The sequence below is a fragment of the Ranitomeya imitator genome, chromosome 5, assembly GCF_032444005.1.
Source record: "Ranitomeya imitator isolate aRanImi1 chromosome 5, aRanImi1.pri, whole genome shotgun sequence".
Lineage (NCBI taxonomy): Eukaryota > Metazoa > Chordata > Amphibia > Anura > Dendrobatidae > Ranitomeya > Ranitomeya imitator.
In genome coordinates this window covers 374,081,926-374,154,014 of record NC_091286.1, presented here as the reverse complement: position 1 = coordinate 374,154,014, position 72,089 = coordinate 374,081,926, and positions in this window count along the sequence as shown.

Genomic DNA, 72,089 nt, shown 5'->3' with positions numbered 1-72,089 from the left:
AGAAGTAAGACAGGCAATTAACAGTAAAAAGAAAGCATTTGCACTACTAAAGCAGGATGGCACCATTGGAGCTCTAAAAAACTATAGGGAGAAAAATACTTTATCTAAAAAACTAATTAAAGCTGCCAAAAAGGAAACAGAGAAGCACATTGCTAAGGAGAGTAAAACTAATCCCAAACTGTTCTTCAACTATATCAATAGTAAAAGAATAAAAACTGAAAATGTAGGCCCCTTAAAAAATAGTGAGGAAAGAATGGTTGTAGATGACGAGGAAAAAGCTAACATATTAAACACCTTCTTCTCCACGGTATTCACGGTGGAAAATGAAATGCTAGGTGAAATCCCAAGAAACAATGAAAACCCTATATTAGGGGTCACCAATCTAACCCAAGAAGAGGTGCGAAATCGGCTAAATAAGATTAAAATAGATAAATCTCCGGGTCCGGATGGCATACACCCACGAGTACTAAGGGAACTAAGTAATGTAATAGATAAACCATTATTTCTTATTTTTAGGGACTCTATAGCGACAGGATCTGTTCCGCAGGACTGGCGCATAGCAAATGTGGTGCCAATATTCAAAAAGTGCTCTAAAAGTGAACCTGGAAATTATAGGCCAGTAAGTCTAACCTCTATTGTTGGTAAAATATTTGAAGGGTTTCTGAGGGATGTTATTCTGGATTATCTCAATGAGAATAACTGTTTAACTCCATATCAGCATGGGTTTATGAGAAATCGCTCCTGTCAAACCAATCTAATCAGTTTTTATGAAGAGGTAAGCTATAGGCTGGACCACGGTGAGTCATTGGACGTGGTATATCTCGATTTTTCCAAAGCGTTTGATACCGTGCCGCACAAGAGGTTGGTACACAAAATGAGAATGCTTGGTCTGGGGGAAAATGTGTGTAAATGGGTTAGTAACTGGCTTAGTGATAGAAAGCAGAGGGTGGTTATAAATGGTATAGTCTCTAACTGGGTCGCTGTGACCAGTGGGGTACCGCAGGGGTCAGTATTGGGACCTGTTCTCTTCAACATATTCATTAATGATCTGGTAGAAGGTTTACACAGTAAAATATCGATATTTGCAGATGATACAAAACTATGTAAAGCAGTTAATACAAGAGAAGATAGTATTCTGCTACAGATGGATCTGGATAAGTTGGAAATTTGGGCTGAAAGGTGGCAGATGAGGTTTAACAATGATAAATGTAAGGTTATACACATGGGAAGAAGGAATCAATATCACCATTACACACTGAATGGGAAACCACTGGGTAAATCTGACAGGGAGAAGGACTTGGGGATCTTAGTTAATGATAAACTTACCTGGAGCAGCCAGTGCCCGGCAGCAGCTGCCAAGGCAAACAGGATCATGGGGTGCATTAAAAGAGGTCTGGATACACATGATGAGAGCATTATACTGCCTCTGTACAAATCCCTAGTTAGACCGCACATGGAGTACTGTGTCCAGTTTTGGGCACCGGTGCTCATGAAGGATATAATGGAACTAGAGAGAGTACAAAGGAGGGCAACAAAATTAATAAAGGGGATGGGAGAACTACAATACCCAGATAGATTAGCGAAATTAGGATTATTTAGTCTAGAAAAAAGACGACTGAGGGGCGATCTAATAACCATGTATAAGTATATAAGGGGACAATACAAATATCTCGCTGAGGATCTGTTTATACCAAGGAAGGTGACGGGCACAAGGGGGCATTCTTTGCGTCTGGAGGAGAGAAGGTTTTTCCACCAACATAGAAGAGGATTCTTTACTGTTAGGGCAGTGAGAATCTGGAATTGCTTGCCTGAGGAGGTGGTGATGGCGAACTCAGTCGAGGGGTTCAAGAGAGGCCTGGATGTCTTCCTGGAGCAGAACAATATTGTATCATACAATTATTAGGTTCTGTAGAAGGACGTAGATCTGGGGATTTATTATGATGGAATATAGGCTGAACTGGATGGACAAATGTCTTTTTTCGGCCTTACTAACTATGTTACTATGTTACTATGTTATTGTTGTTTTTTTATTTTTCCTTTGTTACAGAGCAAGGGTTTTCAGGTTGATTGAGAGTACAATAAAATACTACAACAACCTGTGTGTTTATTTCATTAAAATACTTTGCAATATTGTGTGTGTATTTTTTTAACCATTTCATGCTATTGGATTAATAATGGATAGGTGTCAGAATTGACGCCTCTCCATTATTAATCTGGCTTAATGTCACCTTACAATAGCAAGGTGACATTAACCCTTCATTACCACATATCCCACCGCTACACGGGAGTGGGAAGAGAGAGGCTAAGTGCCAGAATAGGCGCATCTTCTAGATGTGCCTTTTCTGGGGTGGCTGGGGGCAGATGTTTTTAGCCAGGGGGCCAATAACCGTGGACCCTTTCCAGGCTATTAATATCTGCCCTCAGTCACTGGCTTTACCACTCTGGCGGAGAAAATTGCGCGGGAGCCCACGCCAATTTTTTCCGCGATTTAACCCTTACATTTAATAGCTAGAGCGCCGAAATTTTGCACATACACACTACTAACATTACTAGTGTGTAATATGCAAAAAAAGGGGGATATGAGATGGTTTACTGTATGTAAACCATGTCTAATATCATGTCGGGTTCAGGCAGGAGAAATGAAAAGCCGGCAATTGAATTACCGGCTTTTCTGCTATATCGCGCTGAAGTAAATACTGTATATAAAAAAAAACTTCCCATTGACTTGCATTAGGTTTCGTGTTTTGGCCGATCCCCGACCCCGACTTTTCAATAAGATTGGCCGATTTCACTCGACCCGACTTTTGAGAAAGTCGGGTTTCGCAAAACCCGACTCGATCTCAAAAAATGAAAAGTCGCTCAACCCTACTTATGACTGTTGTGTTTAAAACTGTTAAGCTGTAAAGCGCTGCAGAATATGATGGCGCTATATAAATAAAGATTATTATTATTATTAGGGAGGAGGAGAGCATGGTTAGTCATCCTCTTGGTGCGGTCACGGAAGTCTTGCCTGTTAGCAGTCTGGCATGCATGGCTAAGTTTATGTTACACTGTCTCTCCCATGACCCTCGCATTCTCAAAATTTTGGGTGACAGTCACTACTGGTTGGTGACACTTCTAGACCCACGGTACAAGGAGAACTTTCTATCTCTTATTCCAGAGGCAGACAGGTATACTAAAATGCTGCAGTACCAGAGGGCCCTTGTTTTGGAATTATTAAAAAATTCCCATCTGAAAATGCTGGCGGCAGAAGTCAAAGTGCGTTGGAAAACCAAGGAGTTAAGGCGAGAGAGACACAACTCCAATCAAGCAGAGTCAGGGGAACACTGGCAAAGTTCTAGGAGACTTTTCTAAGACCCTCCCATCGCAAATGCCCTGATGAGCGGGGTACTCTCACAAGGAGTGCAAAGTTTTGGAAGATGCTGAGGGAGTACCTTGCTGATCATACCAATGTCCTACATGATTCCTCTGTGTGTTATAATTATTGGGTATCCAAGCTTGACACGTGGCATGAACTGGCTCTCTACACCTTGGAGGTCCTGGCCTGCCCTGCCACTAGCGTTTTGTCAGAGCGGTTATATAGTGCTGCTGGTGGAATTTTAACTGATAAGCACTTCTGCCTGTCAACTGAAAATGCTGACAGGCTGACTCTTATAAAAATGAACAAGGGCTGGATTGGGCCAGACATTTCTACACCACCGAACGATATCAGCGTAACATAAACTCAAATCCAGTGTCTTTTTTTGGAAGGTCTATTCCCATGTATCTCTTCATACCCACACATGGGTATCCACTTCCTGATTTGGCCTATTTGCTGTTGTCCTCCTCCTTCTCCTCATCATCCACCACCACTATATCACCAAGGTGACCGTGTTCCATGATGCAGCACCAACATTGTTTTAAAGGCTGTTTATGATGCCCGTAAACAAAACTTTTAGACAGCATGTTGATGTATACCCCAGGGGGAAATTTTTGTCAGGCCATACACTTACTGCATGGGCATTACAAGTATAGGAGACCCACTCCTTTGTAATGGGAACAGATATTTAGGAGTCCCTCCTCCACGTCTCTTCATCCACCACCACTATATCACGAGGGTAACTGTTGTCCATGATGCAACACCAACATTATTGTTTTAAAGGGTGTTTCTGATGCCTGTAAACAAAAGTTTTAGACAGTATGTTGATGTATACCCTCTAGGGCAAATGTTTGTCAGCCCATGAACTTACTGCATGGGCATTACAAATATAGGAGACCCACTCCTTTGTAATGGGAACAGGTTTTTAGGAGGCCCTCCTCTACGTCTCTTCTAAGGGGTATTGGGGTGCACCCAAATTTGGGGCTGACCTTGCATTCACTGCATAGGCAAACAGTGTGGGAGAACCACTTCCTAAAAATGGGAACTGTAGGGGTTGGCCAGCTTCAACAATGCAGTTCTCTATTGCCAGGTCTTCAGCCTCAACACTGATATTCTTCAATGCAAGTTCTTCAGGCTCAACACTGCAATGCTCCACTGCAGGGTCTTCACCCTCAACACTGCAATTTTCTACTGCAGTTTCTTCAGTCTCAACACTTAAAATTTCCACTGCCGGGTGTTCAGCCTCAACATTGCAATGCTCCAATGCCAGGTGTTCAGCCTCAACACTGACATTCTCCAATGCAAGTTCTTCAGGCTCAACACTGCAATGCATCACTGCCGGGTCTTCATCCTCAAAACTGCAATTCTCCACTTGAGCTTCTTCATCCTCAACACTGAAATTTTCCACAGCAGTTTCTTCAGCCTCAACAGTGACATTCTCCCCTGCCAGGTCTTAATCCTTAACACTGACATTCTCCAATGCAGGTTCTTCAGGCTCAACACTGCAATACTCCACAGCTGAGTGTTCAGCCTCAACATTGCAATGCTTCACTACCGGGTCTTAATCCTTAATATTGCAATTCTCCAGTGCTGGTTCTTCAGGCTGAACCCTGCAATGCTCCACTTTCGAGTGTTCAGCCTCAACACTGGAATGCTACACTGCTATACATGTACACTCTATTTTAGAGTCAGATGTAGCTCTGCAAAGCAGAATGGAAAAGGAGATACAAGAGGAGGTGAGACAGCAACAGGAGCCTGGCGGGGGAAAAAAGAGAAAAGACTGTAAATGGCTGAGTTACTGACCCTACAGTATGCATCACAAGGGAGAAGGAGAGGGATCCATGATGATAATACCCCTGCTGGCATTTGATTGAACTAACAGTTTTGTAATCCCACCCTGATGGCATCACAATGGGTAGAAGAGTTGTGAGGAATGTAGCTTTTGGCACACACTAATTTACCTTTTATGACCTTTTATTTGTTACTTTGCTTTAAGATTTAGATGTCTATATGGTTGGATGAGATTAGAACATAACTATTAAATGGTGCTTAAGGACCATACCAGTCTTTGTGAAAAGAGGTAGAGAAATACTATTTCATTACAAGACACCCCTTCTAACAAGGCAATATAAAGTTGCATAATAATTTTGAAACATAAAAAAATTTATATATACAGACAACCTGATACTATTCTGAATGGTATATTTACCATACATTTATTTTCTCTTTTTTTCATTATAATAATAAATCTGCATTAATGTTTTTGAATTTAAAAAAATCCTAGAACAGCTTTATAAATAGATATTACAGGTACGTTTAGTCTGAATCTAATCAATGCACTCTGGGTTTTTTACTGTGAATCCATTCATTTTTGTGCATTTATAAATTGTTCGCCAGTTTAGAATATCTTGCAGGCAAGATTTATCTCAGAAAGAGCACATTGCAAATACAGCCCATTTGTATTCAGCTATTAAAGTTTGAGAGTAGTAAAGAGTTGCAGTATAATTTATGGTAGAGTGACAAAGACTAGAAGAGGCAATAAGCACGAGGAGTGATTCATTTGTAATCCTACAATAAGGGAACTACTTTCAAGATGCTATTTTGAGCCTATACTGACTTAATGTGTTATCAATAGTAAATGCTGAAACATAGGTATCAGTCATTTGAAACTGACAATGACCTGTTGTGATCAATGAGAAGCCCATTGATCATTGTAAACATCTAATACATTGTGTGCTTTCCACTTAGCTCTATGAGATGAGTAATCAGAGATGATCTGACATGCAACAGCATTTTATCATCATGGATGCATTTGCCTAATAGAAAATATATGAATTAACTTACTACTGATGTCCTTCACTCTCTAAGTATGTAATAGTATATGAGAATATCTTGACCCTGTTTGTTTCATGAGTTACAGGAAAACGTGTGACCTTGAAATGTCTTCGGAGAAACATAAATTTTATAACCGCCTCCTATGACATTTATTACTGTTCTTTATCAGTTAATGATTCCTTTATGATTCCTTTATGCCTGTTCTGCATTGTCTAAAAATTAAACATGTGCTGTGATTGACTAGCTAACGAAAGCAGTTAGTTTTTATATTGCTTATGGATCACTTGGGTCCAATAAGGCATGAAAGTAAAGACCCCATGTGCTCTTCCTCAGATGCTCAGAATTTTCTATAAATAACAGTGCAGCTGGGCAACTACATTCATGTACAATTAAGGAATTGTATGCTAAGCAAAAACAATTCGCAATAAACATATCTCTGGAAAAATATGATTACCAGAAGTACTTATTGTGTACAGCTAAATCCATCATTATAAATAAAACCTGAACAAAGCAAAAATGAAAAGTTGTTACTTGTCGTCTGTAAACATTTGTATTTTTACTTGCTGCCGTTAAAGTTTGTGAACCAAATTATTATAATAATTAGACCGTCTATTTCTATTGACAAGGGTTGCACATACCATGCCAGTGGTTGCCAAAATGATTATGTCAGTAAGAAACATGAGCAGTTAAAATATCAGTTTGCTGTTCGTGAACTCTGTGAACAGCAACATTTATGCAGCTTTAATGAGAATTCTTCTATTTCCATTACAAATTCGGTTTGTTAAAAAAATACAAATGTTCTGCTATTTGCTATAAACCAAGCAAACAAGAACAATTTAAAGGTAATCTCTTAGTAGGTTTCTGCTATTAGGGCTCATACTCACTTGCGAGAAACTCAGATGAGTCTCGCACGTCAATACCCGGCACTACACCCGGCACTCTGGAGCGGAGCGTGTGGCTGCATGTATTGCTATGCGGCCGCACGCTCCGATCCGAGTGCCAGGTGCAGTGGCGGGTATTGACGTGCGAGACTCATCTGAGTTTCTCACATGTGAGAGTGAACCCTTAATCTGACAATAGCATGACTTTTGGATATGAGATGGACCCCACTCCATCTTAAAACCACCATAACTACTGTAAACCTAGGTACTAAAATAAATACACAAAACACATTATTTTGGTTGTCAAAATGGCCACAGCTTTTATTCAAATCACAGGATTATATGATCACAGTAGAAGTCACGTGGAGTGCTAGTACATTGGGATTCACAAGTACTGCGATATCCCCAGCTGTCTGACATACAGCACCAGGACAGTCAGCCATAAAGGGGCGGCACGCACTGGCTTGCCATTCAAGCAGAGCCAGTAAACTTTCAGGGCACCAATGACCCTATTATTATCACTCCTGTGCTTAACCACTGTGCCCACCCCTGATTGATGTTACCATTACAACATTCCTTGAGGCTGGCCACCAAAGCCGAGCCTGCTCACCACCATGAGGTTTTACATCCTCTGTTAGTTAAAATGAGTCCACGTTAACTTGTCTGCAAATTCCACCTGACTCCTAAACCGCCACCAGCGAGGCCATTTGACACCTTGAATGGACTCGACCCCCATCACCCATGCCTAATAAAGTCATCAACCAGTTCTGCTTGCTATGGAAAGACTGTGCATATGAGTAACAAAATTCTAGGGCTACAACAGATTAATTTTAACAATGCAACACTACCAAATTATGATCAATAATATGGTAACTACAGCAAAATAACAGCCTCTAAACATCGTGCAATGAGGATCCTATAATGGAGAATGCGGAAGCTAAACCATAATAAAGGGGTAGCCACAGTCTGATTACCTGTATAATAACATCTGTCATGCCACAAAAACTATTATACCACATGTATTGTAGCCAGCTCTAATAACTCACTAATTCACAGATTTTAGTTCTAGAAACCACCATTACATACAGTAGCTGGGCTGTGCAGTAACCAATTCTTAAACCCACTTACTATTAGTACCCAAAAAGTGATGAGTGTATATAAAGAGAAAGATACTATAAACAAGGAGTAGTTAAAAGCCATACACAATATAAAATCGACAGTATAACCGATCATTAAATAATTTAAATAATTTCTGTAATATTTGGACATAGTAAATTAAATAAGCCTATAGCAGAAAAGTCTACAATGGCATTATTAATAACCTTGCCACTCCATTGTTAATTGCTTTACAGGCACTTGATAACATACACCATTAACCCTCTCCAACTGGGACAAAGGCATTGGGAATAGGCACATTGCCCTTCGTGTAAATGCGCTTGATTACTTCACCCTTAGCGGCTCCCACTGGCTCAAGGGCATCGGGATGCACTTTATTACTTTTCCCTTAGTCACTCCCACTGACTCCAGGGCACCCATATTAGGTACATTGCTCTTCAGTTTATTGCCCCATATTACTGCATTGTCCAGACGACAACCTTGAAAGAAACAGGAGTTGGCCAATATAAACAGTCAAAATCTGTGCCTCAGCATTCTCAAGTCACATGAAAAAAGAGCGTCCTTGAAGCTACAGATTGTATTGACATGCATGCCTACTTTTTTTTTCTTGTTCCAGCTATTGTTCCTAGGTCATAGGACCCAATTTAATTTGTAGGCATGTAAAATATGATTGCCAGGACCACAGGGACTTCACCCCAACAGTGTCTTGTAAGATATAAATGCTTCTGGAAACCAGCCATACTGCGATGGTCACTCATCCAAACCAGGGGTCCATACCAAAGATGATTACCCCTCCATACAAGGGGGTCATATTATGATGTACACCCCTCCAAACAGGGGCCATACCCGAGATGTTTACTCCTCCACACAAGGGGTCATACTATGATGAATACCCCCCTAAACAGAGGGTCCATACCTGAGATGGTTACCCTACTGACCAAATTATAATAAGCTTCAAGGACCCTCTAAAAAAGAAACAAATAAGTGCTTTTTTTTAATAATGCACACCTTTTTTTAAAACAAACATGCAATAACCCAACAAAGCATAAATAACCTTAGCTCGCTGGGAGGAGTTCTTGAAGCTCATAAGATCTGGTGATTACCAAACATAAAGTGAACATAAAATGTACCAATTACTCCCAGCCGTTACCCCACTGGCTCGGGAGCACCATAACCACAGGGTTCCAATGTTCACTTGAACTTCCTGAGGATCTGACAAACCCTTGCCGAAATTCCCCTCCACATTGCACCAGATCCAGAACCATACTTAATACCAAAAGGAGGAATCCATATCCCAATGGATCCCCCAGACCAATTTGTAACCAACTTCAAGGACCCCCCCAACTGCCCAGCTCCAGGTAATCCACTCAGTCTGTGCTATCCACCACCTCATAATAATATAAAATTAAGCACTCGGTGGGTATACACCATTCCTGCAAATATATGAAGGGGATAAGAATAAGAATTAAAAGAACATACAATAAAAAATCAAAGCATAAAGAACATCATGCTGGGAGGAGTCCTTGAAGCTCATAAGTAGTGTTGAGCGATACCTTCCTATATTTGAAAGTATCGGTATCAGATTGACACAGTGCAGGGAAGCTGACGCCGGGTGACGCAACAGAGACCGGAATGTAAGTATGTAGTGTTTTTTTTTTTTACATTTACAATGGTAACCAGGGTAAATATCGGGTTACTAAGCGCGGCCCTGCGCTTAGTAACCCGATGTTTACCCTGTTTACAAGTGAACACATCGCTGGATCAGCATCACACACGCCGATTCAGCGATGGCAGCGGGTGACCAGTGACGAAATAAAGTTCTGGCCTTCTAGCGATGTCACAGCAGGATCCTGATCGCTGCTGCGTGTCAAACACAACGATATCGCTATCCAGGACGCTGCAACGTCACGGATCGCTATCGTTATCGTTCGAAAGTTGCTCAGTGTGAAGGTACCTTAAGGCTCTAGGTAATCCACTCAGGCTAGTGCTATCCACCATCTTAGGTAACATAAAAAAGCGCTCAGTGGGTATAACCCGATCCTGCAAACATATGAGGGGGACAATATACAGAAAAAGGGGTGGATATATCAGGAAGGACAGCATGCAACATAATAGGACTAAAGGCTGCCATATCTCCAGAAATAAAGCATGGATTTGGAAGTCATGCACAGATTATATGTGCAACAAGGAAAATAACCTGGATACCCAGGATCTAGCATGTACTCAAAGTCTGTATACATGATAAGCATGCTGCACAGAGATGGAGCCTTTTCTCATAAATCACATATGTCACGGGTTCCTTCTCCGGTATCACACAATCAACAGAGCAAGAGAATAGTGAACAATTCCAAGACCTTTATTTAGGCAAAACGCGAAAGGTCTATATATACGATCCATCACACTGAGGATAAAAAATGGTCCATATGCTTCCCCTTCTCTCTGATGTGCTCTGTTCACCTTATTCCACACAAGACTGATCTGTGTCTCACCTCACTGATATTTACAAGTCTCCCTCCTCCTTCACAGGTCAGGAGGGGGAAGGTATCGGGCTCATTGTTTCCACAAGTTAGGTCAACATGTCATTAGCATACAATACAATACTGTGGGGGCTGATATCCAGTGGCAGCAACAGCCATTCAATTCAATTAGCAAATAACTCCTTCTACAAGAGAACACCATGAAAATAAGTAAAATAGAAATATACACAAAATGATACCCACATAGCATGCTGGATCTGTACACCCAGCATCATCAGACTGTACTGTAGCAGAGTTGAGGTCACATACCGGTCACCAGACTCCAAAAATGGGATGGGAGGGAATCTGCACACAGCAGCATGCAATGCACAGACATGAAGTGCAGCCTCCTACCATCACAAATATGGTGTATATATACCATCCCGTTACTGCTCCCTCTTACCAGTCCTTGTAACTGCCCAGCTCCACGCTAGCAACAGCAGACACTGTATGTGTCTATGCTCTGACCTATCACACATATACCCAAAACTCATGAAGACTCTGTATAATACAGCAGAAATTATTATTATTATTATTAATTTATATAGCACCATTAATTCCATGGTGCTGTACATGAGAAAGGGGTTACAGAAATGTGATACAACAGCCATGTCTGTAAGCAGGTCACACAGGAGCTGTCTCTGCAGTGTGTGAGGCAACTTGTAACAGACCCATAAAGGAACATGGCAGCTACATGAATCTCTGAGGTAATATTACTCCCAACTAAGATGTAAGAGCTGAGACTACACTAATACATGATGAATGTGGAGTAGTATATCAGCCATGTCTGCAGGGAGGTACACATGAGGGAACATGGCAGCTACATGAATTTCTGAGGTAAAATTGATCCCATATATGGTGTAGGAGCTGATACTACACTAATACATGATGTGTGAGGTGAATGTACTCCTATCAGCTATAATGTGAAGTGATAACCCCAGTATTATACTCCCTGAAACTGCAGACATGTTTCCTCCTGTCCATCCTGTGAGAGAAAGAGGGAGAGCCAGAGTTGCCTCCTCTATATAAGCCCCACCCTCCTCACAGTAATACACCAGGCACAAACATCTAAACTCCTTCCTCTTAAAGCAACAAAACTTGTTTGAAATCTACACCGCAAAACAATCAAAAGCTGCAGGAGTTCTCGGTCCACCCATCCCCAAGTCATGTCCACCTCCGTCTAGTCTCCGGTGGTTTCTTGATGTGGGGACAGAGAGCTTGATTCCAGAGATGTGCCACTTATAAGGCTGCATGATGTATCAATACAATCAGTGTTTTATTAGCAGAAGTTTATCACTGCATTCAGACTAATCTAAACAACAAACTCCCACCACTGAATGGCAGCTTGCTAACAATGTACAGTGTACATAAGAAGTTGCTAATCAGGGGTGTGGGCAAGGAAATACAGAGCTTCGCATTCAGAGAACTGCTAGATCTACAGCAGAGAAAACTGATATTATAAAAGGTATACCAAGCAGCCCAGTAAGTGATACATCACTGGAGTAATGTTATCTGCCTTAAATAATGCTACTTCAGATTACGTAGCAGTAGCAAAAATCTTCTGACAGAATCCTTTTCAGTAACTCAACACTACTAATTTAACAAGTAAAGATTGTGCAAATCAATTCGCAAGACCTGGTCAAGCAGCCAGATAAGTAATCGGTTACTGATGGATGGTGATCCTTGTGAACAGCCTCTTACCTGATACATGCATAATAGCAGCATTCAGTATAAACTGTAAAGCAAGAAAAAAATGCAGTCATAGCAATCTGTATAGGTTTCGTAAGCTTTATAAAAATCACAAACATATCAATTTTTTATGGACAGAGGAAAAAACATCATCATTATAATGAACTGTCCAAGAAACACTAATATTCTTCGGTTTGAGTGCTGCAACTATTTTTTTCAAACCCCACTAAAGATTTTATTTATTGTTGGAGTCAGGTGAATTAGATGACTTATTTTAAAACCAAACTGTGGTAAACTTTGAGGTATGCTTGGGATCATGGTCAGGTTGGAAGTTCCAATACTAACCAAGATTCACCTTGCTCACAGAAGACAAGATGTTTTTATTAAGGATTTTCAGAAACTTGATGAAATCCATCTTAGGCCGGCGTCACACTCGGCGTAAGACAATACGGTCCGTATATTACAGCCGTAATACGCTGAAAAGTCCCTAAAATAGTGGTCCGTAGCTCCTCCGTAGGCAGGGTGTGTCAGCGTATTTTGCGCATGGCATCCTCCGTATGTAATCCGTATGACATCCGTACTGCGTGTTTTTCTCGCAGGCTTGCAAAACTGACATACGGCTATACAAGGGATCCATGTGTAAAAAAAAACATATATACTGTCTATATATATATATATATGTCAGTAGACACATATATGTATATATATTAATATTTCATCCAGCGCTAGATAGCTTAAAAGCCGGTAATTCAATTGCCGGCTTTTGCTATCTCCTTCCTAAACCCGACATGATATGAGACATGGTTTACATACAGTAAACCATCTCATATTCCCATTTTTTTTTGCAAATTCCACACTACTAATGTTAGTAGTGTGTACAGTCATGGCCAAAAGTTTTGAGAATGACACCAAAATTATATTTTCACATGATCTGCTGCCCTCTGGTTTTTATTAGTGTTTGTCTGATGTTTATATCACATACAGAAATATAATTGCAATCATATTATGAGTACCAATAGGTTATATTGACAGTTAGAATGAGTTAATGCAGCAAGTCAATATTTGCAGTGTTGACCCTTCTTCTTTAATACCTCTGCAATTCTCCCTGGCATGCTCTCAATCAACTTTTGGACCAAATCCTGACTGATAGCAGTCCATTCTTGCATAACTAATGCTTGCATTTTGCCAGAATTTGTTGGTTTTTGTTTGTCCACCCGTCTCTTGATGATTGACCACAAGTTCTCAATGGGATTAAGATCTGGTGAGTTTCCAGGCCATGGACCCAAAATCTCTATGTTTTGTTCCATGAGCCATTTAGTTATCACCTTTGCTTTATGGTAAGGTGCTCCATCATGCTGGAAAAGGCAATGCTGGGTGCCAAACTGCTCTTGGACGGTTGGGAGAAGTTGCTCTTGGAGGACATTCTGGTACCATTCTTTATTCATGGCTGTGTTTTTAGGCAAGACTGTGAGTGAGCCGATTCCCTTGGCTGAGAAGCAACCCCACACATGAATGGTTTCAGGATGCTTTACAGTTGGCATGAGACAAGACTGGTGGTAGCGCTCACCTCTTCTTCTCCAAATAAGCTGTTTTCCAGATGTCCCAAACAATGGAAAAGGGGATTCATCAGAGAAAATGACTTTGCCCCAGTCCTCAGCAGTCCACTCCCTGTACCTTTTGCAGAATATCAGTCGGTCCCTGATGTTTTTTCTGGAGAGAAGTGGCTTCTTTGCTGCCCTCCTTGAAACCAGGCCTTGCTCAAAGAGTCTCCGCCTCACAGTGCGTGCAGAAGCACTCACACCAGCCTGCTGCCATTCCTGAGCAAGCTCGGCACTGCTGGTAGTCCGATCCCGCAGCTGAAACAGTTTTAAGATACGGTCCTGGCGCTTGCTGGTCTTTCTTGGGCGCCCTGGAGCTTTTCTGACAACAATGGAAGCTCTCTCCTTGAAGTTCTTGATGATGCGATAGATTGTTGACTGAGGTGCAATCTTTGTAGCTGTGATACTCTTCCCTGTTAGGCCATTTTTGTGCAGTGCAATGATGGCTGCACGTGTTTCTTTAGAGATAACCATGGTTAACTGAAGAGAAACAATTATACCAAGCACCAGCCTCCTTTTTAAGTGTCCAGTGATGTCATTCTTACTTAATCATGACTGATTGATAGCCAGCCCTGTCCTCATCAACACACACCCACACCTGTGTTAATGGATCAATCACTAAAACGATGTTAGCTGCTCCTTTTAAGGCAGGACAGCAATGATGTTGAAATGTGTTTTGGGGGTTAAAGTTCATTTTCTGGGCAAATATTGACTTTGCAAGTAGAGTAATTGCTGTTAAGCTGATCACTCTGACATTCAGGAGTATATGCAAATTGCCATTTGAAAAAATGAAGCAGTAGACTTTGGAAAAATTAATATTTGTCTCATTCTCAAAATTTTTGTCCATGACTGAATATGCAAAATTTGGCCATTCTAGCTATTAAATTAAAGGGTTAAATGGCGGAAAAAAATGGTGTGGACTCTCGCGCAATTTTCTCCGCCAGAGTAGTAAAGCCAGTGACTGAGGGCAGATATTAATAGCCTGGAGAGGGTCCATGGTTATTGGCCCCCCTGGCTAAAAACATCTGCCCCCAGCCACCCCAGAAAAGGCACATCTGTAAGATGCGCCTATTCTGGCACTTGGCCACTCTCTTCCCATTCCCGTGTAGCGGTGGGATATGGGGTAATAAAGGGTTAATGCCACCTTGCTATTGTAAGGTGACATTAAGCCAAATTAATAATGGAGAGGCGTCAATTATGACACCTATCAATTATTAATCCAATAGTAGTAAAGGGTTAAAAAAACACAAACACATTATTACAAAGTATTTTAATGAAATAAAAACAAAAGTTGTTGTAATATTTTATTCTACGCTCAATCCACTCGCTGAAGACCCTCGCTCTGTAACAAATAAAAAATAATAAACCAACAATATACATACCTTCCGAAGATCTGTAATGTCCCACGATGTAAATCCATCTGAAAAGGTTAAAATATTTTACAGCCAGGAGCTCTGCTAATGCAGCGCTGCTCGTGGCTGCAAAACCCCGGGGAATGAAGGTAAAGTAGGTCAATGACCTATATTTACCTTCATTTGCGGTGAGGCGCCCTCTGCTGGTTGTCCCTCGAGCGTGGGAACTTTCTTAGAAAGCTCCCAGGCTCGAGTTCATATGAGGACAACCAGCAGAGGGCGCCTCACCGCAAATGAAGGTAAATATAGGTCATTGACCTACTTTACCTTCATTCCCCGGGGTTTTGCAGCCACGAGCACCGCTGCATTAGCAGAGCTCCTGGCTGTAAAATATTTTAACCCCTTCAGATGGATTTACATCGTGGGACCTTACAGATCTTCGGAAGGTATGTATATTGTTGGTTTATTATTTTTTATTTGTTACAGAGTGAGGGTCTTCAGCGAGTGGATTGAGCGTAGAATAAAATATTACAAAAATCTTTGTTTTTATTTCATTAAAATACTTTATAATAATGTGTTTGTGTTTTTCTTAACCCTTTACTACTATTGGACTAATAATGGATAGGTGTCATAAATGACGCCTCTCCATTATTAATTTGGCTTAATGTCACCTTACAATAGCAAGGTGGCATTAACCCTTTATTACCCCATATCCCACCGCTACACGGGAATGGGAAGAGAGTGGCCAAGTGCCAGAATAGGCGCATCTTCCAGATGTGCCTTTTCTGGGGTGGCTGGGGCAGATGTTTTTAGCCGGGGGGGGGGGGCAATAACCGTGGACCCTCTCTAGGCTATTAATATCTGCCCTCAGTCACTGGCTTTACTACTCTGGCGGAGAAAATTGCGCGGGAGCCCACGCCAATTTTTTCCGCCATTTAACCCTTTAATTTAATAACTAGAACGGCCAAATTTTGCATATACACACTACTAACATTAGTAGTGTGGAATATGCAAAAAAAAAATGGGGATATGAGATGGTTTACTGTATGTAAACCATGTCTCATATCATGTCGGGTTTAGGAAGGAGATAGCAAAAGCCGGCAATTGAATTACCGGCTTTTAAGCTATCTAGCGCTGGATGAAATATTGATATATATACATACAGTGGGGCAAAAAAGTATTTAGTCAGTCAGCAATAGTGCAAGTTCCACCACTTAAAAAGATGAGAGGCGTCTGTAATTTACATCATAGGTAGACCTCAACTATGGGAGACAAACTGAGAAAAAAAAATCCAGAAAATCACATTGTCTGTTTTTTTAACAATTTATTTGCATATTATGGTGGAAAATAAGTATTTGGTCAGAAACAAAATTTCATCTCAATACTTTGTAATATATCCTTTGTTGGCAATGACAGAGGTCAAACATTTTCTGTAAGTCTTCACAAGGTTGCCACACACTGTTGTTGGTATGTTGGCCCATTCCTCCATGCAGATCTCCTCTAGAGCAGTGATGTTTTTGGCTTTTCGCTTGGCAACACGGACTTTCAACTCCCTCCAAAGGTTTTCTATAGGGTTGAGATCTGGAGACTGGCTAGGCCACTCCAGGACCTTGAAATGCTTCTTACGAAGCCACTCCTTCGTTGCCCTGGCGGTGTGCTTTGGATCATTGTCATGTTGAAAGACCCAGCCACGTTTCATCTTCAATGCCCTTGCTGATGGAAGGAGGTTTGCACTCAAAATCTCACGATACATGGCCCCATTCATTCTTTCATGTACCCGGATCAGTCGTCCTGGCCCCTTTGCAGAGAAACAGCCCCAAAGCATGATGTTTCCACCACCATGCTTTACAGTAGGTATGGTGTTTGATGGATGCAACTCAGTATTCTTTTTCCTCCAAACACGACAAGTTGTGTTTCTACCAAACAGTTCCAGTTTGGTTTCATCAGACCATAGGACATTCTCCCAAAACTCCTCTGGATCATCCAAATGCTCTCTAGCAAACTTCAGATGGGCCCGGACATGTACTGGCTTAAGCAGTGGGACACGTCTGGCACTGCAGGATCTGAGTCCATGGTGGCGTAGTGTGTTACTTATGGTAGGCCTTGTTACATTGGTCCCAGCTCTCTGCAGTTCATTCACTAGGTCCCCCCGCGTGGTTCTGGGATTTTTGCTCACCGTTCTTGTGATCATTCTGACCCCACGGGGTGGGATTTTGCGTGGAGCCCCAGATCGAGGGAGATTATCAGTGGTCTTGTATGTCTTCTATTTTCTTATTATTGCTCCCACTGTTGATTTCTTCACTCCAAGCTGGTTGGCTATTGCAGATTCAGTCTTCCCAGCCTGGTGCAGGGCTACAATTTTGTTTCTGGTGTCCTTTGACAGCTCTTTGGTCTTCACCATAGTGGAGTTTGGAGTCAGACTGTTTGAGGGTGTGCACATGTGTCTTTTTATACTGATAACAAGTTTAAACAGGTGCCATTACTACAGGTAATGAGTGGAGGAAAGAGGAGACTCTTAAAGAAGAAGTTACAGGTCTGTGAGAGCCAGAAATCTTGATTGTTTGTTTCTGACCAAATACTTATTTTCCACCATAATATGCAAATAAATTGTTAAAAAAACAGACAATGTGATTTTCTGGATTTTTTTTTCTCAGTTTGTCTCCCATAGTTGAGGTCTACCTATGATGTAAATTACAGACGCCTCTCATCTTTTTAAGTGGTGGAACTTGCACTATTGCTGACTGACTAAATACTTTTTTGCCCCACTGTATATGTGTCTCAATGACATATATATATATATATATATATATATATATATATATATATATACCTATTCTATGTGTACACATTTATTCTACCTATTCTACTGTAAGCTGTCAGTGTGATTTTACTGTACACCGCACTGAATTGCCAGCTTTTCTCTCTAACACCGCTGCGTATTTCTCGCAAGTCACACTGCTGGTCCGTGTGTAATCCGTATTTTTCTGGCTTCCATAGACTTTAATTGGCGATTTTTTTGCGCAATACGGTGACAAACGCAGCATGCTGTGATTTTCTACGGCCGTACAAAGCCGTATAATACGGATCAGAAAAATACGGCAGATAGGAGCAGGGGCATAGAGAATAATTGGGCCGTGTGTAATGCGTGTTTTACAGACATATTTTATGCGTTCATACGTCCGTAAAACTCGCTAGTGTGACGCCGGCCTTACTCTCCACATACTGTCCGTTTCCAGAGCCAAGTGAATCAAAGCAGCCCCAGAGCATCAGGAAGCCATCATTATGCTTCAGTCTATGTGAACTTCTATTTTCAGCTGATGCTTCATTGTTTCTCTTACAAATATAGGCCCAAAAAAGTCCAGCATGTATCATGTCTCCACAGAACAGAATGAAAAAAACATCTGCAACTTATTCATATAGTTTTGATAGGAGATGGAGCAGAAGAGCCTTTGAGTTCAGGCAAGGAGTCCTTCAGCCATTAATATGTTTCAGAAAGTAAAAACTGTGCCCTCATTGTTTGCTGCAGGCTTGTTGCACTCACTTCAGGGCTTTTGACCACAGCCCTCTTCAGGAACCTGATGTCCGCTGATATTAGCTTCTTCTTTTTGCCATGCTCAGGTAATATAGCTAGTGTTTCTTAAACTTTGAGTTGCGAACAATCTTCATCTGTAGAAAAATTCACTGCTATTAATATCAGGAATGATCCACAAAGAGTCAAGTTCATGAAATTAGCAGGTTCCCTTCAATTTGAACAGCTTGTGATTAAATTTGCATAGATTAATAAAAAAATGCCCAACATCATTTCAAACACTGCTGAAGAGTCAAAGCACATGCAGAGTACTTCAGGTGCAACCAGCTGGGCTTCCCCATGATGCGCTGCAGCTATCACATCATATGGTCTAGTGAAGTCAACTAAGGGGGACTTTTGAAGCCAGCATAAAAGATGAGGGGCGGCCAAGCTCGCTATTTTATGTTTAGTTCAGCGTATGGATAGGAAGTCAAAGTGTTCTGCTCTATCGACACAAAGAAGGAAAAAGTCCAAAATTGAATTGTGTTATAATATTGCATTAGTGTTCACTAGTAATATACCTTGTAGGAAAGAAAAAGCGCAGATAGTGTCTTATCTCATGATTTAAAGGAAGATTCACCAGTAATGTAACTGCTCACCTGATGTAGAAAAATATTTAGAATTGAGAGTCCTCAGTGGTTGATACCTTTTAATGGCTAACTGAAAGGATGGTAACAAATTGCAAGCTTTCGAGACTACACAGGTCTCTTCATCAGGCAAAGACTAAAACAAATTCTGAAGAATCACATATTTATGCACAACATAGTATAGGAAAGAAAAGAAAAAAAAAGAGGGGAAAAAAAACCATGGATAAGCCAGGTGACATGAAGCAGAATTACCATGGGTGATAAACAGTTACGTCCATAAATTAAATTATTTATGGACGTAACTGTTTATCACCCATGGTAATTCTGCTTCATGTCACCTGGCTTATCCATGGTTTTTTTTCCCCTCTTTTTTTTTTTTCCTATACTATGTTGTGCATAAATATGTGATTCTTCAGAATTTGTTTTAGTCTTTGCCTGATGAAGAGACCTGTGTAGTCTCGAAAGCTTGCAATTTGTTACCATCCTTTCAGTTAGCCATTAAAAGGTATCAACCACTGAGGACTCTCAATTCTAAATATTTTTCTATCCACTGGCTAACACGGTACCAAGATATATTTCTTTCCTGCACCTGACGTAGGAGATTCATAGGCATATAGTGTCGGCTGCGCAGATCCACCGGTCGACACGTGATCGTAGCTAGAACACTGAATAAGTATTTTCCTGAAGAAGGAGTCATATGCACTCCGAAACGTGTAGAATAAACCACTGTTCAATTGTACATTTTGTCTGTTTCTGGATGAGATGGCAGAGCGGATCATAACCCACAAATCCTCCTATTCAGCGTGCATTAGTGTTCAAGCACATAGAAAATGGGAGTGGTAGTCATTGTGTGATTAATAATCCAAAGATTCAAATGAGATAAAGAGGTGCTGTGTTTGCATATTTGTCACGGGGATACCGCAAATTAGAGGAGCCAGAAAAACATGGTATCTGATTTCATTCACTCCTGCACTGGTTAGAATTACTTCACTGGATAAGTTGGAAACTTGGGCTGAAAGGTGGCAGATGAGGTTTAACAATGATAAATGTAAGGTTATACACATGGGAAGAAGGAATCAATGTCACCATTACACACTGAATGGGAAACCACTGGGTAAATATGACAGGGAGAAGGACTTGGGGATCCTAGTTAATGATAAACTTACCTGGAGCAGCCAGTGCCAGGCAGCAGCTGCCAAGGCAAACAGGATCATGGAGTGCATTAAAAGAGGTCTGGATACACATGATGAGAGCATTATACTGCCTCTGTACAAATCCCTAGTTAGACCGCACATGGAGTACTGTGTCCAGTTTTGGGCACCGGTGCTCAGGAAGGATATAATGGAACTAGAGAGAGTACAAAGGAGGGCAACAAAATTAATAAAGGGGATGGGAGAACTACAATACCCAGATAGATTAGCGAAATTAGGATTATTTAGTCTAGAAAAAAGACGACTGAGGGGCGATCTAATAACCATGTATAAGTATATAAGGGGACAATACAAATATCTCGCTGAGGATCTGTTTATACCAAGGAAGGTGACGGGCACAAGGGGGCATTCTTTGCGTCTGGAGGAGAGAAGGTTTTTCCACCAACATAGAAGAGGATTCTTTACTGTTAGGGCAGTGAGAATCTGGAATTGCTTGCCTGAGGAGGTGGTGATGGCGAACTCAGTCGAGGGGTTCAAGAGAGGCCTGGATGTCTTCCTGGAGCAGAACAATATTGTGTCATACAATTAGGTTCTGTAGAAGGACGTAGATCTGGGGATTTATTATGATGGAATATAGGCTGAACTGGATGGACAAATGTCTTTTTTCGGCCTTACTAACTATGTTACTATGTTACTATGTTACCATCGCATTAAACAGTCCAGGATTTCCCTGCTAGCAGTGCAAGGGTTAATCTGTTTAGCTGAAGCTCCTGGAGCTTTCCTACTTAGATTGTCTCAGCTGTTCAGTGTTGGCCACACCCCTCTGCTATGTATTCTTGCCTCTGGCATTTTAGTTCTTAAGGTACCGTCACACTGGCGATATCGCTAGCGATCCGTGATGTTGCAGCGTCCTGGATACCGATATCGTCCAGTGTGACAGGCAGCAGCGATCAGGCCCCTGCTGTGATGTCGCTGGTCGGGGCAGAAAGGCCAGAACTTTATTTGGTCGCTGGCTCTCCCGCTGACATCGCTGAATCGGCGTGTGTGACGCCGATTCAGCGATGTCTTCGCTGGTAACCAGGGTAAACATCGGGTTACTAAGCGCAGGGCCGCGCTTAGTAACCCGATGTTTACCCTGGTTACCATCGTTAAAGTAAAAAAAACAACCACTACATACTTACCTACCGCTGTCTGTCCCCGGCGCTGTGCTTCTCTGCTCTGGCTATGAGCGCCGGGCAGCCGGAAAGCAGAGCGGTGACGTCACCGCTCTGCTTTCCGGCCGCTGTGCTCACAGCCAGTACAGAGAAGCACAGCGCCGGGGACAGACAGCGGTAGGTAAGTATGTAGTGTTTGTTTTTTTAACTTTTACGCTGGTAACCAGGGTAAACATCGGGTTACTAAGCGCGGCCCTGCGCTTAGTAACCCGATGTTTACCCTGGTTACCGGCATCGTTGGTCGCTGGAGAGCTGTCTGTGTGACAGCTCTCCAGCGACCAAACAGCGACGCTGCAGCGATCCGGATAGTTGTCGGTATCGCTGCAGCGTCGCTTAGTGTGACGGTACCTTTACTGACTGGTTTGGAATTGGAGGCTTTGTTTGTGGTTGGAAGTGGTGTTTGGAGATTGTTCAGGAGATTGTTGCTTGGATTTTTGTCTGTGTGTACATTCTCATCCTCTCCTATTTGGTTTCTCCTTCCTTTAGCTCCCAATGTCCCTCTCTGTTGTTTGGTGACTGTATTTTGTATGGTTGGTAGGTTCATTTTTCCCTGTACGTATTCCCTCGTTTGTCTGGTTATTGTGTTCCTGTAAACTTCACCTTCCCACTACTCTGGATAGTGGAGGGGACAGATAAAGGTAGATATAGGAGTATAGCAGGGCACGAGAACCCTGCATCTCCACCTTCAGGAGTAATTCAGAAGAGAGCGACAGATCAAGGTGCCCCAATTTCTAGAGACCTGGTAAGGGTCCAAAGTCCCAACACCTGCGTGAGATTAACACTGGTTCATACCTTTTTGATCCATTATGGATCCTGAGGCTTTTCTGGAAGGGCAACTGCAGCACCTCGGCATGGAGGTGGTAGACTTATGTTTTGCAGCACCCAAACACCTCAGGTTTAGCGCTTGGGAATCTTGGGCAACCCCAATTGCTCTACTGGATAGGTTTTCTGTCGGTCGGGTTAAGTTTTCTATTTTTAGGAAGGCCTGTAAGCTCTATTTTAAATTACTTCCTCAATCCTCAGGTACCGAGTAGCAATTGGTAGGGATCGTAATTTCCCTCCACCAGGTTGACCCCAAGCCTGGGCTTTTTCACTTCAATCTGACTCTGTCTCTTCAAAGGGTTGAGGAATTTTTTTCTGGCTCTGGGTCATATACACTGCTCAAAAAAATAAAGGGAACACTTAAACAACAGAATATAATGCCAAGTAAGTAAAACTTCTGTGAAATCAAACTGTACCCTTAAGGTACCGTCACACATAGCGACGCTGCAGCGATACCGACAACGATCCGGATCGCTGCAGCGTCGCTGTTTGGTCGCTGGAGAGCTGTCACACAGACAGCTCTCCAGCGACCAACGATCCCGAGGTCCCCGGTAACCAGGGTAAACATCGGGTAACTAAGCGCAGGGCCGCGCTTAGTAACCCGATGTTTACCCTGGTTACCATCCTAAAAAGTAAAAAAACAAACGCTACATACTTACCTACCGCTGTCTGTCCTCGGCGCTCTGCTTCTCTGGTCTGGCTGTGAGCGCCGGGCAGCCAGAAAGCAGAGCGGTGACGTCACCGCTCTGCTTTCCGGCTGACCGACGCTCACAGCCAGAGCAGGAGGAGAGCAGAGCACAGCGCTGGAGGACAGACGGCTGTAGGTAAGTATGTAGTGTTTGTTTTTTTACTTTTAGGATGGTAACCAGGGTAAACATCGGGTTACTAAGTGCGGCCCTGCGCTTAGTTACCCGATGTTTACCCTGGTTACCAGCAAAGACATCGCTGAATCGGTGTCACACACGCCCATTCAGCGATGTCTGCGGGGAGTCCAGCGACGAAATAAAGTTCTGGACTTTCTTCCCCGACCAGCGATCTCCCAGCAGGGGCCTGATCGCTGCTGCCTGTCACACTGGACGATATCGCTAGCGAGGACGCTGCAACGTCACGGATCGCTAGCGATATCGTCTAGTGTGACGGTACCTTTAGGAAGCAACACTGTTTGACAATCAATTTCACATGCTGTTGTGCAAATAGAATAGACAACAGATGGAAATTATTGGCAATTATCAAGACACACTCAATGAAGGAATGGTTCTGCAGGTGGGGACCACAGACCACATCTCAGTACCGATGCTTTCTGGCTGATGTTTTGATCACTTTTGAAAGTTGGTTGTGCTTTTACACTCGTGGTAGCATAAGACAGACTCTACAACCCACTCAAGTGGCTCAGGTAGTGTAGCTCATCCATAATGGCACATTAATGCGAGTTGTGGCAAGAAGGTTTGCTGTGTCTGTCAGCGTAGTGTCCAGAGGCTAGAGGTACTACCAGGAGACAGGCTGTTACACTAGGAGACATTTAGGGGGCCATAGGAGGGCAACAACCCAGCAGCAGGACCGCTACCTCAGCCTTCGTGCAAGGAGGAACAGGAGGAGCACTGCCAGAGTGCTGCAAAATGACCTCCAGCAGGCCACAAATGTGCATGTGTCTGTACAAATGGTAAGAAACCAACTCCATGAGGATGGTCTGAGTTCCCAATGTCCACAGATGGAGGTTGTGCTCACAGCCCAACACCGTGCAGGATGCTTGGCATTTGCCACAGAACACCTGGATTGGAAAATTTGTCACTGGCACCCTGTGCTCTTCACAGATGAAAGCAGGTTCACATTGAGCACATGTGACAGACGTGACAGAGTCTGGACACGCCATGGAAAGCGATCTTCTGTTAGCAACATCCTTCAGTATGACCAGTTTGGCAGTGGGTCAGTAATGGTGTGAGGTGGCATTTCTTTGGAGGTCCGCACAGCCCTCCATGTGCTTGCCAGAAGTAGCCTGACTGCCATTAGGTACCGAGATGAGTTCCTCAGATGCCTTATGAAACCATATGTTGGTGTGGTTGGCCCTGGGTTCCTCCTAATGCAGGACAATGCCATACCTCATGTGGCTGGAGTGTGTCAGCAGTTCCTGCAAGATGAAGGCATTGAAGCTGTGGAGTGACCCACCCATTCCCCAGACCTGAATCCGATTTAACACATCTGGGACATCATGTCTCGCACCATCCACCAACATCACGTTGCACCACAGACTGTCCAGAAGTTGATGGATGCTTTAGTCCAGGTCTGGGAGGAGATCCCTCAGGAGACCATCCGCCGCCTCATCAGGAGCATGCCCAGGCATTGTAGGTAGGTGATACAGGCACGTGAAGGCCACACACACTACTGAGCATCATTTCATTGTCTTGAGGCATTTCCACTGAAGTTGAATCCGCCTGTAATTTCATTTTCCACTTTGATTTTGAGCATCATTCCAACTCCTGACCTCCGTGGATATTAATTGTGATTTACATTTATAACTTTTAGGGTTTTTATTCTCAACACATTCCACTTTGTAATGAATAAAGATTTAAAACTGGATAATTTCTTTCAGTGATATCTAGGACGTGGGATTTTATTGTTCCCTTTATTTTTTTGAGCAGTGTATATAACGACCCTGACCACATCTCTCTGGCAGAATGTACACCATGTCAGCTTTGGCAAGGAGTCCGACCAGGGGAGGAATATTGTTCTGAGTTGCATAGGTTTTCTATAGATACCAAGTAGAATTAACCAATACTTCATAGCCAGCTATGTCAGGGGCTTTCAGTGAGGGTAAAGGATGCCTTTGCCCTGTATGAGACCCCTGTTACTCTGGAGGCGGCCATATCTCTGGCTATCCATGTCAACCGCCATCTTCTACAGAGAAGTAGAGTAAAACCTCAATTTTCAGGAGGTCCAGGGTCAAGGGAACAGAGGGCAGAGTCAACAGAGAAACCCATGCAGTTGGGGAGGACAGCTAATTTTAATGGTCCTACTACAGTTTGGGTAAAGGGGAAATGTGGTTTTCTGTGTTGGGGAGAGTAATTTTGTGAATACCTTTAATTCCCTACATAATCGCAAACAGCTGCCAGGAAACTAAGGAGTCTGGGTTGTGGAAAGGTATATCCTGGGTATATATAATTCCTCTGTGGGTAGATCTCAATTTTTTTTGCTGGCTGAGATTCATCTTTGCAAAAATAAGTTGATTATATCAGCCTTTCTGGACAGCTGGGCAAGGGTTTAATCTGATTTATGCACAATTCGTCCAGGACCAGGATCTCAAGCTACATATACAGTCTAGACTTATACCCATGAATGCCATTGACTCTGCATCTTTAAGCCAGAAGTATGTTGCTCAAGTCATCTGTGGGATACAACTGCAGGTAGTGGCCATGCACTCGGAATTCATTGATTGCAATGTGCTAGAAGGCTTGCCCTCTCCTGTGGTTCTTGGACTACCTTGGCTTACACTGCACAATCCTGTAGTGGACTGACAGGCTTGTGAGATGGTAAGGTGGAGAAAGTACTGTTGTGAACACTTCTTGGGCACCCAGCTAGCCAGGGTGGATACCCAGTCTCTGCCAGAATACCTGTCTGACTTTGGGGATGTGTTTTCAGAACAGGAGTGTTAAGAATTCATTCCTCTTCATTCTGATGATTGCCCCAATAATATTATTGCTGAGGTCAAGTGGCCTAAGAGCAGGTTATATCATATTTCTGGTCTGGAGAGGCAGGCCATGAAGGACTATATCACAGAAAGTCTGGCAAAGGGACATATGAGACCTTCCTCATCTTCCGTTGCAGCTGTTTTTTTCTTTGCTAAGAAAAAAGATGGGGGTCTACGACCCTTTCTAGATTTCTGCAAACTTAATCGGATCATGGTTCAGAACAAAATGATTTTCTCAGCTGGACCTCAGGGGGGCATTTAATCTCATTCGAATTAAGGAAGGGGATGAATGGAAGGCAGCCTTTAGCACACCTCAAGGATACTATGAAAATCTCATGATGCCATTTGGGTTGACAAATGCTTCCGCTGTCTTTCAGCACTTTGTAAATCACATTTTAGTCTCCTGGCAGGTAGATTTGTAGTGTTCTATCTTGATGACGTATTGATTTATTCATCTGACCTTGAGTCACATCATGTACATGTCAGGTAGTTCTTACAGAAACTCAGAAACAATAAAGTATTTGTGAAACCAGATAATTGTATGATCTCGGCTCAGGAGATCCCTTTTTTGGGTTATTTCTCATCATTCATCAGTTTTTGCATGGACCCGTTGAAAATCCAGGCAGTACTGGATTGGGATCGTTCTGAGGACTTAAAAGCTCTGCAAAGGTTTTTAGGTTTTGCCATCTATTACCATAAGTTCAACAAAAACTTTTAGGCAGTGGCAAACCTCTGTTGGATAAGACCAGCTAAAGCATGTACTTTTCCAAATGGTCCAATCTGGCCAGTGAGTCATTTGATACCTTAAAAAAAGTTTTGCTTCTTTGATGATTCTTTTACAGCCTGACAATACTCAGACATTCATTGTAGAGGTTGACGAGTCTTAAGTGGGGTTGTGGGCTGTATTTTTGCAGGGCGCATCTCCATGTAAATGGCGTTTGTTTGCATATTTTAAAAAAAAATCTGTCATCCGCTGAGAAAAACTATTACATTGGTAATAGGAAACTCTTGGCCATAATCTGGGCATTTGAAGAGTTGCAACTAGTGTTGAGCATTCCGATAATGCAAATATCGGGTATCGGCCGATATTCGCTGTATCGGAATTCCGATACTGAGTTTTGATATTTTTGTGATATCGGATACCGGAATCGGAAGTTCCCATAGTGCAATGATGCACTATAATGGAGTGTGGGTGGTGCTTGGGCGGAGACTGCATGTGAGTGTGCGGGCAGGGTCTGTGCGTGACCGTGGGGGTCTGTGCATGCCTTCCGGGGCTCTGTGCGGCTTGCCGGGTCTCTGTGCAGGCTTGCCGTAGCTCTGTGCAGCTTGCGGGGGCTCTGTGCGGGCTTGCCGGGGCTCTGTGCAGCTTGAGAGGGCTCTTTGCGGGTTTGCCGGGGCTCTGTGCGGGGTTGCCGGGGCTCTGTGCGGGCTTGCCGGGGCTCTGTGTGGCTTGCGGGGCCTCTGTGTGGGCTTGCTGGGGCTGTGTGCGGGCTTGCTGGGGGTTTGTGCGGCTTGCGGGGGCTCTGTGCGGGCTTTCCGGGGCTCTGTGCGTGCTTGCCGGGGCTCTGTGCGGCTTGCAGGGGCTCTGTGCGAGCTTGCCGGGGCTCTGTGTGGCTTGCCGGGGCTCTATGCGGCTTGCCGGGGCTCTGTGCGTGCTTGCCGGGGCTCTGTGTGGCTTGCCGGGGCTGTGTGCGGGCTTGCCGGGGCTCTGTGCGGCTTGTGGGGGCTCTGTGCGGGCTTGCCGGGGCTCTGTGCGGGCTTGCCAGGGCTCTTTGCGGCTTGCCGGGGCTCTGTGCGTGCTTGCCGGGGCTCTGTGTGGCTTGCCGGGGCTGTGTGCGGGCTTGCCGGGGCTCTGTGCGGCTTGTGGGGGCCCTGTGCGGGCTTGCCGGGGCTCTGTGCGGGCTTGCCGGGGCTCTGTGCAGGCTTGCCTGGGCTCTGTGTGGCTTGCGGGGGCTCTGTGCGGGATTGCCGGGGCTCTGTGCGGGCTTGCCGGGGCCCGCCCACACTCTTCTCCTCCGGAACAGGATGTAGAAGGACAGAAAGGGCTTATTTACATTCTAAAATATTTGTGTCCCATTGACTTGCATTGGTATCGGGTATCGGTATCGGCGATATCCGATATTTTTTGGATATTGTCCGATCCAATCCAATACCGATACTTCTTGATATCGGAAGGTATCGCTCAACACTAGTTGCAACACTTTTTGGAAGGGGCAGTAAATGCGGTCTTGATAATTACTAGGGATGAGAGAACAGCTTCTAATAAGTACTTATCTGAATAGCTATAGTGCTTACCGGACAGCTGCATCGGGAACCTGGATACCTGGAGCGCTCCCGATAAATAGCTTTCCGGCGCTGCAGCTGCATGTGTCACAGCTGTGTGACAGTCACAACACATGCATGGAGAGCCTGTTTATTGGGTTCATTGGGATTCAGAAAGTTTGGGTTATTTACTTACCTCTAGCTAAATTTGCTGTGAATAACCACTTCCATGAGTCTACTGGTAAGTTCCCATTCTTAAAGACATATGGATTTCATCCTAAATTCTACTTTTTCAATAGGAATCGATCTTCAGGAGCACCTGAAGAGGAACGAAGCGGAATGGTTTTCTTCATCTATTACATCAGTGTGACAAGGAGTTTTGACAATTTAAAGAAGATGAAGTCCCAATATAGGAGTGTGGTGGATTAAAGATGTTTAGTGGGTCCTGATCTGTGTGTGATAATTTGGTGTTGTCCTTAGGTTGAAGGTTCCTTCTTGGAAAATGGAACCAAGGTTTATTGGTTCCTATAAAATTGTCACCGTCGTCAATCCTGTAGCATTTTGCCTTGCTTTTCCACCCACTTTTAGGATTAATGACACGTTTCACTGATCTCTACTCAAAAAATACATTGCGCCCTCTCAATCATCCCCACCATGGCCTTCCATGGTCATTGTTGATGGGTATCTGGAATTTCAGATAGCAAAGATTATCGATTCTCGCTTGGTTCAGTAACTGGTACACAGGAAGGCCTTCGCTCCTGAAGAGAATATGTGGGTATTAGCATTTGAAATTCATAAAATCAGATTGGTCCTGTCTTTTCACACAAAACACCCTGATAAACCCACCTGTGAGGTTCCTGAGGTCCTTCATTAGAAGAGAGGGTAGTCTCACAGGTATATCGCAACAGAGCGGAGCCAGAAGTCCGCAGTGTCTGGTTTCACATACTCCTGCACTGGTTAGAAGTACTTCACCATCGCATTAAACATTGCAGGTTTTTACCTTGCTTGTAGAGCAAGGGTTAATCTGTTCTGTTGAAGCTCCTGGAACTTTCCTACTTGGATTGTCTCAGTGGTTCAATGTTAGCCACTCCCCTCTGCTATATGTTTGCCTCTAGCACTTATGGATTGCAAACGTTTTTTCTTACTGACTAGTATGGAATTGGAGGTTTAGTTCGTAGTTAGAAATGGTGCTTGGAGATTGTTCAGGAGATTGTTGCTTGGAGTTTTGTCTGTGTGCACATTCTCATCCTCTTCTATTTGGCTTTTCTTTCCTCTAACTCCCCTGTGTACCTCTCTATTGTTTGGTGAGTGTACTTTGTATGGTTGGTATTTTCAATTATCCCTGTACATATTCCCTTGTTTGTCTGGTTAGTATGCTCCTATCATTTCAGCTACCCACTACCCTGGGTAGTGGAGAGTACAGATCAGGGTAGGTATAGGAGCATAGCAAGGAAGGTGAACCCAGCATCTCCACCTTCAAGCGTTATCCAAATGACAGGGATAGACCAAGGTGCCCCTAGATCTAGGGACCTGGTAAGTGCCCAAAGTCCCAACACCTGCGTACTAATAGGTATGTGACAGAATAAATTGATCTGTGAAACACTGCAGTAACAGCACCTCAATAACATTTTTTTAATCTTTACTCACTGCAATTGCAAGCCAAGATAGATGTATATTTATAAAAAATCACAAAGCTCCTGAGTACTTAAGTTTCAAAACAACTGTCTATCTTATAAAACGTGTGTGTTTAAAATTAGTTTAGACCCACACATGCCACCCGAATACTGGGAACTTTTGCAAGTTGCATTCTTGGGATACAAAACTTAAAACTTTTAAGTACTGGACATGCAATTTTTTTTCATAAATCTTTTATACAATAAACATATTTATTTTTTGTTATGTTTTTAATAGTCTCATTTATAAACCGTATACCCCACAACCATATAGCATGCTGTTGCCGTATTTTTGTTTCCAGGAGTGAACCTCTGTGTACCTACTTAGAAATGTAGCATTTTGGGTGAGGTTGCATTTTTGTTTAAGAAGGAAGAAATTTAAAAGTAAAATAAGAAAATGAAAAAATATATTAAGTTTCTGACTGTCAAATTTAACAACCTTTCTCTCCAGAGCAATACTGCTGGCTGTTGCTACAAATTGCATACCATGAATGTACCTAACAAACACCTCACAATTTTACTGTGGGCTGTTGCTGGAATTTCTTGCTGTGTTCCTACCTCTTGCAATTTTCTGTTACTTTTTCCTTTTTTGGGCTTTAGGAATTAATCTGCTTTAACCACATCAACAGAGACAATTTTGACCTCAATGTCCGAGTCCCACTTTTAAAATGTGACATGTCATTTTATGTGGTAAAAATTCTGGAATGCTTCAGCATTCAGAGTCTTTTCTATTTTTTCACACATTGTACTTTATGTTAGCGGTACATTTAGGTCGATATATTTTGCAATTTTTTTATGAAAATATCTGAAATTTGCGAAAATTAAAAATACTTATATACTTAGGCCATAAAGTCATACCACACATAATAGTCCAATGTGTCTACATTACATTAGCACAATTAGCATTACATTAGCACAATTTTGAATGGTCCTTTTTACTGCTTTAGGATGTTAGTAAGTTTAGAATTTAATAGCAAATTTGTATTTTTTTTCAAGGAAATTTACAAATCCAATTTTTTTACTGTTCCATTTAGATTTGAAGTGTCTCTAAAAGAATATATCTTAATAACCAACCAGAAGTTATTAAATTTTAATACTTGCGCCCCCAAATCATTCAAAACTGCTATCGGAACATTTCTTCAATTTTACATTCAGGCAAATTGGAATAAAAAAAATGAAAAAATAAATTTCACTAGAATATTGTTTCAGACTCAAATTTTATTTCCAAAAGAGGTAATAGGAGAAAATAGATGAGTCAGTTTACTAAACAATTTTTATTGAACATGAGAATATCTTATATATGATAAAATGCTTCTGTTTGGCCACATGGCATGGCTCTGAAGGGAATAAGTGCTATTAGATTCTTGAAGCACAAATTTGACTACAATTGATTGTAGATGCCGTTTCACATTTGCATAGTTTCTTAAGTGGTAAAACAGCATAAAACTCCATAAGTGTCCCCAATTTGAAGGCAGGACTTCTCAAAAAATTTATATAAGGAATTTTTGGCCATTTTCTACACAGAGGTGCTTTACAAAATCTTTTTATATTTGGACATAAAACCAAAAATAAATAATGTGCTTTTCCTGTGAAATGTTATTTTAGTCCTAAATTTGTAATTTTCATAAGGGGTAACCGAAACAAATGGACCCCATAATTTTTAAACAATTTTTTCCAAACATGATGATACACCATGTGTGGTCAAAAAGTACTGTTTAGGCACATAGCAGAGCTCAGAAAGGTTGGAATTCTGTAAATTGTGGATGCCAAATTTTGTTTGCACAGCCCCTGATGCCGGTTGTACAGAAATACACCATACATGTTGATTCCATAGGTGCTTTGCAAAACTTTGCTACATTTTGATTTGAAAATGGGAGATCACTTTTTTCCTGTAAAATGTAACTTTAGCCTCAAATTCATAATTTTCACAAGTTGTAATACACAGTTTGCTACACAATTTCTCCTTATGTGTTCAGAAAGTAATGTTTGGACAAATTGCAGGGATCAGAAAGAAAAAAGTGTTATTTCATTTTTAACATGAAAATTTTACTGAAATAGCAGTCTTTCCCACAATTGACCACATTTTGGAAACAAGAGCAATCATGAAGTTCATCTAAGGATGTGTTGCTCATTTTTAATCTAAAAGTGTTTATAGAACTTTATGTAATTAGGATTTGAAAAGAAAAAAAATAAATCCAAGTATGTTGATTCAACCCCAAAGTTGTAATTTTCACAAAAAGAAAGCAAAGAAAATGGACTCTATAATTTTCTATATACTCCATATGTTGTAGGAAATTAATATTTGTTGAGATAGCAGTTCTCGGATGGAAAAGTTTAATTTTTCTGATTTGATGATGTACAATTACAAATTGTATTATGGTACCGTGTTAGCCAGAAAAATCGATGTGAATATTTTTCTGCCCAATGATGACAGAAGTATTCTAGGAGTGATACCTTTATTGGCTAACCAGAAAATAATATGTTTGCAAGCTTGCAGAGCACAGTGGCTCCTTCTTCAGGCAAGATTACAAATTGATTAATAAGAAACAGGCACATTTAAGGAATAGTACAGGAGGACATTTGTTAGGGGGTGGGAAGTGTGATGAGTCCACAGATAAGCCAAGGTAATCAAATTAGGCATTTTCTTACAAATGGAGAGGCAGCGGGAATAATGTTCTTACTTATATGGAGTCTGTCTGGTGGTGGTGTCAATTGTATCCATGTAGTGACTCATAAATCCAGGTGTTAAATTGAGTCCTAGTGTCAATGAATTAAACATCTTCATTAGTTTGTATTCCCAAATTTTTCTTGGGAAAATTTGGACCACAGGGAAAGAAAAATTTGGGAATACAAACTAATGAAGATGTTTAATTCGTTGACACTAGGACTCAATGTAACACCTGGATTTATGAGTCACTACATGGATACAATTGACACTTCCACCAGATGGACTCCAGATCACTAAAGGTACCGTCACACTTAGCGATGCTGCAGCGATACCGACGACGATCCGGATCGCTGCAGCGTCGCTGTTTGGTCGCTGGAGAGCTGTCACACAGACACCTCTCCAGCGACCAACGATGCCGGTAACCAGGGTAAACATCGGGTAACTAAGCGCAGGGCCACGCTTAGTAACCCGATGTTTACCCTAGTTACCATCCTAAAAGTAAAAAAAAACAAACACTACATACTTACCTACAGCCGTCTGTCCTCCAGCGCTGTGCTCTGCACTCCTCCTGTACTGTCTGTGTGAGCACAGCGGCCGGAAAGCAGAGCGGTGACATCACCGCTCTGCTTTCCGGCTGACCGACGCTCACAGCCAGTACAGGAGGAGTGCAGAGCACAGCGCTGGAGGACAGACGGCTGTAGGTAAGTATGTAGTGTTTTTTTTTTTTTACTTTTAGGATGGTAACCAGGGTAAACATCGGGTTACTAAGCGCAGCCCTGCGCTTAGTTACCCGATGTTTACCCTGGTTACCAGTGAAGACATCGCTGAATCGGTGTCACACACGCCGATCCAGCGATGTCTACGGGGAGTCCAGCGACCAAATAAAGTTCTGGACTTTCTTCCCCGACCAGCGACAGCACAGCAGGGGCCTGATCGCTGCTGCCTGTCACACTGGACGATATCGCTAGCGAGGACGCTGCAACGTCACGGATCGCTAGCGATATCGTCTAGTGTGACGGTACCTTAAGAACATTATTCCCACTGACTGCCTCTCCATTTGTAAGAAAATGCCTAATTTGATTACCTTGGCTTATCTATGGACTCATCACACTTCCCAACCCCTAACAAATGTCCTCCTGTAGTATTCTTTAAATGTGCTTGTTTCTTATTAATCTATTTGTAATCCTGCCTGAAGAAGGAGCCACTGTGCTCTGAAAGCTTGCAAATATAATATTTTCTGGTTAGCCAATAAAGGTATCACTCCTAGAATACTTCTGTCATCATTGGGCAGAAAAATATTCACATCAATTTTTCTGATTTGAAATTTTGGATGAAATGTTGCATTTGCAGAGCCTCGGAGGTGACCCATTAGGGAAACTAAACCCTACAAGGAAATCATACATTACAGACAAAAAATTTGGACACACCTTCGCATTTAAAGATTTTTCTGTATTTTCATGTCTATGAAAATTGTACATTCACACTGAAGGCATCAAAAGTATGAACTAACACATGTGGAATTATATACTTAACAAAAAGTGTGAAACAACTGAAAATATGTCTTATATTCTAGGTTCTTTGAAGTAGCCACCTTTTCCTTTGATGACTGCTTTGCGCACTCTTGGCATTCTCTTGATGAGCTTCTAGAGATAGTCACCGGGAATAGTTTTCACTTCACAGGTGTGCCCTGTCTGTTTTGATTAGTAGGATTCTTGAATTATAAATGGGATTGGGACCATCAGTTGTGTTGTGCAGAAGTCTGGTGGATACACAACTGATAGTCCTACTGAATAGACTGTTAGAATTTGTTTTATGGCAAGAAAAAAGCAGCTAAGTAAAATATAAGTAAAATGTTAAGTTTACATTTATCCTGAGATCGACACTGAGTATTTACATCAGAAATTACTTCTAAATTCCCCAAAGCAAGATTGACATGAAACCCTTAATGGATCCATTCACTACAATGATGCAGATGGAGTCTCTTTTGACCCCTCTGTTCTCTTAATGTCCCACTTTTTAACACACAAAAGTATGGATGAATACAGTTGTGTGCATGTGTCAAATTATGGGATTCCACCAGGACATAAGCCAGCAAAGTTCTAAGTAACTCCTTTATGCTTCATTACAGCGAATGGTTTTTTCAGGGGGTTTCATCTAAATTGTGTTTTATGGGGATTAACACAGAAACCCTGACATGAGCACTCAACATACTGCACTGAATGAATGAGATCTGAGCCTTATTCTGATTTTTGAGAGTCAGAATACACAAATAAACGACAGTTTAAGAATTTGTTAATGGTTTATTTCTCATGTTAGTGTGGTTGAAATGATACAAGATTTGTATTGCTTTTTTACTACTTTCCGGTAATAAACATGTTTAATTTTATTAAAAAAATGTTTCTCATCTCCAAATTCTGAGACCTATAACTTTTCTATTTTTAGCTTATAGAAGTGTGTTGCAGCTAAATTTCTGTGGGCCGAGTTGGACTTTTTATTGGTACCATTTTTGAGTACATAATATTTTTTCATTGCTTTTGATTCAGATTTTTTAGATCAAAATCAACAAAAATAGCAGTTCAGTTATTTTCATATATTTTATATACAGTAAAACAATTGATAAAATAGTTTTGTTATTTGGGTCAGCATGATTATAGTGGTACACTGATTTATGTTGTTTTTTCGTGATTTGCCACTTTTTGCACACTATGAACTATATTTGACAAAAATCAAATTTATCTTTTTCACTCCCATATTCTGAGAGCTATAACTTTTTTATCTTTTTATCAACAGAGCAATGCAACATTTTGTCTCATTTTTAATACTTTTTGTGTGTGTCAATGTGATGGAAAAGTTATATTTTTGCTCTGCTTTTTGCAAATTTTTGCCATATGCTATAATATTGTAACAGGTTTTTTTTAGCTGGGGTTGTTATGAATGTGGCAATATCAATTATATATGCAGTTTATTTTTTCTTTTTGTTTTTACAGAAAAGTTGCGTTTTAGTAGAATAACAGCCTTCCATGTTTTTTTTTGCAATTTTTTAAATTTTACTGAAAATTTCTCTTTGTTCTTTACTTTGTCTCACTATGTAACATAAATATTTTTTTACTCTGATCTTTGCTTTCATACACTGCAGTGCATGACAACTGTTAAAATTATGTATGGGAGCTGCGTCTAAGCAAGTACTGAGTTGCTTTTAAGAAAAAATTAATAGGAATGAGTGAACCTGAACTGTAAAGTTTGGGGTTTGTACCTTATACCTGGTGTCTAGTATGAACCCCAAACATGGACTTTTAACCAGAAGGCTGGTTTAATGTTCAGATATCGAATAAAGTTTCTTGAAAGGCAGCCAATCAACAAGCTTTTATCCTGTGGGCATTTCTGTAGCTATCACAGCCAGGTAAAATATTGGCATAGCTACGATTGGCCAGCCCACAATGTGAGCCGGATTGTATAAATCCCGGATCATGCTTGCCGTTGCCATTCTGCTTTGCTAAGTGTAGAGACAGGACTCAGCTGGGGTGAGGCACAGTATTTGGTTTTGTGTTGTCAAAAAAGCCTCTCTGTGTACTCTGCACCGTATCTGTGAGTCACCTGCCTACACAAATGTTTCCTACTCTGCACCTGTGTCTGCCAGGGTAGTGTGCCTAACCAATTTTTTCTCCTCGGCACCTGTGTCTGTGGGAGTAGTGTGCCTAACCAATTTTTTATACTCTGCATCCATGTCTGTGGGAGTAGTGTGCATAACCAATTTTTTATTCTCTGCACACGTGTCTGTGGAAAGAGTGTGCCTAACCAATATTTTATATTCTGCACCTGTGTCTGTAAGAGTAGTATTCCTAAAACCAATTTTTTTCTACTCTGCACCAATGTCTGTGCTAGCAGCATGCCTACAAACATTTTTTTTCTACTCTGCGTCCATGTCTTTGGGAGTAATGTACCTAACCAATTTTTTTAATCTACACCAGTGTCAATGGGAGTAGTGTGCCTAAGTATTTTTTTTATACTCTTCATCCGTGTCTGTGGGAGTAGTGTATGTAAAAACAAATTGTTCTTCTCTGCACCTCTGTCTGTTGGAGTGGTGTGCATAAATACAAATTTTTCTACTCTACACCTATATCTGTGGGAATAATGTGCATAAAAACAAATTATTCTTCTCTGCTGCTGTGTCTGTGGGGGAAGTGTGGTTAAAAACAAATTGTTCTACTCTGCACCTGTGCCTGAAGGTGTAGTGTGCTTATAAAAATATTTCTACTCTCTACACATGTCTGTGGAAAAAGCACTTCAAAATCTGAGGACAGCATGAAAGTGGAAAAATGGACACAGCGATGGTGCTGTTGGTGTAGCTGAAGCTGTTTGTGGTGGTGGTGCAGCTGCAGGAAGAGGACATGGTTGTTCTGTGCCTGCTATGTGTTCAAATGTAACACCTTCCTCTGGTCCACACAGGTGACTGGTTGTTCTGTGTCATTTCATTTTGTACGGCCAATTACTGATACATGAATAGTGAGGCCAGAACATGTTGAGGTCGTGTTAGAAAAGATAGCTAAGAGTGCCTCCAGTTCCTTCATATTATTTTCCACAGAGTCCCTTGCAGAAAACACAGAGTTAACACCTGAGGAGTGGACCATGGTGATCCAGCTTCCTCTTTACTCACTTGTAAATAAGAAAGCAGTCTGAGCCCTAAGTCATGCAGCAGTTACGTCTGCCTTTTGGTAAGTCTGCTGGCTCATGTTCCGTGGCGCATGTACCTTGCCCTGCCCCACAAGTGGAAGATATTGAGTGCACTGATGCACAAACACATGTTGGGTTGGAGGATGAGTACATGAGAGGGCTAGTGCATACTTTCAATGGACCACCACAGCACATCTCATAATATGAAGAAACACATTTGACAACTGCTGGGTTTTTTTTCGGTGTGTAGACTGGCAAGAAAGATGGGTAGTGTGGCAAGTACACTTGCTGAGATCCGAGGTGCTGAGGTGCTGATGAAGTGGGATGGCAATCCCTGTAGTAGAGTAATGTTCAATCACCGCACATTCTTGATAGATGCTTGTGAGGACTTTATTGTAGATAACAAAATAAAGCAATAACACAATTCATGAATAAGGAATTGATGCAGGAATAGAGAAAATGGTGAGAGGGCAAGAACATAAAGTTTCGATCCTCATAGGGTCTTATTTATATAGTCACTGTTGGCAAGGTTCACTGAATGGTATAAAGGATATTCTGCTTGCAAAAGGACACCTGGGTGCATGGTAGGTCCGGCGCACCTGCGCCTTGGATTGTAGGCTCTAGAAGGGGCTGAAGTGGAATTCAACCTGGTTACGTAAGAGTATCCATTATTCAAGTGCTTCAATCACCAGTCCCAGAGACTTGGAAATAAATAATGCTCTCATATCTGAAGCTGAACCCACATAGGTTGACAGCCTATTAAAATGTCAAAGTGATAAGAGGAAAAGCAAGGAGACTTTGGGAAAATCAATCTCTCTATTGTGGCAATTCTGACCACTTTCTCATCAATTGTTCTTCTCGATTTCATAAAGCTGTGGCAGTTGTAGTGAATCCCAAAGTTTCTGATAAAGAATCAGTTTTGTCTGAACTAGCCATTCAATTCCCTCTATTTCACCCAGCATTAGTGTTGAGCGATACCTTCCGATATCGGAAAGTATCGGTATCGGATAGGATCGGCCGATATTCAAAAAATATCGGATATCGCCGATACCGATACCCGATCCCAATGCAAGTCAATGGGACCAAAATATCGGAATTAAAATAAACCCTTTCTTTCCTTGTAGGTTCATTCTACATGAAGGAAAACAACTAAGAATAATGCAGGATGTATTTGGGGAGGTGGCGGAGACATTAAAGTCATAGAGGTTTAGCCCAATCAAATAGAATAGCATGCTTTTTTTTTTTTTTTTAAAGACGTTCGGAGTGACAAAGATATTGACTATGTAAAATTTTTTTTTATTTTGTCAGATATTGATGTTTCACTATTCCACGACATTCCCCTTTTTTTTTTTTACTTTTCCCACACTTTCATCTTCATCATCATCAGCATCTTTGACATCAACTTCTTCTTCACCTTATTCATCTTCTTCTTCATCCTTTACTTTTTTTTTTTTTTTATTACATTCTTCATATTAATTTTATTCAACTATTATTATTCTTCCTATTCTACATATTCATTTTATTCAACTGTATTATTCTTCCTATTCTACTTCTTCATCATATTCTCATTTGTGACAGGCATTCCCGTAGTTGTTATCTATAAAAGTTGGAAGATTACACCTTCCGTTCTGCCAGTCACAAAAGTTACATTTGTCCGCGTTCAGTTTGGCCTGCAGCATCAGGCTTTATCCAGGGGCACCACGAGGAGGAACGGACTCACCCCCATACACTGCTTAGTCTTCTTCTGCATATAATTGAGATAATATCTTTTGCTCTGATATTAAGTGTTATGCTTAATGTTCTTCAGCTCTTTGTTCTGCAGCCTCTTGTTCTTCTGCTTCTCGGTCTTCCATGTCGTCGTCTCCAGTGTCGTCATCTCCGCCGTCGTCGTCTCCGCCGTCGTCATCTCCGCCGTCGTCGTCTCCGCCGTCGTCGTCGTCGTCATCGGGGTGGTCTTCCGGGTTGTCGTCGTCGTCGTCATCATCGGGGTGGTCTTCCGGGTCGTCGGCTTTAGGGTCTTCAACTTGGAAATGTAGCAGAAGGTACAAGAAGGCTGAGAAAATGCCAAGAACCTGATGATGGAACTGGAACTCGGATGGCTACCCGAAGGTTCAAGAGCCTATGGAACTACCGAGGACCAGCTGACGTTACTGGAACCTGGTTACTAAGCAGGAGGTACCCGTGCTAAAAAGCACTACCAAGGACCGCCTGACGTTGGCGGAACTCGGATACCCAGAAGGAGGCACCTAAGCCAAAGGCTCTGCCCGGAACCAGCTGACGGTACTGGAACCAGGATGGGGAGCAGAAGGTACAAGAGCAAAAGACACTGCCGAGAACCAGCTGACGGTACTGGAACCCGGATGGGTAGCCGAAGGTCCAAGAGCCAATGGAACTACCGAGGACCAGCTGACGTTACTGGAACCCGGTTACTAAGCAGGAGGTACCCGTGCCTGAAAGCACTACCAAGGACCAACTGACGTTGGTGGAACTTGGATACCCAGAAGGAGGCACCTAAGCCAAAGGGTCTGCCCGGAACCAGCTGACGGTACTGGAACCAGGATGGGGAGCAGAAGGTACAAGAGCAAAAGACACTGCCGAGAACCAGCTGACGGTGCTGGAACCAGGTGGTGGACCCGAAGGCCCACAGGAGAGGAGAGAACAGCTAGGCCGCGAGGCAGCCGCAGTTACCGAACCCCAACAGTCCTACAGGGGGAGCTGGGCCTACTGGCACTACAGAACCAGCCTTGACTACCAGTTCACGCAGCCCACATAGGAAGCTCCTAAACTGGAGGCACCCTGGAGTTGGCTAACCCGACCGCACCACGACGGGGCAAGCATAGGCGTCTCAGTGAGCTTGACACTACCCGGAAACAGCTGACGGTGCTGGAACCAGGTTTGGCACAAGGGAGTACCTGTGACAAAAACACTGCCGAGAACCAGCTGGCGGTGCTGGAACCCAGATGCGTTGCCCCAGTGTGCAAGAGCCAATGGCACGACCGAGGACCAGCTGACGGTGCTGGAACCCGGTTACTAAGCTGTAGGTGCCCGCGCTTAAAAGCACTACCAAGGACCGCCTGACGTTGGCGGAACTCGGATACCCAGGAGGAGGCACCTAAGCCAAAGGCTCGGCCCGGAACCAGCTGACGGTGCTGGAACCAGGTGGTGGACCCCAAGGCCCACAGGAGAGGAGAGAACAGCTAGGCCGCGAGGCAGCCGCAGTTACCGAACCCCAACAGTCCTACAGGGGGAGCAGGGCCTACTGGCACTACAGAACCAGCCTTGACTACCAGTTCACGCAGCCCACATAGGAAGCTCCTAAACTGGAGGCACCCTGGAGTTGGCTAACCCGACCGCACCACGACGGGGCAAGCATAGGCGTCTCAGTGAGCTTGACACTACCCGGAAACAGCTGACGGTGCTGAAACCAGGTTTGGCACGAGGGAGTACCTGTGACAAAAACACTGCCGAGAACCAGCTGGCGGTGCTGGAACCCAGATGCGTTGCCCCAGTTTGCTAGAGCCAATGGCACGACCGAGGACCAGCTGACGGTGCTGGAACCCGGTTAGTAAGCTGTAGGTGCCCGCGCTTAATAGCATTACCAAGGACCGCCTGACGTTGGCGGAACTCGGATACCCAGGAGGAGGCACCTAAGCCAAAGGCTCGGCCCGGAACCAGCTGACGGTGCTGGAACCAGGTGGTGGACCCCAAGGCCCACAGGAGAGGAGAGAACAGCTAGGCCGCGAGGCAGCCGCAGTTACCGAACCCCAACAGTCCTACAGGGGGAGCCGGGCCTACTGGCACTACAGAACCAGCCTTGACTACCAGTTCACGCAGCTTACATAGGAAGCTCCTAAACTGGAGGCACCCTGGAGTTGGCTAACCCGACCGCACCACGACGGGGCAAGCATAGGCGTCTCAGTGAGCTTGACACTACCCGGAAACAGCTGACGGTGCTGAAACCAGGTTTGGCACGAGGGAGTACCTGTGACAATTACACTGCCGAGAACCAGCTGGCGGTGCTGGAACCCAGATGCGTTGCCCCAGTGTGCAAGAGCCAATGGCACGACCGAGGACCAGCTGACGGTGCTGGAACCTGGTTAGTAAGCTGTAGGTGCCCGCGCTTAAAAGCACTACCAAGGACCGCCTGACGTTGGCGGAACTCGGATACCCAAGAGGAGGCACCTAAGCCAAAGGCTCGGCCCGGAACCAGCTGACGGTGCTGGAACCAGGTGGTGGACCCCAAGGCCCACAGGAGAGGAGAGAACAGCTAGGCCGCGAGGCAGCCGCAGTTACCGAACCCCAACAGTCCTACAGGGGGAGCCGGGCCTACTGGCACTACAGAACCAGCCTTGACTACCAGTTCACGCAGCCCACATAGGAAGCTCCTAAACTGGAGGCACCCTGGAGTTGGCTAACCCGACCTCACCACGACGGGGCAAGCATAGGCGTCTCAGTGAGCTTGACACTACCCGGAAACAGCTGACGGTGCTGAAACCAGGTTTGGCACGAGGGAGTACCTGTGACAAAAACACTGCCGAGAACCAGCTGGCGGTGCTGGAACCCAGATGCGTTGCCCCAGTGTGCAAGAGCCAATGGCACGACCGAGGACCAGCTGACGGTGCTGGAACCCGGTTACTAAGCTGTAGGTGCCCGCGCTTAAAAGCACTACCAAGGACCGCCTGACGTTGGCGGAACTCGGATACCCAGGAGGAGGCACCTAAGCCAAAGGCTCGGCCCGGAACCAGCTGACGGTACTGGAACCAGGATGGGGAGCAGAAGGTACAAGAGCAAAAGACACTGCCGAGAACCAGCTGACGGTGCTGGAACCAGGTGGTGGACCCGAAGGCCCACAGGAGAGGAGAGAACAGCTAGGCCGCGAGGCAGCCGCAGTTACCAAACCCCAACAGTCCTACAGGGGGAGCTGGGCCTACTGGCACTACAGAACCAGCCTTGACTACCAGTTCACGCAGCCCACATAGGAAGCTCCTAAACTGGAGGCACCCTGGAGTTGGCTAACCTGACCTCACCACGACGGGGCAAGCATAGGCGTCTCAGTGAGCTTGACACTACCCGGAAACAGCTGACGGTGCTGAAACCAGGTTTGGCACGAGGGAGTACCTGTGACAAAAACACTGCCGAGAACCAGCTGGTGGTGCTGGAACCCAGATGCGTTGCCCCAGTGTGCAAGAGCCAATGGCACGACCGAGGACCAGCTGACGGTGCTGGAACCCGGTTACTAAGCTGTAGGTGCCCGCGCTTAAAAGCACTACCAAGGACCGCCTGATGTTGGCGGAACTCGGATACCCAGGAGGAGGCACCTAAGCCAAAGGCTCGGCCCGGAACCAGCTGACGGTGCTGGAACCAGGTGGTGGACCCCAAGGCCCACAGGAGAGGAGAGAACAGCTAGGCCGCGAGGCAGCCGCAGTTACCGAACCCCAACAGTCCTACAGGGGGAGCAGGGCCTACTGGCACTACAGAACCAGCCTTGACTACCAGTTCACGCAGCCCACATAGGAAGCTCCTAAACTGGAGGCACCCTGGAGTTGGCTAACCCGACCGCACCACGACGGGGCAAGCATAGGCGTCTCAGTGAGCTTGACACTACCCGGAAACAGCTGACGGTGCTGAAACCAGGTTTGGCACGAGGGAGTACCTGTGACAAAAACACTGCCGAGAACCAGCTGGCGGTGCTGGAACCCAGATGCGTTGCCCCAGTTTGCTAGAGCCAATGGCACGACCGAGGACCAGCTGACGGTGCTGGAACCCGGTTAGTAAGCTGTAGGTGCCCGCGCTTAATAGCATTACCAAGGACCGCCTGACGTTGGCGGAACTCGGATACCCAGGAGGAGGCACCTAAGCCAAAGGCTCGGCCCGGAACCAGCTGACGGTGCTGGAACCAGGTGGTGGACCCCAAGGCCCACAGGAGAGGAGAGAACAGCTAGGCCGCGAGGCAGCCGCAGTTACCGAACCCCAACAGTCCTACAGGGGGAGCAGGGCCTACTGGCACTACAGAACCAGCCTTGACTACCAGTTCACGCAGCCCACATAGGAAGCTCCTAAACTGGAGGCACACTGGAGTTGGCTAAACCGACCGCACCACGACGGGGCAAGCATAGGCGTCTCAGTGAGCTTGACACTACCCGGAAACAGCTGACGGTGCTGGAACCAGGTTTGGCACGAGGGAGTACCTGTGACAAAAACACTGCCGAGAACCAGCTGGCGGTGCTGGAACCCAGATGCGTTGCCCCAGTGTGCAAGAGCCAATGGCACGACCGAGGACCAGCTGACGGTGCTGGAACCCGGTTACTAAGCTGTACGTGCCCGCGCTTAAAAGCACTACCAAGGACCGCCTGACGTTGGCGGAACTCGGATACCCAGGAGGAGGCACCTAAGCCAAAGGCTCGGCCCGGAACCAGCTGACGGTGCTGGAACCAGGTGGTGGACCCCAAGGCCCACAGGAGAGGAGAGAACAGCTAGGCCGCGAGGCAGCCGCAGTTACCGAACCCCAACAGTCCTACAGGGGGAGCCGGGCCTACTGGCACTACAGAACCAGCCTTGACTACCAGTTCACGCAGCTTACATAGGAAGCTCCTAAACTGGAGGCACCCTGGAGTTGGCTAACCCGACCGCACCACGACGGGGCAAGCATAGGCGTCTCAGTGAGCTTGACACTACCCGGAAACAGCTGACGGTGCTGAAACCAGGTTTGGCACGAGGGAGTACCTGTGACAATTACACTGCCGAGAACCAGCTGGCGGTGCTGGAACCCAGATGCGTTGCCCCAGTGTGCAAGAGCCAATGGCACGACCGAGGACCAGCTGACGGTGCTGGAACCTGGTTAGTAAGCTGTAGGTGCCCGCGCTTAAAAGCACTACCAAGGACCGCCTGACGTTGGCGGAACTCGGATACCCAAGAGGAGGCACCTAAGCCAAAGGCTCGGCCCGGAACCAGCTGACGGTGCTGGAACCAGGTGGTGGACCCCAAGGCCCACAGGAGAGGAGAGAACAGCTAGGCCGCGAGGCAGCCGCAGTTACCGAACCCCAACAGTCCTACAGGGGGAGCCGGGCCTACTGGCACTACAGAACCAGCCTTGACTACCAGTTCACGCAGCCCACATAGGAAGCTCCTAAACTGGAGGCACCCTGGAGTTGGCTAACCCGACCTCACCACGACGGGGCAAGCATAGGCGTCTCAGTGAGCTTGACACTACCCGGAAACAGCTGACGGTGCTGAAACCAGGTTTGGCACGAGGGAGTACCTGTGACAAAAACACTGCCGAGAACCAGCTGGCGGTGCTGGAACCCAGATGCGTTGCCCCAGTGTGCAAGAGCCAATGGCACGACCGAGGACCAGCTGACGGTGCTGGAACCCGGTTACTAAGCTGTAGGTGCCCGCGCTTAAAAGCACTACCAAGGACCGCCTGACGTTGGCGGAACTCGGATACCCAGGAGGAGGCACCTAAGCCAAAGGCTCGGCCCGGAACCAGCTGACGGTACTGGAACCAGGATGGGGAGCAGAAGGTACAAGAGCAAAAGACACTGCCGAGAACCAGCTGACGGTGCTGGAACCAGGTGGTGGACCCGAAGGCCCACAGGAGAGGAGAGAACAGCTAGGCCGCGAGGCAGCCGCAGTTACCAAACCCCAACAGTCCTACAGGGGGAGCTGGGCCTACTGGCACTACAGAACCAGCCTTGACTACCAGTTCACGCAGCCCACATAGGAAGCTCCTAAACTGGAGGCACCCTGGAGTTGGCTAACCTGACCTCACCACGACGGGGCAAGCATAGGCGTCTCAGTGAGCTTGACACTACCCGGAAACAGCTGACGGTGCTGAAACCAGGTTTGGCACGAGGGAGTACCTGTGACAAAAACACTGCCGAGAACCAGCTGGTGGTGCTGGAACCCAGATGCGTTGCCCCAGTGTGCAAGAGCCAATGGCACGACCGAGGACCAGCTGACGGTGCTGGAACCCGGTTACTAAGCTGTAGGTGCCCGCGCTTAAAAGCACTACCAAGGACCGCCTGATGTTGGCGGAACTCGGATACCCAGGAGGAGGCACCTAAGCCAAAGGCTCGGCCCGGAACCAGCTGACGGTGCTGGAACCAGGTGGTGGACCCCAAGGCCCACAGGAGAGGAGAGAACAGCTAGGCCGCGAGGCAGCCGCAGTTACCGAACCCCAACAGTCCTACAGGGGGAGCAGGGCCTACTGGCACTACAGAACCAGCCTTGACTACCAGTTCACGCAGCCCACATAGGAAGCTCCTAAACTGGAGGCACCCTGGAGTTGGCTAACCCGACCGCACCACGACGGGGCAAGCATAGGCGTCTCAGTGAGCTTGACACTACCCGGAAACAGCTGACGGTGCTGAAACCAGGTTTGGCACGAGGGAGTACCTGTGACAAAAACACTGCCGAGAACCAGCTGGCGGTGCTGGAACCCAGATGCGTTGCCCCAGTTTGCTAGAGCCAATGGCACGACCGAGGACCAGCTGACGGTGCTGGAACCCGGTTAGTAAGCTGTAGGTGCCCGCGCTTAATAGCATTACCAAGGACCGCCTGACGTTGGCGGAACTCGGATACCCAGGAGGAGGCACCTAAGCCAAAGGCTCGGCCCGGAACCAGCTGACGGTGCTGGAACCAGGTGGTGGACCCCAAGGCCCACAGGAGAGGAGAGAACAGCTAGGCCGCGAGGCAGCCGCAGTTACCGAACCCCAACAGTCCTACAGGGGGAGCAGGGCCTACTGGCACTACAGAACCAGCCTTGACTACCAGTTCACGCAGCCCACATAGGAAGCTCCTAAACTGGAGGCACACTGGAGTTGGCTAAACCGACCGCACCACGACGGGGCAAGCATAGGCGTCTCAGTGAGCTTGACACTACCCGGAAACAGCTGACGGTGCTGGAACCAGGTTTGGCACGAGGGAGTACCTGTGACAAAAACACTGCCGAGAACCAGCTGGCGGTGCTGGAACCCAGATGCGTTGCCCCAGTGTGCAAGAGCCAATGGCACGACCGAGGACCAGCTGACGGTGCTGGAACCCGGTTACTAAGCTGTACGTGCCCGCGCTTAAAAGCACTACCAAGGACCGCCTGACGTTGGCGGAACTCGGATACCCAGGAGGAGGCACCTAAGCCAAAGGCTCGGCCCGGAACCAGCTGACGGTGCTGGAACCAGGTGGTGGACCCCAAGGCCCACAGGAGAGGAGAGATCAGCTAGGCCGCGAGGCAGCCGCAGTTACCGAACCCCAACAGTCCTACAGGGGGAGCCGGGCCTACTGGCACTACAGAACCAGCCTTGACTACCAGTTCACGCAGCTTACATAGGAAGCTCCTAAACTGGAGGCACCCTGGAGTTGGCTAACCCGACCGCACCACGACGGGGCAAGCATAGGCGTCTCAGTGAGCTTGACACTACCCGGAAACAGCTGACGGTGCTGAAACCAGGTTTGGCACGAGGGAGTACCTGTGACAATTACACTGCCGAGAACCAGCTGGCGGTGCTGGAACCCAGATGCGTTGCCCCAGTGTGCAAGAGCCAATGGCACGACCGAGGACCAGCTGACGGTGCTGGAACCTGGTTAGTAAGCTGTAGGTGCCCGCGCTTAAAAGCACTACCAAGGACCGCCTGACGTTGGCGGAACTCGGATACCCAAGAGGAGGCACCTAAGCCAAAGGCTCGGCCCGGAACCAGCTGACGGTGCTGGAACCAGGTGGTGGACCCCAAGGCCCACAGGAGAGGAGAGAACAGCTAGGCCGCGAGGCAGCCGCAGTTACCGAACCCCAACAGTCCTACAGGGGGAGCCGGGCCTACTGGCACTACAGAACCAGCCTTGACTACCAGTTCACGCAGCCCACATAGGAAGCTCCTAAACTGGAGGCACCCTGGAGTTGGCTAACCCGACCTCACCACGACGGGGCAAGCATAGGCGTCTCAGTGAGCTTGACACTACCCGGAAACAGCTGACGGTGCTGAAACCAGGTTTGGCACGAGGGAGTACCTGTGACAAAAACACTGCCGAGAACCAGCTGGCGGTGCTGGAACCCAGATGCGTTGCCCCAGTGTGCAAGAGCCAATGGCACGACCGAGGACCAGCTGACGGTGCTGGAACCCGGTTACTAAGCTGTAGGTGCCCGCGCTTAAAAGCACTACCAAGGACCGCCTGACGTTGGCGGAACTCGGATACCCAGGAGGAGGCACCTAAGCCAAAGGCTCGGCCCGGAACCAGCTGACGGTACTGGAACCAGGATGGGGAGCAGAAGGTACAAGAGCAAAAGACACTGCCGAGAACCAGCTGACGGTGCTGGAACCAGGTGGTGGACCCGAAGGCCCACAGGAGAGGAGAGAACAGCTAGGCCGCGAGGCAGCCGCAGTTACCAAACCCCAACAGTCCTACAGGGGGAGCTGGGCCTACTGGCACTACAGAACCAGCCTTGACTACCAGTTCACGCAGCCCACATAGGAAGCTCCTAAACTGGAGGCACCCTGGAGTTGGCTAACCTGACCTCACCACGACGGGGCAAGCATAGGCGTCTCAGTGAGCTTGACACTACCCGGAAACAGCTGACGGTGCTGGAACCAGGTTTGGCACGAGGGAGTACCTGTGACAAAAACACTGCCGAGAACCAGCTGGCGGTGCTGGAACCCGGATGCGTTGCCTATCAAAGATTGTCTTCCTACAGCCCCAACTAGCGGTGTTGGAGCAAAGGGTAAGCAGGGGAGCAGAGTGTAAGCCGAAGCCTGCACTGGAGTCAGCTTTGTGTCTGCGTTGCGTTTGCAGGACGCTTTGCCGGCTACACAGTGGGGGAACAGCAGGCGGTGCTGAACCCCACTAACACATTGGCTGGTGTTTTTCTCTGTGCAGCTAGCACTTCCGGGCAAAAACTAGCGGTGTTATAGCCCAGGGGCAGCAGGAGGAGGAGAGGAGCAGAGTGTAGGCCGAAGCCTAGTTGAACCAATTTCAAAGGTAACCTTTAACCCCCCCTCAGGTGTTACAAAGTACAAGAGCCACACCTTGTGCAGCATTAATGCTGCACAAGTAAAAGGTTGCTCTATTAATTTTTCTACTTGCACACGCTGAATGCAACACGTACACAATTTAGCCCATTCTACAGTCAAACTGTAGTTGAGGCGTGACTTGTATTTTTAAGGAGACGCAGCATAGGTGTCCCAAATAACGCCTTTGTGCTTGGCGCAGCTTCCTGAGCGTTGTTTTTTGCTGTACAGGAGTCTGCGCTCTTGTGTTATCCCTTGGCAATGCCCTGTTAGCGCTGCCCGTCTTATGACCTCATTTCATGTTGGCCGCTGCGGTTAACGATGGCCATAAATCCCAGACCCACAGTGCCTTTTCATAAAGTCACACTGCGGTGCTGGGATTCGTGGCCTTGAGCAGTAAATATTTTTGACGCTCACACACGTCCTTACACCTGCTTCAGACTGGGCGGCCTCTGCTGATCCCTTTTCGCATGCCGCGGCCATGAGGCCGCACAGTCTGCAGAAGGCGGAAGGAGATGAGTGACGACAGGCGAACATATGCACTGCTCGTGCCCATAAACCACACCCTCGCTGACAAAATAAATAAGACAACAAGGGGCGTTGTTTCACGCAGGGCGGATGCACAGGCGCAGCCAGCTAACCAATGATGTCAGAAGACGGGAAGCGCTACCAAGGGGGGTGCTGCGTATCATTAGAAAGGAAAGTCACACCTCAGGGACAGTGGAATGGTCTCAATGAGACACATTTTGTACGTGTTGAGTTCCACGTGGGCAAGGAGAAAAAGTCAGCCACCTTGTACAAATGCAGCAGTACTGCTGAACAATGTGGCTGTTATACATAGAAACACCTTGGGGTGGGGGGCAGGCTCCCTTCAATTTCAGTTCATGTGCCTGCATGGCGTTTGCAGGTCACGTTGCCGGCTACACAGCTGGGGAACAGCTGGTGGTGCTGAACCCCACTGACACATTGGCTGGTGTTTTTCTCTGTGCAGCTAGCAATTCCGGGCAAAAACTAGCGGTGTTAGAGCCCAGGGTCAGCAGGAGGAGGAGATGAGCAGAGTGTAGGCCGAAGCCTCCACTGGTGGCAGCTTTTGGTTGGTTGTGCCAGCGTGGCTTGTGCTGGACACGATGCCGGCTACACAGCAGGGGAACAGCTGGCGGTGCTGAACCCCACTAACACATTGACTGGTGTTTTTCTCTGTGCAGCTAGCACTTCAGGGCAAAAACTAGCGGTGTTAGAGCCCAGGGTCAGCAGGAGGAGGAGAGGAGCAGAGTGTAGGCCGAAGCCTAGTTGAACCAATTTCAAAGGTAACCTTTAACCACCCCTCAGGTGTTGCAAGGTACAAGAGCCACACCTTGTGCAGCATTAATGCTGCACAAGTAAAAGGTTGCTCTCTTCATTTTGCTCCTTGCACATGCTGAATAAAACACGTACACTATTTAGCCCATTATACTGTCAAACAGTAGTGGAGGCGTGACTTTTCTTTTGAAGAAGACGCAGCACAGGTGTCAAAATTTACACCTAGGTGCTGGGCACAGACTCCTTACTGTTGTTATTTGCAGTACAGGAGAGTGCGCTCTTGTGTTATCCCTTGGCAATACCCTGTTAGTGCAGGCCGTCTTATGACCTCATTTCATGTTGGCCGGTGCGGTTAACGATGGCCATAAATCCCAGACCCACAGTGCCTTTCCATAAAGTCACACTGCGGTGCTGGGATTCGTGGCCTTGTGCAGTAAATATGTTCGCCGCTCACACATGTCCTTACACCTGCTTCAGACTGGGCGGCCTCAGCTGATCCCTTATTGCCTGCCACGGCCATGAGGCCGCACAGTCTGAAGAAGGCGGAAGGAGGGGAGTGAAGACAGGCGAACATATGCACTGCTCATGCCCATCAATCACACCCTCGCAGTCAAAATATATGAGACAACGAGGGGCGTTGTGTCGGGCAGGGCGGACGCACAGGCACAGCCAGCCAACCAATGATGTCTGAAGACGGGCAGCGCTAACAATGGGGGTGCTGCGTGTCATTAAAAAGGAAAGTCACACCTCAGGGACATTGTAATGGTCTCTAATGAGACACATTTTGTACGTGTTGAGTTCCACGTGGGCAAGGAGAAAAAGTCAGCCACCTTGTACAAATGCAGCAGTACTGCTGTACAAGGTGGCTGTTATACATAGAAACACCTGGGGGTGGGGGGCAGGCTCACTTCAATTTCAGTTCATGTGCCTGCGTGGCGTTTGCAGGTCACGTTGCCGGCTACACAGCAGGGGAACAGCTGGCGGTGCTGAACCCCACAAACACATTGGCTGTTTTTTTTCTCTGTGCAGCTCGCATTTCCGGGCAAAAACTAGCGGTGTTTGAGCCCAGGGGCAGCAGGAGGAGGAGAGGAGCAGAGTGTAGGCCGAAGCCTGCACTGGTGGCAGCTTTTGGTCAGTTGTGCCAGCGTGGCTTGTGCTGGACACGATGCCGGCTACACAGCAGGGGAACAGCTGGCGGTGCTGAACCCCACTAACACATTGGCGGGTGTTTTTCTCTGTGCACCTAGCACTTCCAGGCTACAACTGGCGGTGTTATAGCCCAGGGTCAGCAGGAGGAGGAGAGGAGCAGAGTGTAGGCCGAAGCCTAGTTGAACCAATTTCAAAGGTAACCTTTAACCCCCCCTCAGGTGTTGCAAGGTACAAGAGCCACACCTTGTGCAGCATTAATGCTGCACAAGTAAAAGGTTGCTCTCTTAATTTTTTTCCTTGCACACGCTGAATAAAACACGTACACTATTTAGCCCATTCTACTGTAAAACAGTAGTGGAGGCGTGACTTTTCTTTTTAAAGAAAAGCAGCACAGGTGTCGAAAATAACACCTTGGTGCATGGGCGCAGCTTCCTGAGCGTTGTTATTTGCTGTACAGGAGTCTGCGCTCTTGTTATCCCTTGGCCATGCGCTGTGAGCGCTTCCTGTCTTCTGACCTCATTTCATGTCGGCCGTTGCGGTTAGCGATGGACATGAATCCCAGACCCACAGTGTGTTTTCAAAAAATCACACTGCGTGGCTGGGATTCGTGGCCTTGTGCAGTAAATATGTTTGCCGCTCACACATGTCCTTACACCTGCTTCAGACTGGGCGGCCTCATCTGATCCCTTATCGCATGCCGCAGCCATGAGGCCACCCAGTCTGAAGAAGGCGGAAGGAGATGAGTGAACACAGGCAAACATATGCACTGCACATGCCCATCAATCACACCCTCGCTGTCCAAAAAAATAAGACACCGAGGGGCGTTGTTTCGAGCAGGGCAGATGCACAGGCGCAGCCAGCTAACCAATGATGTCAAAAGACGGGCAACGCTAACAAGGGTGGTGCTGCGTATCATTAGAAAGGAAAGTCACACCTCAGGGACAGTGGAATGGTCTCAATGAGACACATTTAATATGTGTTTAATTAAACGTGGGCAAGGAGAAAAAGTCAGCCACCTTGTACAAATGCAGCAGTACTGCTGAACAAGGTGGCTGTTATACATAGAAACACCTGGGGGTGGAGGGCAGGCTCCCTTCAATTTCAGTTCATGTGCCTGCGTGGCGTTTGCAGGTCACGTTGCCGGCTACACAGCAGGGGAACAGCTGGCGTTGCTGAACCCCACTGACACATTGACTGGTGTTTTTCTCTGTGCAGCTCGCATGTCCGGGCAAAAACTGGCGGTGTTAGAGCCCAGGGTCAGCAGGAGGAGGAGAGGAGCAGAGTGTAGGCCGAAGCCTGCACTGGTGGCAGCTTTTGGTCGGTTGTGCCAGCGTGGCTTGTGCTGGACACGATGCCGGCTACACAGCAGGGGAACAGCTGGCGGTGCTGAACCCCACTAACACATTGGCTGGTGTTTTTCTCTGTGAAGCTCGCATTTCCGGGCAAAAACTAGCGGTGTTTGAGCCCAGGGTCAGCAGGAGGAGGAGAGGAGCAGAGTGTAGGCCGAAGCCTAGTTGAACCAATTTCAAAGGTAACCTTTAACCCCCCCTAAGGTGTTGCAAGGTACAAGAGCCACACCTTGTGCAGCATTAATGCTGCACAAGTAAAAGGTTGCTCTATTTAGTTTGCTCCTTGCACACGCTGAATAAAACACGTACACTATTTAGCCCATTATACTGTCTAACAGTAGTGGAGGCGTGACTTGTCTTTTTAAGGAGACGCAGCACAGGTGTCAAAATTTACACCTAGGTGCTGGGCGCAGATTCCTGAGCGTTGTTATTAGCTGTACAGGAGTCTGCGCTATTGTGATCCCTTGGCCATGCGCTGTGAGCGCTGCCTGTCTTCTCACCTCATTTCATGTTGGCTGTTGCGGTCAGCAATGGATATGAATCCCAGGCCCGCTGTGTGTTTTCAAAAAATCACACTGCGTGGCGTTTGCAGGTCACGTTGCCGGCTACACAGCAGGGGAACAGCTGGCGTTGCTGAACCCCACTAACACATTGGCTGGTGTTTTTCTCTGTGCAGCTAGCACTTCCGGGCAAAAACTAGCGGTGTTTAAGCCCAGGGTCAGCAGGAGGAGGAGAGGAGCAGAGTGTAGGCCGAAGCCTGCACTGGTGGCAGCTTTTGTTCTGTTGTGCCAGCGTGGCTTGTGCTGGACACGTTGCCGACTACACAGCAGGGGAACAGCTGGCGGTGCTGAACCCCATTGACACATCAGCTAGTGTTTTTTCTGTGTAGACAACACTTCCAGGTGGCAACTGACAGTGTTGAAACCCAGGGAATCAAAGAGGAGCAGAGTGTAGGCCGAAGCCTGCAGTGGAGCAAGTTGAAAGGGAACCTTTAACCCCCCCCCAGGCATTTGTTGCTGAAAGAGCCATCTTGTACAGCAGTAATACTGCACATGGAAAATGGTGGCTCTGAAAATTATGCTCCTTGCAAACGCTGAAGTACACACTCATATAATGTGTCCCCTCACACTGTCAAACTGTCCCGGAAGTGGGACTTTCCTTTGTAATGTGACACAGCAAAGCCGTCATTCCAACCCCCTTGGTGCCATGCGCCACCTCCTCAACGTTGTTTGGTTCTGTCACGGAGCCCGCGCTGTAATGTTACCCCTTGGCCATGCACAGTTAGCGGTGCCCGTCTTCTGACATCATGTAGGTGTCAGGCTGGCAGTGCCTGTGCGTCCAAGCTGCCCGAGATCCAACCTTGCAGTGTCATCTAATGTAGTCCCACTGCGGGCCAGGGATCCATGGGCATGCGCAGTGCATATCATCGCCTCTCACTCACCTCCTTCCTGCTTCTTCAGACTGTGCGGCGTCACGGCCGTGGCATGCTATTAGAGATCAGCTGACGCTGCCTAGTCTGAAGAAGCGTGAAGAAGGGGAGTGAGAGGCTAGTATATGCACTGCGCATGGCCATGGATACCAGGCCCACTGTGGGATCACATTAGACGACACTGCGAGGTGGGATTTCGGGCAGCGTGGACGCACAGGCGCAGCCAGGACGACAACAAATGATGTCAGAGGACGGGCAGCGCAAACTGTGCATGGCCAAGGGATAACATAACAGCGCAGGGTCCATGACGGAATCAAACAACGCTAAGGAGCCAGCGCACGGTGGCAAGGGGGTAGCAATGACGGCTGTGCTGCGTCACATTACAAAGGAAAGTCCCACCTCCGGGACGGTTGGACGGTGTGAGGGGACACATTACATGAGTGTGTAGTTCAGCGTTTGCAAGGAGCATAATTTCAAGAGCGACCTTTCCCTTGTGCAGTATTAGTGCTGCACATGGTGGCTCTTTCAGTAACAAACGCCTGGGGGGGGGACAGGTCCCCTTACATTTTAGTTGTGCCAGCATGGCGGTCGCATGACACGTTGCCGGATACACAGCTGGGGATCAGCTGACGTTACTGAACCCCAATAACAGAGGAGCGACTGTCGACTGTGCAGACAGCACTTCCAGGCACCAACTGGCGGTGTTAGAGCCCAGGGACAGCAGGAGGAGCAGATTGGAGGTATTGCCGCACACACAGCTGGGGATCAGCTGACGTTACTGAACCCCAATAACAGAGGAGCGACTGTTAACTGTGCACACAGCACTTCCAGGCACCAACTGGCGGTGTTAGAGCCCAGGGACAGCAGGAGGAGCAGATTGGAGGTATTGCTGCACACACAGCTGGGGATCAGCTGACGTTACTGAACCCCAATAACAGAGGAGCGACTGTTAACTGTGCACACAGCACTTCCAGGCACCAACTGGTGGTGTTAGAGCCCAGGGACAGCAGGAGGAGCAGATTGGAGGTATTGCCGCACACACAGCTGGGGATCAGCTGACGTTACTGAACCCCAATAACAGAGGAGCGACTGTTAACTGTGCACACAGCACTTCCAGGCACCAACTGGCAGTGTTAGAGCCCAGGGACAGCAGGAGGAGCAGATTGGAGGTATTGCCGCACACACAGCTGGGGATCAGCTGACGTTACTGAACCCCAATAACAGAGGAGCGACTGTTAACTGTGCACACAGCACTTCCAGGCACCAACTGGCGGTGTTAGAGCCCAGGGTCAGCAGGAAGAGCAGAGGAACAGAGTGTAGGCCGAAGCCTGATTGGAGCAAGTTGAAAGGGAACCTTTAACCCACCCCCAAGACGTTTGTAGCTGAAAGAGCCATCTTGTGCAGCACTAAGGATGCAAAAGGAAAAGGTTGCTCTTTTAATTATGCTCCTTGCAAACACTGAAGTAAACACTAAAAATGTGTCCCCTTATACCGTTCAACCGTCCCGGAGGTGCGAATTTCCTTCGTAATGGGACACAGCACAGCTGTCATTCCTATCCCCTTGGTGCCGTGCGCTGCCTCCTCAGCATTGTTTTAAGCTGTCACGGAGCCTGCGCTGTTCTGTTAGCCCTTGGCCATGCCCAATTAGCGCTGCCTGTCTTCTGACATAATTTGGTGTCAGGCTGTCAGTGCCTGTGCGTCCACGCTGCTCCAGATCCCACCTCGCAGTCTCGTCTAACGTAATCCCACTGCGGGCCTTGGATCCATGGGCATGCACAGTGCATATACTCGACTCTCACTCCCCTCCTTCCCTCTTCTTCAGACTGTGCGGTGTCACGGCCGTGGCATGCTATTAGGGATCAGCTGACGGCGCACAGTCTAAAGAAGGCGGAGAGAAATGAGCGAGAGCCCGAGGGGAAGATATGCACTGCGCATGCCCATGGATCCCAGGCCCGCAGTGTGACTCAATCAGAAGACACTGCGAGGCGGGATCTCGGGCAGCACGGCCGCACAGGCGCAGCCAGCCTGACACCAAATTATGTCAGAAGACAGGCAGCGCAAATAGGGCATGCCCAAGGGATAACAGAACAGCGCAGGCTCCGTGACAGCTTAAAACAACGCTGAGGAGGCAGCGCATGGCACCAAGGGGGTAGGAATGACGGCTGTGCTGCGTCACATTACGAAGGAAAGTCCCAGCTCCGGGACGGTATAACGGTATCAGTGAACACATTTTATAAGTGTTAAGTTCTGCGTGTGCAAGGAGCTAAACCAAAAGAGCTACCTTTTCCTTGTGCAGCATTACTGCTGCACAAGAAGGCTCTTTCAGTAACAAACGACGGGGGGGGGACAGGTTCCTTTACATTTAGGTTGTTGTGCCAGCGTGGCGGTCGCAGGACACATTGCCGGCTACACAGCTGGGGATCAGCTGACGTTACTGAAACCCAATAACACTGGGTCGTATGTTTTTACTGTGCAGCCTGCACTTCTGAGCCGCAACTGGCGGTGTTGGAGCCCAGGAATAGCAGTTCAGGTGGTAGAAAGATGAACACAGCAGGAGACCTGGATGACACCCAATTACTTAATCAGGCAGAGGAGTGGCAAATTCCTGCGAGATCCAGGCCTGGTTCATTTTCAGGAAAGTAAGCCGGTCAACGTTATCGGAGGATAGTCGCATGCGACGGTCTGTTAGTACACCACCTGCGGCACTAAAGACATGTTCCGATAAGACACTAGCCGCAGGGCAAGCCAGCACCTCCAATGCATACTGGCTTAGCTCTGGCCATGTATCCAGCTTAAAGACCCAAAACTTGAACGGGGAAGAGCCGTCTGGGAGTACAGTAAGAGGGCAAGCCATGTAGTCTGTCACCATCTGACGGAACCGTTGCCTCCTGCTGACTGGAGCCGCCGGTGATGGTGTAGACATTTGGGGCGGGCACACAAAAGTGTGCCAGAGTTGTGCCATACTGGGCTTGCCTTGGGCAGAGGCACTGCTTCTGCTCTCTCTTTGGGCAGAGCCTCCCCCACTGCCTCGACGCACTGAGCTGCTTTGTAAAGCACTAGCAGCACTCCTCTCAGTTGGACTGGAGAAGATGATGGAATTCACCAGTGTGTCGTGGTACTCCCGCAATTTACGCTCCCGGGTCAACGCTGGGATGAGGTTTTGGACGTTGTCCCGGTAGCGAGGATCGAGGAGGGTGAACACCCAATAATCAGGCATGTTGAGAATGTGGTCGATGCGGCGGTCGTTTCTCAGGCACTGCAGCATGAAATCCACCATGTGCTGCAGAGTGCCAACTGGCCCAGAAACGCTGTCCCCTGCTTGAGACATGATCTCTGCCCGCTCGTCATCACCCCACCCTCGCTGTACACACTGACCACTGGACAATTGTGTCGCTCCCTCCTCTGGAAGGAGCTCTTCCTCCTCCATTGACTCCTCCTCATCCTCCTCACAAATTGGCCCCTGCGTACCCCTTTGTGAGGAACCACGTGGCGCTGACTCTCCAGAAGCTGATGGAAAAGGTGACTCCTCATCCTCCACCTCTTCCACAACATCATCCCTTAACCCTTGCAAAGTTTGCTGAAGCAGGCAGATAAGGGGGACAGTCATGCTGATGACTAATGCATCATCTGCACTTGCCATCTGCGTGGAATAATCAAAAGGACGCAAAACCTGGCAGACGTCCTTCATAGTGGCCCACTCTGTGGTTGTGAAGTCTGATCGGCGCTGACTGCGACTTCTTTGCGCCTGATGCAGCTGGTACTCCATAACTGCTTGCTGCTGCTCACACAACTGCTCCAACATATGTAACGTGTAATTCCATCGGGTAGGTAGGTCACATATGATGCGGTGTTCCGGAAGGCGGAAGGCAGCAATGCGGGATCTGGCCAAGTTGGAACGCCGCAAGTGAGCACACTCTAGGCGGACCTTGTGCAGCAGGGCATCAAGATCCGGATAGTCCCTCAGAAAACTCTGCACAACCAAATTGAGCACATGTGCCAGACATGGGATGTGAGTGAGGTTGCCAAGGGCCAAAGCTGCCACCAGATTTCGGCCATTGTCACACACTACCATGCCTGGCTGGAGATTCGCTGGCAGTAACCACACATCGCTCTCCTGCTTGATGGCATTCCAGAGCTCCTGCGCTGTGTGGCTTCGATTCCCCAATGAAACAAGTTTCAAGACGGCCTGCTGACGTTTGGCCACGGCTGTGCTCATGTCAGTCATAGGCAAACGTTCACGGGTCCATGTGGAGGTGGACTGTGACGGCTCCTGCAGAGTTGATTCTGAGGAACTTGTGTAAGAGGAGGAGTCAATGCGTACAGACTGGATTCCTGCAATCCTTGGAGTGGGCAGGACACGTCCTGCGCCACTCGCACGATCTGTACCTGGCTCAACAACATTAACCCAATGGGCAGTGAGGGAAACGTATCGCCCCTGTCCATGCTGACTGGTCCACGCATCGGTGGTGAGGTGGACCTTGCTACTGACGGCGTTCAGTAGCGCATGTTTTATGTTTCCCTCAACATGCCTGTGCAGGGCAGGGACAGCTTGCCTGCTGAAGTAAAAGCGGCTGGGCACCTTGTACTGTGGGACTGCCAATGCCATCAAGTCACGGAAGCTGTCAGTCTCCACCAGCCTGAACGAGAGCATTTCCAGGGACAACAGTTTGGCAATGCCTGCATTCAGAGCCTGTGCTCGGGGGTGGTTGGCCGAGAATGCCCGCCTTTTCTCCCATGCCTGTACTACCGATGGCTGTAGAGTAGACTGGGAGTGTGAGGATGACTGGGAAGGTGGTGCTGTGGGTGGAATTACACAAGGTCTCTGGACAACAGTGCCAGAGGTTCTTCCATGGCGATCCTGGGAGGAAGCGAAACCAGCTGTGCGTGAGCTGGAGGAAGAGGCAACACGAGCTGAAGAGGTGGTAGCTGCCGCTGTTGGTTGGCCTACATCTTCAGTCTGTTTCTGTAACTCCACCGCGTGCTTGGTCCGCACATGTTTCCACATATTTGTGGTATTGAGGTTGCTGACATTTTTCCCTCTTTTTACTTTCTGATGACACAGCTTGCATTTGACAAAACAAATGTCATCTGCAACTGTGTCAAAAAAGGACCAGGCACTGCAAGTCTTGGGAGCGCCCTTTTTAGCTTTGGAAAGAGACAGGCTCCTAACGGGTGCCAAAGTGGAGGCTACAGGCTCCGCAGTCTTCCCCCTCCCTCTCCCTCTTTGGCCCGTAAGGGGAATCTCTTCCTCAGAGCTGCTCCCACCACCTTCCTGTTCCTCACGCCACGATGGGTCAACGACCTCATCATCTCCACTACCCTCTGCCACCAACTGCTCCTCCTGGGTAGTCTCGGCAGCACAGTACGCACCAGAAAGCATCACCTGAGTTTCATCATCAGATGCGTACTGCGCTGTGGTCACCGGAGGCACTGGCCCACCCGCCTCTTCAGAGTCAGAGAGACAAAGCTGTTGGGCATCACTGCACACTGCCTCTTCTTCCATTTCTCCAATGCTGCTTGGCTGGCCCCCTGTTTCCAAGCCAAGAGATTCAGAGAACAGAAGTAGAGACGGCTCCTGTCCTGGGCTCTCTGACTGCCTGGCCAATTTGGCAGGTGGTGAAGAGACAAATGGCTGCTCTCCAGTGGTCTGTGCCTGAGAGGATGTGGCACTAACTGAAGTCGATGCCGAGGCATTAGCTGCCATCCACCCGACAACGGCTTCAATTTGGTCTTCACGCAGCAGCGGTGCACGGCGCTCTCCGACAAAGCTGCGCATGAAGGACTGCTCCCTGCTGAAACTGAGTGACGACGAGTCACCGGCGCCCGCAGCAGGCACAGAATCACCACGTCCTCTCCCTGCTCCTCTCCCTGCTCCGCGCCCACGCCCACGTGCCTTACTCCCTGCCCTCTTCATCTTGGTTGACAGATAAAGATAAGCAGAAAAGTACTAAGGCCTTAGTGTGCTTATTCCTGAAATGCTCCTCCTAACAGGTGTAAGAAACACTAATGTTGTAAAGTGTGGACTAAACTTTATTATTTTTCAAATGTGGCCTACACAAGTGTTAAGTTGTGTTTGGTGAACTTTACTTTTTTTTTTTTTGCAGATCGGGCTACAGAGCTAGTTTAAATCACACGGAGACCGTGCAGACAGCTGTAAACGGCGCTGCAAGGCCCAAAAAACCTCCAATAGGTTATCCTATTTAGTGTTTTTCCACTATTTAGCTGGAGACGGGTGGAAAGACACTAATAGGGAATTTTTTTTAAAAATTTTAAACAGGCTGCACTATTTGAAAAAAAGGAATTTTTTTTTCAAGGTATGAGGCAGTAACGCACCCTGAGCTGAATCCAACCGGCTATGGCTGCACACAGACTACAGGGCGAGCTGCGCTCACACAGAGACCGTGCAGACAGCCGTAAACGGCGCTGCAAGGCCCAATAAACACCCTCTAGGTTATCCTATGTAGTGTTTTTCCACAATTTAGCTGGAGACGGGTGGAAAAACACTAATAGGAATTTTTTTTTTAAATTTTAAACAGGCTGCACTATTTGAAAAAAAGGAAAATTTTTCTCAAGGTATGAGGCAGTAACGAACCCTGAGCTGAATCCAACCGGCTATGGCTGCACACAGACTACAGGGCAAGCTGGGCTCACACGGAGACCGTGCAGACAGCCGTAAACGGCGCTGCAAGGCCCAAAAAAAACCCTCTAGGTTATCCTATGTAGTGTTTTTCCACAATTTAGCTGGAGACGGGTGGAAAAACACTAATAGGAAATTTGAGAAAAAATGTGCAGCAGGCTGCACTATGAGCAAAAAAGGACAACTGTGTGAGGCAGTGTGAACCCCCCCTGAGCTGAATACAACCGGGTATATGGCTGCACACAGACTACAGAGTGAGCTGCACACACACACACACACAGAGACCTTGCAGAACGCTGTTAAAACAGCGCTGCAAGGCAAGAGCAAGGTGAACAGTGAAGAACACACAGCGTTTTGCTAAATTAGCCTTTGGAAAGGAAAATAAAGCAATTAGCTATCTCAACTGGCCCTCAGTTAGAACACAGCGTCCTGTCCCTAACTGAAATCACAGCAGAGTGAGCGCAAAATGGCGGCAGCGTTTTTTATAGTGCAGAGTGACATCATTTCAGCAGCCAATCACAGCCTTGCCAGTACTTACATGCCCACCATGCTAAACAGGATGTGCCCACACTTCCAATCATTCCTCATTGGCTGCTGCGTTCAGTTTGAATTCTGGGAACTTCCGATTCCGGTATCCGATACGCGGGAAGTATCGGAATTCGGTATCGGAATTCCGATACCGCAAATATCGGCCGATACCCGATACTTGCGGTATCGGAATGCTCAACACTACCCATCATTAAAAAAGAAACCAAGGATTCTCATTGCTTTATTGCTATCAAGTTATAAGTAAATTCTCAATGGATTTCCTCTCCTACCTTGGTTGTTTCATGAGCAAATGGAACTTTATGGGCATTTCTTTTGTGAAAAAAACTCAGGCAAAAATTTAAAACAGATACTCATGAGGAGAACATAATTTTACCTCTATACAAGTCACTAGTTCGACCACACTTAGAATACTGTGCACAGTTCTGGTCTCCAGTGTTTAAGAAAGACATAGCTGAACTAGAGCGGGCGCAGAGAAGAGCGACCAAGGTTATTAGAGGACTGGGGGGTCTGCAATACCAAGATAGGTTATTACACTTGGGGCTATTTAGTTTGGAATAGTGAAGACTAAGGGGTGATCTTATTTTAATGTATAAATATATGAGGGGACAGTACAAAGACCTTTCTGATGATCTTTTTAATCATAGACCTGAAACAGGGACAAGGGGGCATCCTCTACGTTTGGAGGAAAAAAGCTTTAAGCATAATAACAGACGCAAATTCTTTACTGTAAGAGCAGTGAGACTATGGAACTCTCTGCCATATGATGTTGTAATGAGTAATTCATTACTTAAATTTAAGAGGGGACTGGATACATTTCTGGAAAAGTATAATGTTACAGGGTATATAAACTAGATTCCTTGATGGGGCGTTGATCCAGGGAACTAGTCTGATTGCTGTATGTGGAGTCGGGAAGGAGTTTTTTTCCCCAAGCTGAAGCTCACTCTTTGCCGCATGGGTTTTTTTTTTTTGCCTTCCTCTGGATCAACATGTTAGGGCATGTTAGGTTAGGCTATGGGTTGAACTAGATGGACTTATAGTCTTCCTTCAACCTTAATAACTATGTATAACTATGTGTATAATGGAAACTGTTGATGGAATCCGACTGAGCTCAGGACCAGTTAATCAATAGACTGGATCCTTAGAGTTAGTTATGGAACCTAATCACCATGATGTATTATCCTTGTTAATCTTATCTCCACATTTCCCAATCATACTGAAATTGCCATGGCTACAAACTCAAAATCCCACAATTAACTGGGAAACCAAATAAGTGTCTTTTCCAACTGCTGTACACTTCTCACAGACTTCATCAAATGAAGAAGTTGAAGAGGAGCCTGAGCAAAATAGAATTTGCTAATGTATGTGACAAGAAAAATGCTGACAATTTCCTCCTCATCGACCATATGATTGTCCAATTGATCTATTGCTTTCAGCAGCTATACCCTTTGGAAGTATTTACCCATGGATAGAGGAGGAATTTAAAGCCCTCAAATAATTCATAGATTAAACTTTAGCGAAAGGATTTATTCATCCAACACCTGCAAGTGCACCAATATTTTTTGTGAAAAAGAAAGATGGTTCCTTGAGACCTTGCATTGATTACAAAGAATTAAACAAAATTACTGTAAAAAATCTTTACCCTCTGCCTTGTAATAGGTGCAGCCAGGACTCATAGCAGTATTGAACCCATCTAAGGCAAGAGATTGACTGGTAGAAAAAAAATTCTGCTTTGCTTATTGTATTTATTTGGAAATGTACAGACTTACAAAAGCTTAACAAGAAATACATATGCTCTTTACTGTTATCGCAGCAAGTCTATATTTGTTTTCATATGCAGCTAATTTACCTTTGGCCACACTACGCAAATGGCATATACTTTTTCATACGCTTATACTTTTCATCAGCATTTTGTTCTGACCGTGTAAGCAACCAGGCAGATCAACAGTCCATAAGATTGTTTAGCAATTATTATAATTATTGGGGAACAGAAAATTGGATAGAAGCGTAAGAAACATAGAAACCCAGTGAAGCATGGCAAACCAATTGTGTCTGAGAGTTTAAGTTTCTTCAACGGAGCTTGTGTTTAATGCTCAGAGCTTGCAGGTTGCTAGGAAGTAGATTTGTAATCCTAGTCATAGTTCAAGGTTTACTCAGCACACAACATTGGCGCACTTGGTTTAACGTGGCGTGGTGCAGTATCATGCAGAGAGCAGCTTAGCACATTGTGCTGCTTCTATATAGAAACTAGGTTTGAAAAGGATGAAATATTCTCCTAAAATATAAAAACCATTTAATCCTGGGTTCAATTTCACACTTGACTCTATAACTGCTGGCAATTTTCTCACATTTTGACATCAGTAAATTTATTTTCCAGGCAAGCCTCCATACTGAAGTGAATAATAGAAACCAAACCTTTTTTTTTTTAATGGCAGTGCAATGTCATACAATTTCTGCTTAGTAAGGCGAATATCCTCTTACCACTAAAGGAATTAGCTGGTCTATATTAGATTTGCAGCAACATTCATTACTTTTTTGAATTAAATCACTTAACAGCTCCAGCACTGATAGATGGCATGCATTTACAGTGCAAAAAATCTAATCCCGATTTTATCCAAATGCTTTTATTGAAAACAATAAATTCTTCTATTGTAAGATCAACGAGGGTTGAGATGCCTATATTCTCATAAGCTAAAGTAGACAATCAGTATGATAATTAGAGCATGTTAATTAGTCTCCACAAGCAATGAGAAAATGCAAATGATATACAGCAGGAAATTAACAGCAGTTACTGCTCAATATTGCATGACTTTTCCATTAAAAATAATATGAGAAGTTGTTAAATTACAGAAAATGAGAATAATTAGGATAGAATATTAAAGAAGGTTTGGTTTCTGGTTCAGCTGTAGTGGGAATCATTAGGACATATTCAATGATGCACAATATTCATTGGTAAAGAAAGCCATTTAGAAGAATTTAGGATATCTTCAAGGCTTTTGACAAAAAAACTATTTGAACTTGTCCAAAGGAAGAACCAGAAAAAGCTTTTAATAGTACAATTTTCAAAATGCATAATTTTGAATAAAAACATTCTGCAATAAAATAAAAATGATGCTCTAGTTTTATTAAAATTAAATTTAAAAGACAGAACCTCAAATGTGTCAAAAACTGAAATAAATTTATTTTGATATTGCAAGCACTCTCAAACATAGCTGTAGTACATTAATATTGTAAATAATAATCATTTTATTTAGATAGCACCAGTGGCGTAATGAGAGTCCCATAGGTTCCAGTGCAAAATTTGGACCTGGGCCCCCACCTACAAGTAAAGGCCTTTCCAGATCCTATAAAAAGTATATCAGAAGAAGAAGATAGCACACAGTTTTCTTGGTTCAATAATTTATTGGCAATTCAGGTGCACAAATGAGTAGAGTTGAGCGACTTTTACTTTTTTAGGATCGAGTCGGGTTTCGCGCAACTTGACTTTCTCAAAAGTCGGGTCGGGTGAAATTGGACAATTATTGCGAAAAGTCGGGGTCCGACCGAAATATGAAACCCAATGCAAGTCAATGGGGAATCAAAGTCGGCAGTGAATGGAGGACAGGAAAACACCTACAGTGCCCATTTTAATGCCAAAAACATCAATTCGTATTACTGAAGCTTGTCAATCTTAATTTACTTTATAATAAAAGTTAGGCATTGAAAACAGGGGGTCATTTGGCTAAAGTTGTGGGGGTAGGGCTGGCTCAAGATTTTCGTGGGCCCAGGAAACGCGGAATATGTCACAGCGGTGGAGCAGGGAGAGGAAAGTATTTCAACTTTGCAAGTGCTGTGATCCTGAGCAAGCAGGGAGGACCCACTAGTTGGAACTGGCACAGGGCCCCTCATAGTACGGTGGTGTGTTTGACGGCAGGTGGTGCCTCCTACTGCCAGAGACACTTTTGTGTACTATGAGGGGCCCTGTGCCAGTGCCAACGAGTATGCCCCCCACCTGATGAAGGAACCTGCACTATCATCTGCTCCTTCCTCTTTGTCCCCGTGTAAGGTGGTATAGTATGCGGGAAGGGGAACCTGACTTTCCGCAGGGTCAGATTCTGGCTGTGTAGAGTGCAAGGGGAATGTAGTGGTCTGGGTCAATGTACCAGCAGACTCATCAAGCAGTGGCTGGGAAATGGGCAGGATGAGGAAGAAACACAGATATAGGCCCCCCAAAAAAGTAGGCTAGGCTAAAAGCAGTTCAAAATTGGTAATAGGACTAAACAGGTGGCATAGTTTTGTTCTGTGGAGGATAATTGTAATGAGTGGCGCAGACACAGGTAGCAGGCCCAAAATGAAAAAGTAGGCTAAATGCAGTTCAAAATTGGTAGCAGGAGTAGACAGGCGGCATAGCTTTGTTCAGTGGAAGAGGACAACTGTAATGAGTGGCGCAGAGAGACTTAGTAGGCCCAAAATAAAAAAGTAGGCTAAATGCAATTCAAAATTGGTAACAGGAGTACACAGGCGGCATTGCTTTGTTCAATGGAGGACAACTGTAATGAGAGGCTGACACAGTTAGTAGCCCTCAAAAAGTAAGCAGGCTAAATGCAGTTCAAAATAGCTAACAGGACTAAACAGGCGCAATTGCTTTGTTCAGTGGAGGAAAACTGTAATGAGTGGCAGACACAGTTACTAGGCCCCAATAAGTAAGTAGGCTAAATGCAGTTCAATATTGGTAACAGGACTAAACAGGTGGCATAGCTTTGTTCTGTGGAGGACAATTGTAATGAGTGGCGCAGACACAGTTAGTAGGCCCAAAATAAAAAAGTTGGCTAAATGCAGTTCAAAATTTGTAACAGGGGTACACAGGTGGCATAGCTTTGTTCAGTGGAGGACAACTGTAATGAGTGGCGCAGACAGACTTAGTAGGCCCAAAATAAAAAAGTAGGCTAAATGCAGTTCAAAATTGGTAACAAGATTAAACAGGCGGCATTGTTTTGTTCTGTGGAGGAGGACAACTGTAATGAGTGGCTGACAGCCAGACACAGGTAGTAGGCCCAAATGATAAAATAGGCTAAATGTAGTTCAAAATTGGTAACAGGAGTACACAGACAGCATAGTTTTATTCAGTGGTGGACAACTGTAATGAGTGGTACACTCAGACTTAGTAGGCCCAAATGATAAAGTAGGCTAAATGCAGTTCAAAATTGGTAACAGGATTACACAGGCGGCATTGCTTTGTTCAGTAGAGGAGGACAACTGTAATGAGTGGTGCAGAGAGACTTAGTAGGCCCAAAATAAAAAAGTAGGCTAAATGCAGTTCAAAATTGGTAACAGGAATACACAGGTGGCATTGCTTTGTTCAGCGGAGGACAACTGTAAGGAGTGGCTGACACAGTTACTAGGCCCAAAAAAGTAAGTAAGCTAAATGCAGTTCAAAATTGGTAACTGGACTAAAAGGCAACATTGCTTTGTTCAGCAGAGGACAACTGTAATGAGAGGCTGACACAGTTAGTAGGCCCAAAAAAGTAAGTACGCTAAATGCAGCTCAAAATTGGTAACATGACTAAACAGGCGGCAGTGCTTTATTCAGTGGAGGACAACTGTAATGAGTGGTGCAGACAGACTTAGTAGGCCCAAATGATAAAGTAGGCTAAATGCAGTTCAAAATTGATAACAGGAGTACACAGGTGGCATTGCTTTGTTCAGTGCAGGAGGACAACTGCAATGAGTGGCGCAGAGAGACTTAGTAGGCCCAAAATAAAAAAGTAGGCTAAATGCAGTTCAAAATTGGTAACAGGAATACACAGGCGGCATTGCTTTGTCAGTGGAAGACAACTGTAATGAGAGGCTGACACAGTTACTAGGCCCAAATAAGTAAGTAGGCTAAATGCAGTTCAATATTGGTAACAGGACTAAACTGGCGGCATTGCTTTGTTCAGTGGAGAACAACTGTAATGAGTGGCGTAGACATACTTAGTAGGCCCAAAATAAAAAAGTAGGCTAAATGCTGGTAATTGGTAACAAGAGTAAACAGATGTTCTGTGGAGGAGGACCACAGTAATGAGTGGCTGACAGCCAGACACAGGTAGTAGGCCCAAATGATAAAGTAATGTGAAAAGCAGGGTGTGATTATTTAGTTAAAAATTAACTTTTAATAAACTCATTTAAAATAACATGCCAAATTTTTTTTTAGACAAACATACATATAGGACAAACAGTATATCACCTTTCAGGAAAAGAAAAGCCAAAATACAAAAATACCAATGAACCGGACTGCTACAGACCTCCCAATCATGAGATTCCTGTAAACGGACCTGCCGCAGGCCTCAAGATGTACGGTCCTAGACCTCTTAGCAGTACGGGAAAATATCAACTTTCACCTCAAAAATCATTTACATTAAACCACATATGTCCTATGGATAAACAAATTTTGCTGGCTTAGGTAAAAAAATGACCACAAAGTCTTCGCACCTTCAGGAGCAGGGCTGGTAACCCCGGATAATTTTTCAGGAAGCACTGTACCACCAGGTTCAAGGTGTGAGCCAGGCAAGGTATGTGTTTCAGTTCTGAAAGGGCTATGGCAGCCATAAAATTCCTTCCATTATCACTGACTACCTTGTCTGCCTCAAGATGTACACTGCCTAGCCATGACTGAGTTTCTTGCTGCAAGTACTCGGCCAGTACTTCCACGGTGTGTCTGCTGTTGCCCAAACACTTCATTTCTAACACAGCCTGCTGACGCATACCACTAGCTGTTCGATAATGGGATACCTCGTGTGCAACACTGACAGCTGCGGATGGAGTGGTCATGCGACTGCGCTCTGTGGACGAGCTTTCGCTTCTGGAGGAGGAGGAGGAGGGGTTGCGATTGCGAACGCCTACAGCCAACTGTTTCCTAGACTGTGGGCTAGGCAGAACTGTCCCACTATGGCTGTCCACTGTGGACCCTGCATCCACCACATTAACCCAGTGTGCCGTGATGGACACGTAACGTCCCTGGCCTTGCCTACTGGTCCATGCATCTGTTGTGAGGTGCACCTTTCCACTGACTAATTGCCTCAGTGCATGGACAATGCGGTCTTTGACATGCTGGTGGAGGGCTGGGATGGCTTTTCTCGCAAAGAAGTGTTGACTGGGTAGGTCAAAGCATGGTACTGCGCAGGCCATCAGGGCTTTGATAGCTTCGCTTTCAACCAACCGGAAGGGCGGCATCTCTAACGAGATTAGTCTAGCAATGTGGGTGTTCACACCCTGTGTATGCAGAAGAAAGGATGAGTACTTTCTTTTCCTAACGAGAGTCTCTTGTAGAGTGAGCTGTACTGGAGAGGTGCATATGGTGGAACTAGTGGTGGTGGTGGTGGTGGACATGGCGGATTAAGAGAGGGTTGGTGATGGTATTCTCGATGTTGGCCTACATACAGTGTTTCCTACCAATAACGTTGTGATTCCCTGACTGCTTTGGCCTTGCGACGATACCTCCAAATTTGCTGCTGGTGGTGTCCTAACAGATGGGCTTACAGTGAGGGAAGCAAGGTAGAGTTGCTGACTACCTTCATTCTGAGCAGGTGCACCAAGATACAGGACATTTGGTAGTTAGTCCAGGCTTGCAAGTGCATGCTGGTTAAATGTCTAAGCATGCACATTGTATTTAAATTTTGAAGATTCTTCCCTCTGCTAAAGGTCTTTGAGCATTTCTTACAGATAACTTTTGACTGATCATTCGGATCTTGGTTAAAAAATTGCCATACTGCACTCTTCCTACTATGGAATACCTTTTTAGGCATTGCACGCTGTGCTACTTTCACCGGATGGCCACGCTGTCCTAAAACTGTTTTTGTTTTTGACAAACGTTTTTGGCCTGATACAGGCCTGCCAGATGACAACTGTTGCGATGTAGATGGCTGCAGCGGATCATCCTTCTCTGCTTCAGAGCTTCTGGCAGGGGCACCCTCTTCCCCCAATGGCTGCCAATTTGGGTCAACAACTGGGTCATCCATCACTTCCTCTTCAATGTCATGTGCACCTTCCTCTGTGTCACCGTGTAAGCCGGTGCTATAGCGTTCGGGACGGGGCACCATAGTCTCATCAGGGTCAGATTCTGGCTCAGTACACTGCGAGGGAAATGTAGTGATCTGAGTCAATGGAACAGCATTATAATCTAGCTGTGGCTGTGCATCAGTGCACTCCATGTCCGATTCATATTGTAATGGGCAGTTAACAATTTCCCGTTCTAACCCAGGCACGGTATGTGTAAAGAGCTCCATGGAGTAACCTGTAGTGTCACCTGACGCATCCTTCACTTTTGGTTTGGGTGAAGGACACAAGGAAACGTCTTGTTCCTGACCGGGAGCATCCACTGATGACTCGCTGCTTTTATATTTGGAACTTTCTGAAGAGGAGGCGAAAGAGCTAAAGGCTGAGTCAGCAATGAAAGCCAAAACTGTTTCCTGCTGCTTCGGCTTTAAAAGCCGTTTTCCTACTCCTAGAAAAGGGAGCCTTCAAGGCCTTGTGTAGCCTGACGATGACTCTGCTCAACACCTCCAGCCATAGGTGCTATTGTGCTTTTGCCATTACCACCAGATGCACCACCACCATCAGTCCCAGCTGGCAACCACCGCCCACAGCCTCTTACACGAGACTTCCTCATTTTTTGGAAAATCTAACCAAAATAACAACCGTTATATGATACTGTAAAAAAAGGTAGAAGGTGTATATAAACTTGTTGAGAATTTGAATCTCCCTTTTTCTGGGAGACTGACCCAAAACCCAGGCCCAGTGTATAAAACAACGCAATGTAAGTGGCAAAAAGTGGCTGGCTGACATACACCAAACTAACAGGACTGCAGTAGATCCACTTTGTGAGAATTTGAAACATCCTTTTCTGGGGGGAGACTGACCCAAAACTCAGGCCCAGTGTATAAAACAACGCAATGTAAGTGGCAGAAAGTGGCTGGCTGACATACACCAAACTAACAGGACTGCAGTAGATCCACTTTGTGAGAATTTGAAACTCCCTTTTTTGGGGGGGAGACTGACCCAAAACTCAGGCACAATGTACAAAACAACGCAATCTAAGTGGTAGAAAGTGGCTGGCTGACATACACCAAACTAACAGGACTGCAGTAGATCCACTTTGTGAGAATTTGAAACTCCCTTTTTTGGGGGGGAGATTGACACAAAACTCAGGCCCAGTGTATAAAACAATGCAATCTAGGTGGCAGAAAGTGGCTGGCTGACATACACCAAACTAAGAGGACTGCAGAAGATCCACTTTGTGAGAATTTGAAACTCCCTTTTTTGGGGGGAGACTGACCCAAAACTCAGGCCCAGTGTATAAACAATGCAATCTAAGTGGCAGAAAGTGGCTGGCTGACGTACACCAAACTAACAGAACTGCAGTAGATCCACTTTGTGAGAATTTGAAACTCCCTTTTTTGGGGGGAGACTGACCCAAAACTCAGGCCCAGTGTATAAAACAACACAATCTGAGTGGCAGAAAGTGGCTGGCTGACATACACCAAACTAGCAGGACTGCAGTATATCCACTTTGTGAGAATTTGAAACTCCCTTTTTTGGGGGGAGACTGACCCAAAACTCAGGCCCAGTGTATAAACAATGCAATCTAAGTGGCAGAAAGTGGCTGGCTGACATACACCAAACTAACAGAACTGCAGTGTATCCACTTTGTGAGAATTTGAAACTCCCTTTTTTGGGAGAGACTGACCCAAAACTCAGGCCCAGTGTATAAAACAACGCAATCTAAGTGGCAAAAAGTGGCTGGATGACATACACAAAACTAATAGAACTGCAGTAGATCCACTTTGTGAGAATTTGAAACTCCCTTTTTTGGGGGGAGACTGAACCAAATCTCAGGCCCAGTGTATAAAACAACGCAATCTAAGTGGCAGAAAGTGGCTGGAAGATATATGAAAAAATACAAGGACTGTAGTACAATTTCAGTCTCCCTACAATGATCTCAGGAAAAGTATGGCAGCAAAAAAAAGGACTGCTGCACACAAAAGTGTGGACAAATAAACAAGATAACTGTGCAGAAAGGAGCAACAGGATTTTTGCTTTTAAAAAAAGCAGTTGTTTTGCACAGCTGTGTGCAAACAGCAATGCAGCTATCAGGAAGCCTTATAAGGCAGCCTTATTAGCTACAGAGCTGATGCACAAAAATATGTCCACTGTCCCTGCAAACAAATGGTGGTGTTGGACAGTAGAAATCGCTACAGCACAAGCAGTTCCGGGGCTTAATCTTTCCTCCCTAACTATATCCTTTCTTCTGATGCAGCTGCGGCAACCTCTCCCTATGCTTCGATCGGCAGAAGTAAGATGGTGGTCGGCGTGCATGCCCCTTTATAGCCCCTGTGACGCCGCAGAAAGCAAGCCAATCACTGTCATGCCCTTCTCTAAGATGGCTGGGACCAAGACCTATGTCATCATGCTGCCCACACTCTGCATCCTCCTTCATTGGCTGAAAAATGGCGCTGAAAGCGTCATACAAAACGCGACTTTGGCGCGAAATTCGCCGACCTCATGGCCGATCCCACACTAGGATTGGGTCAGGTTTCATGAAACCCGACTTTGCCGAATGTCAGCGATTTTTGAATTTGTCCGATCCGTTTTGCTCAACCCTAATTTGTGTACCTTAAAGAGCTCACTTGAAAAGCTCCTTTTTGTGCAGCTTGGTTGCTCACATTGGACATAATCTACTTCATATAAATTTGATAATGCAATGTTGTTATTTTGGCTTAGTAGTTTATTACAAATGTTTCTTTTTCCACAATATTTTAGTTTCTCTCCATGAGAGCCTTTGTCTGCCTCAAATATACAAATGGCAAATATACAAATGGCGATTTGAAACCCAGTATACTGTATACCGAATGCATTCAGACAATCACATAACTGCATTTCTTGTAAAACATTTAGAGATGTGACAGACAATGCTCATAGTGACACAATCTTGAGAAATGTTTGATTATTCACTTCACAAACAGTTCTAAGCCTCTATATGTTTTCTGTTTGTCATTGTAAAACATTAAGGTTTACTGAAACTATGCC